Source organism: Loxodonta africana, chromosome 1 (genome assembly GCF_030014295.1).
Source record: "Loxodonta africana isolate mLoxAfr1 chromosome 1, mLoxAfr1.hap2, whole genome shotgun sequence".
NCBI classification, from domain to species: domain Eukaryota; kingdom Metazoa; phylum Chordata; class Mammalia; order Proboscidea; family Elephantidae; genus Loxodonta; species Loxodonta africana.
In genome coordinates, this window is record NC_087342.1 from 88,931,700 (window position 1) to 89,003,788 (window position 72,089).

At 44.5% G+C, this 72,089-nt stretch overlaps 1 protein-coding gene across 3 annotated transcripts; it reads right to left on the minus strand.

Moving 5' to 3' along the window:
- Nucleotides 1-1,578: 1,578 nt before the first annotated feature.
- Nucleotides 1,579-30,466, minus strand: LOC100658913 (tripartite motif-containing protein 26). 3 transcript variants are annotated; one of them, XM_003421812.4, is made up of 8 exons: nucleotides 29,808-30,466; nucleotides 13,190-13,671; nucleotides 12,922-13,017; nucleotides 11,186-11,416; nucleotides 7,558-7,580; nucleotides 4,652-4,767; nucleotides 4,362-4,394; nucleotides 1,579-3,783 (listed from the first exon to the last, which is right to left on the minus strand). In XM_003421812.4, exons 2-8 carry the CDS (start codon nucleotides 13,625-13,627, stop codon nucleotides 3,101-3,103), a joined length of 1,620 nt encoding a protein of 539 aa, XP_003421860.1. In that variant the 5' UTR covers nucleotides 13,628-13,671; nucleotides 29,808-30,466; the 3' UTR covers nucleotides 1,579-3,100. The 3 variants fall into 3 exon arrangements, with proteins under 3 accessions (XP_003421860.1, XP_010599490.1, XP_010599491.1); XM_010601188.3 differs by having other exon boundaries at nucleotides 13,190-13,674; nucleotides 29,808-30,465; XM_010601189.3 differs by lacking the exon at nucleotides 11,186-11,416 and having other exon boundaries at nucleotides 13,190-13,674.
- Nucleotides 30,467-72,089: the final 41,623 nt, after the last annotated feature.

Sequence of the window (72,089 nt, forward strand, 5' to 3'; positions counted from 1 at the left end):
TGTGGTTTAAAGTTAAGAATGCTGTGGGTCAGGGTTGTATCCTCTTACCATAGTTACTCAATCTGTATGCTGAGCAAATAATCCGAGAAGCTGGACTGTGTGAAGAACGTGGCATCAGGATTGGAGGAAGAAGACTCATTAACTACCTGTGATATGCAGATGATACAACCTTGCTTGCTTAAAGTGAAGAGGACTTGAAGCACTTACTGATGAAGATCAAAGGCCACAGCCTTCAGTATGGATTACACCTCAACAGTAAAAAAACTAAAAATCCTCACAACTGGACCAATAAGCAACATCATGATAAACAGAGAAAATATTGAAATTGTCAAGGATTTCATTTTACTTAGATCCACAATCCATGCCCATGGAAGCAGCAGTCAAGAAATCAAAGGGCGTGCCACACTGGGCAAATCTGCTGCAAAAGACCTCCTTAAAGTATTAAAAAGCAAAGATGTCATTTTAAGGACTAAGGTGTGCCTGACCCAAACCATGATGTTTTCAATTGCCTCATAGGCATGAGAACACTGGGCAGTGAATAAGGAAGACTGAAGAATTGATGCCTTTGAATTATGGTGTTGGAGAAGAATATCAAATATACCATGGACTTTCAGAAGAACAAACAAATCTGTCTTGGAAGAAGACAGAATGCTCATTAGAAGCACTTCATCTCAAGTACTCTGGACATGTTATCAGAAGGGACCAGTCCCTGGAGAAGGATGTCATGCTTGGTACAGGGTCAGTGAAATACAGGAACATCTTCAGCGAGAAGGAATGACACAGTGGCTACAACAGGCTCAAGCATAACGATTGTGAGGATGGCACAGGACCAGGCAGTGTTTTGTTCTGTTGTACGTGAGGTAACTATGAGTTGGAACCAACTCGACGGTACCAACAATAATCAAGCTTACATATGTAATGTGCCATTATATGCCTGGCAGCACAATCGCTTTGTATACGATAGACATGAGATGGATGTGTTGTGTACAGAAACTTGCATTCGCTACATAGGATTACGTCCGCTACATACCATTGTCCGATTGGGATTTCTGAACTCTATTGTAACCTTACAGAATGAGGGACATATATGCAGTCAGACATTGCTCGAACGGACATTATGTGACACATAACTGTACCCGTAATTTTAAAAAATCGGAAGAAATTTTTATATGGCTGAATGTCTTAGGAGGGAGGGCTGACTCTGTAGGGTACTGCTTATTTTCTGAGGGAACGCTTGGATTGCACTGTGCTGGCTGTCACCTTTCTCACAGCAACGCCACCACACTCCACAGATGCTGGGCCTCTGCTCAGGGGAACCATTGCAGGAGAAGAGCAAAGTAGAGCCACAGCTGTGGCTGGTCTGTGATCCCATGGAAGGCTCCTCTTTGAGGACTTCCAGAAATGGCAGCATGTGTGCAAGCTGATGACAGAAGGCAAAATCAGAGTTCAAAAGGGTACAGAGACAAGGAAAAAGAGCCCTGGGCTACAGCTATCAATAGGGCCTCATTGTAGCCACATACTGGGAAGGTCTAGTGATATTTGAGTTATAATAAAGTATATATATACCCAGGCTGGTCATTCAATAAGATTTTATTAAGCACCTACTCTGTGCCCAGCACTACTCTAGGTGCCATGGAGGATACAAGAGAAATGTATGGTATCTGCCCTCAAGGAGCTTACAAAACTAGCTGTGGAAATTAGATGTACTAGTGACTCAGGCAGCGTGTGATATGTACAACATGAGCATATTCAAGACAACGGCTCAGAGATTCACAGCTGCTGCAGTCTCTTAGAGCAGCGGGAGGGGTTAAAGCTTGGATAAGCAGGGGCCTGGCAGAGCAGGGAAGCTTGCAGTGGGTAACGGAGAGGACAAAGATCGTGAGATCAGTCTGGCTGGAGCAGGAGCTTGTGTGGTGAACTGCGGGCATGAGGGTGGCAGGGCTAGGGGAAGCCTGGACCAAGGAGGCTGAAGACGGGTTGGGCCTGTGGGCAATGAGATATCTTAATCCCTCTCTTGATGTGAGGCCCTGGTGGCCTCGTTGTGGACTCCTGCTGCCTTCCTTTCCTCTCCCCACACAGCCTCATCTTCCCATCCCCAGGTCCTCTCCTAGGAAGATGAAACCTGGGTGTTGAGTTGGGCCAGTGACAGAAGCTTAATATCCTATTGGAGAAATGGATCAGAGAGGTGGTAAGCTTCCAAGACAGGTAGTGGAGGTTCGCCCTGATGTTTTTAGATGGATTGATCAAGAACCAGAGATTTAGGATCCTTTTAAAAACTTCCCTCCACAGAGGGGACCAATCCACAGAGAAAATTTATTGAGCAATGATCACAACTGTTGCCCCAATGCCACCTGTACCCAGCTCCTTCCCCTTAAGACCACAGATGGTTCTGGGGAGGGCCACCTCCTTAGTCACGGAACCCATATATGCTCAGCCCTAGTCCCAAGAGGTCTGGGCTCCACTCTGGACCTCACGAAATGATTTCCACTGGTGCTCCAAATGGCCTGGGATGCCTCAGTGGAGTTTCAATCAACTCATTTTTAGCACTTTCATGTGTGTTCAACTCTGAGTTGGGGCAGGGGCAGGGGCAGGTCTGTTTAAAATGCTAGGGAGAGCAGGTAGCAGAGTAGACTTGGGCAAAGGGACCCTGTGAGATTTGAGGACAGTGAAATAGCCAAGTGTAATCATCAACTAGTATTCTCCAAGGGCCAGCTGGCAGGGGATGCCACCCTGGGCAAGAACACGGCCTCAGCCCCTTAGTTAACAAAGACTGCAGAGATGGGTCAAAGGCAGTGATGAGAAGGGACAAGGAAACCTCATGGGTTTTAGGGTCAGATGTTTCCCACAGAAAACCCACAGAAGGTGCGAGAAGAGCCAGAGAGAGGCAGCACAGATGGAGCAAGAGCACTGAGTGTAGTCTCAGAGGTGCCACAGCGACAGGAAGGGTTGGCAGTGGATATGGGTCCCTCTTCTCCCCTGCTCCAGGTGCTCTGGCCAGCACATCCTCCCCACCCCACCCCTGTCCCTCAAGGTCGCAGAGTCCTGGAAATCCCTAGATTCAAAGCATCTGTGGCTGTGGGGTCAGCGCAGGCATCATGGCTCACGGCCTTAGGAGGAGGCGCGTTCCAGGCCACTTGAGCCATAGGAAGGGGACTAGGCGCCGGGTGAAGGTGGCAGTGAAGGTATAGATGAGTTCCTGCGACTCTGCATTGGTGAAAGTCACGGTGCCCCCCTCATAATCCAGGGCGATGCCTACTCTCCGAGGCCGCAGTGCGGGGAAGAGCTCAGCCTCAGGGTCGGTATTGGCCCAGATGCCTGCGGAGGAGAGGCGTAGCGCCCATACGCCATCCTCCGGCCGCAGGGAGAGGTCACCCTTCCTCTTCATGGAGTCTCTGGCCACCCCCACCATGCAGCTTTCCAGAACTTCCTCCTCCTCTTCCTCTTCTTCCTCTTCATCCCCCAATGATTCCTCGTCCTCATCCGTTGTTTCCCATTCGTCGTACCCATCTCCATAGCCAGCCTCCTCTTCCTCCTCCTCCTCTTCCCCTTCTTCCTCCTCGGCCCCCTCCTCTTCTTCCTCAGACCAGCCCTCCCGCTCCACCTCCACTTCCCAGTAGACTTTGCCCCAGGTGAAGCCCTTACTGCCCAGCACTCCAGGTTCACAGTCAAACTGCTGGGGGTACAGGTAGTTACTTCGGTACAGGTTGCTGTAGGTCACGCACTTCCAGTCTTCTGACAGCAAAAGGTACCCGCTGGCAGACTGTGGGTCTAGGGTGACGCTCACTGTGGGGACAAAGGAAGAGGAAAAAGTGTCGGTGGTTTAGAAAGGCACCACCAGGCTGCATGGTGTCCATGGCTTTCCTAGCAGGCTGGTTGCCACACTGCACAAAGCAGGGGGCGCTATCCCATCTTGGTCTACATGAATGGTGCCCCTAGAGGCATGCCGTGCAAAACCCAAAGGCCAGGCCGAGAGGGAGCACAGCCGAGGGACTGGTGCAGACATGGCCTCTGGCCTTAGGTTGCCATTGTTGTTTGCTCTGAATACAGGATCCACAGGGTCAGGCAGCTGAGAAGGAACTCAGCCACAGGGAAAAGGGCTGGGTGGTAAGATCTGCGCAAATAGAATAACTAACTGTGGGGCAGGAATGGAGTTAGACTATCAAGTGGAGGCCTCAGACTGCTCACTAGCCGATTGGTCAGAAAATGCAAGGGGAGGGATTCGGGTTTGCAGCTAGGAAATTCTCCCCGTTGCATAAGAGAAGGGGCTATCCAGGGGCAGCCAGCGGGGCGGAGGTCAGAATGTCCACAGGGAGAGTATTCTTCATGTGAGGTAAATCTGGGAATAACCCTAGAAAACTCACCTGTCTTATATTCCAGGTCTCTCAGCAGCTTCCCTGGGGAGAGAGGGAGGAAAAAAAAAAAGGACAGCAATGACTCTCAAGCCCAGCAAATGTACGGACCCACATTTTACTCAGGGAGTATTAGTTTCGTGACAGGACTCAATCCCTGAGACTCTAAGAAGAAAAGAGAAAACTGTGAGGAGACCTCGGAAGAGTGAGGTTGGAGGCTAAGACAGTCAGGAGCCAGGGTGCCTCTCTCAAAGTGGTACTCCAGCTCTGGACTCCAACCCAGCGCTCCCGCCAACCCTCACCTTGGAATTCTCTCAGGCCTCGCTGCAGAGAGAGAAGTTTATCTGAGAATTCTCCAGTTCTTTTTTTAACTACCCGGGCGATGGGTTTCCCAATCCAGAACTTCTTACGTGGATACCTGACAGGATGACAGACATAACAACCTGTTACTTAGTGTCATACTTTCCTCTTTTGATCCTCATGACAATTGTGTGAAGGGGATGGGAAAGGTGCGATTATCCCCAATCAACAGAGGCGAAAATTGGGGCTCAGAGACACCAAGTGAGCTGCTCAAGGCTGAAACGGAGCAGAGCCAGGACTTATGACCATCGGCTGACTCCATGTCCAGAGCGCTACTGTCTACTAAGGTATGTGTCTACCCTCTCCACCCTGTCCCACCCTAAACAAGGACAGTGGGCCAAGGAGCTGGGATTGCACAGGAACTTGCTCAGGTGGAGAGCAAGTCTTCAGTTCTCAAAGGATGTGGTTTTATTTCCCAGCAGGAAAGGGGGAAGGGCATCAGGATGAACCCTGGGGTGAGGGTATCTCTGGCATCACTATTCTCATTGCTGTCACGTTGATTCCGACTCATACTGACCCAATAGGACAGAGTAGAACTGTCCCGTAGGGTTTCCAGGGAGCACCTGGTGGATTTGAACTGCTGACCTTTTGGTTAGCAGCCGAGCTCTTAACCACTACACCACCAGGGCTCTGAGAATACAACAGACATTGCAATTTCAAGAAGCAGGAAAACCTTAGCAATGATTTCATCTTTTTTTTAAATTCTATAAAATTCTCAAATAACTTTTCTTGTGGGCATAGCACATTTGGACTCCATGGAGTCTAGGCAGAGCTTCTGTTTACACTGACTATAAATATGGAGTCTCTGGGTGGTGCAAATGGTTAAGGCACCTCAGAAGAAAAGCCTGGCAATCTTATTCCAGAAAATCAGCCACTGAAAACTCTATGACGCACAGCTCTACTCTGACACACATGGAGTCGCCATGATTCAGAGTCCATCTGAGAACAACTGGTTACCACAAATATTGTTGCTTGTTGTGTGCCACCGTGTTGATTCCAACTCATAGCGACCTTATAGGACAAGGTAGAACTGCCCCATAGGGTTTCCAAGGCTGTAAATCTTTACGGAATCAGATTGCCACATCTTTCTCTGGAGCGGCTGGTGGGTTCGAATGTTTCGGTTGTTGTTGTTGTCAGGTGCCGTTGAGTCAGTTCCTACTCATAGCGACCCTATGCACAACAGAACGAAACACTGCCCGGTCCTGCGCCATCTTTACAATCGTTGTTATGCTTGAGCTCACTGTTGCAGCCACTGTGTCAATCCACCTCGTTGAGGGTCTTCCTCTTTTCCGCTGACCCTGTGCTCTGCCAAGTATGATGTCCTTCTCCAGGGACTGATCCCTCCTGACAACATCTTCAAAGTATGTAAGACACAGTCTTGCCATCCTCGCCTCTAAGGAGCGCTCTGGCCGCACTTTTTCCAAGACATATTTGTTCGTTCTTTTGGCAGTCCATGGTATATTCAATATTCTTCGCCAACACCACAATTCAAAGGCGTCAACTCTTCTTCGGTCTTCCTTATTCATTGTCCAGCTTTCACATGCATACGATGCCATTGAAAATACCATGGCTTGGGTCAGGCACACCTTACTCTTCAGGGTAACGTCTTTGCTCTTCAACACTTTGAAGAGGTCCTTTGCAGCAGATTTACCCAATGCAATGCATCTTCTGATTTCTTGACTGCCGCTTCCATGGCTGTTGATTGTGGACCCAAGTAAAATGTAATCCTTGACAACTTCAATCTTTTCTCCGTTTATCATGATGTTGTTCATTGGTCCAGTTGTGAGGATTTTTGTTTTCTTTATGTTGAGGTGTAATCCATACTGAAGGCTGTGGTCTTTGATCTTCATTAGTAAGTGCTTCAAGTCCTCTTCACTTTCAGCAAGCAAGGTTGTGTCATCTGCATAACGCAGGTTGTTAATGAGTCTTCCTCCAATCCTCATGCCCCGTTCTTCTTCATATAGTCCAGCTTCTCGGATTATTTGTTCAGCATACAGATTAAATAGGTATGGTGAAAGAATACAGCCCTGACACACACTTTTCCTGACTTTAAACCAATCAGTATCCCCTTGTTCTGTCCGAACAACTACCTCTTGATCTATGTAAAGGTTCCTCATGAGCACAATTAAGCGTTCTGGAATTCCTATTCTTCTCAACGTTATCCATAGTTTGTTATGATGCACACAGTCGAATGCCTTTGCATAGTCAATAAAACACAGGTAAACATCCTTCTGGTATTCTCTGCATTCAGCCAGGATCCATCTGACATCAGCAATGATATCCCTGGTTCCATGTCCTCTTATGAAACCGGCCTGAATTTCTGGCAGTTCCCTGTCGATATAGTGCTGCAGGCGCTTTTGAATGATCTTCAGCAAAATTTTGCTTGCCTATGATATTAATGATATTGTTCTATAATTTCCACATTCGGTTGGATCACCTTTCTTGGGAATAGGCATAAATATAGATCTCTTCCAGTCAGTTGGCCAGGAAGCTGTCTTCCATATTTCTTGGCATAGGTGGGTGAGCACCTTCAGTGCTGCATCTGTTTGTGGAAACATCTCAATTGATATTCCATCAGTTCCTGGAGCCTTGTTTTTCGCCAATGCCTTCAAAGCAGCTTGGACTTCTTCCTTCAGTATCATCGGTTCCTGATCATACTCCACCTCTTGAAACGGTTGAATATCGACTAATTCGTTTTGGTTAGTAGTGCTTTAACCACCCCTCCACCAGGGTTCCTATAGATGTGACTATTACTTCCCATTAATTCAAATGGATCATGGTCAAGAAAAGGGAGAGGGTATATAGGCACAGGGGAATGAGGTACACCTTGGAAAGGAAGTTCTTTTACCTGTTTAAGAAGTCTCTGGTGTCCTGGAAGAGAAAAGAGTACAAGCATCAATGTCAATCAACTAAACCCTTCATTCGTATGTACCCAGCACTGTGTTAGAGGCCAGATGATAAGATAAATATGGTCCCACCTTATGGAGCTGACATGCTGGTGGAGATATCGGATCTAAAACAACAACATCCACAAAATAATCGCAGTGACAGAAGCAAACACGGGGTGGGGGGAATGAGGAAAATGACAACGTGACCTCTCTGAGGAGATATACTGAGGTTTGAAGGATGAGAAGGTGTTGGCCAAGTGAAGAGTGGGAAGACGACAAGGTGGGAAAGGTCTTGGTGAGGGAGACAGGGGCCAGATCATGCAGGACTGGATAGGCAGAGGTTAGGAGTTTGGATTTTGTTCCATGTACAGTGGAAAACCCCCAAAGGGTTTCAAGTAGGAGAATGATAGACGTGATCTGCCTAACGTGTGGCTGAGACTGCTAAGTATCCTCCAGGATCCACTCTCTCTTTCTTTTAGTAATAGAACCTCTACAGTTATAACTGGGAGATGGCCACCCAGCAAGAGACTACCTTTCCCAGATTCACACATACAACTAGGTGTGGCCATGTGACTAAATTCCTGACCCAGGAATCGCAAAAGGATAATTGTCTTCTACTTCTTCTTTTCCCTTGGCCATATTTTGGACACGGTGGTAAGCCCAACTTCAACCACACGGCTGAGGACAACACCCCTTGGAGTCAGTGGAACAATGACATGGAAATAACCTGGCTCCCTGAATGATAACAGACAGCCACCCCACAGCTCTAGACTCCTCAGCTCTGGACAATCACTGAGAGAGAAACTTGTTTTGTTTGAGTCACCGTATTTTTGAGAGTGGTACAGCAGCTAGCTGCCCTACAGAGAATGGATTAAGGGAGGCAATGTAAATGCGGGGAGGCCAGTCTAGAGGCTATTGCTGTGGACCAGGTGAGAGATTAAGGGGGTCCGAGCTACGGCAGCTGAAGTGGAGAAAGGGAGAAGCACCCCATTCCAGGTATGTTTTAGTGACAGATTCAACTGCATATACAGGTCAAGAATAATCAGGGTCATGGCTTCAGCAGGAGGGAGGACTGATGGTGCTACTTGTGTGATGGGGAAGATAGGCGGTGGGACAAACTGGAATGGGAAGATGATCCGTTTGTGAGATACTAGTCAGATCCTCTTTGGTGAGTCTAAAGCCTCCATAACACTCTTGATGAATTAATATTTGCTTTTCTTTACCTCATCCACAATATTTATCAAAGTACTTCCCATATGCCGAGAACTGTTCTAGAAACTTGGGATAGAGCAGTGAACAAGGGACACCACCAATCCTGGCCTTTGTAAAGCAGACATTCTAGCAGAAAGAAGATGACAATCAACATAATAACCCCCACCCCAAAACAAACAAACAAACCCATTGCCATGGAGTTGATTCCGACTCATGGTGACCCTATAGGACAGAGTAGGACTACCCCCATAGGGTTTCCAAGGCTGTAAATCCTTATGCAAGCAGACTGTCCATCCCACGGTGTGGACAGCTACTAACAACGGAAGAGGCAGAGATGCAAACCTGCTACCGCACTCTGTGGAGCCTGTCCAGGGCTGCACTGGGAGCAATGCCAGTATCTCTTTGGGGCACTCTAACATCTTCCTGATTGATGCTTCCAGCCCAGAGGCCTTTCTTTCTTCTTCTGTCAACTTTATCAAAAGACCTCTCTGTTTTACAGCTTTTGTCCTGCTGCTTCTCCTGCTCCTGTGTATTTCCCTGTCAGGCTTTTGGATCTGGGCCCCTATTCTGGGTCCCATTCTTACTGTCTGTTGACAGTCAAATAATCTCTGGCAAAGTATTAATGATAGCTAATGAGCTTACTGTCCAGTTCCCCTTCAGCAAAATAAACCCAAACAAACACACAAAAAGCTCACACTAGTATCAAAGACCTTTTATGTACTGGTTTTAAACAGGTGCCCACTTTCTTCCCCCTTCCTCTTCCCCACGCTGTCCTGGTACATTTTCAGTCTGAGCGTTCTCTGAGAATGTGGAAAGCAGGGCCTCGGCTGGCCCACACAGCTCCTTCAGGTGGACTAGGAAAAGGCGCCCTCTGGGCAGCCCCACCAGCACCCTCAGCCCTGTGCCTCTCTGAGCTGTGCACAAATTACATACCTATAGCGAAAGGAAGGATACACACCCGGACAAAGAAGGGAAAAGGCAGGGAGGCAAAGGAAAAGGCAACAAAGGATCTTGTCAGAGTCTGGCAGAGAAATTCAAGGGAACAGAAAGATTTCTGGTGGAAAGGGGAGGCCAAAAAACATTTTGGACAAAATAAGAGAACAGAAGAAAGACAGCACTGAGGCCTGGAGTCAGGATCCCTGGGCTTGAGCTCTGACTCAGTTACTGAACCACTCCATGACCTGGGAGAGGCTACTTTTGCCCCCTGGACCTCAATGACTTGCTCAGTGGGAAGCTGGGCTATAAAAATTCTACAATCCCTGTCAGCCCTCATTCTGAGCCTGCATCCACAATGGTGGAGATACAAGTCCGGGTCACCTCTTCACGAGCCCTGTGCCTGCAAACACACTGGGGGAACTTGTCTTGCCATCTCTCCCCTCCTGGCAATCAATCTGCCCTGTCGCTAGCCAGGATAGCATTTTCCTGGAGGAGATCCCAGTCATTCCGCTGCTGACAGACAGGTCCAGCCATGCCAAACCATGCAAGTGGGGGAGACCAACAGACAGCCACTTCCAGTAGGAAGGAGGTGTGGTGTCATTTCAACCTGACAACCTGTCTCCCAGTCCAGGACTCTCGGTTTCTTGGCTTCAAAGCCACCTCCTCCAGGAAGCGTCCCTTGCCTAATCTCCATCTTATTTCTCTGGTGGTAATTCCACGGTCCTAGAGAAAATCTCACCCATCTCTGTCTCTCTTCCCTAACTGCCATTTCCTCCAGACCCTCCCGGCCCTTGAGAGAAGCCTCTGCTCAACCCTCCCTAAGCCACCCCAGCAGCCATGACATCACTCTTCATCTCAAGAACCATAAAAAGCTTTCCCTTGAGAAGTGTCTGCCAATGGCCTGTTAGAAGAAGGGCTCATGATTGCAGTGATGAGGACAGAGGGTGATGATGATGATGACATAACAACCTTCCCTTCCATTTCTCCAGCACCTTTTGCTTTCTGAAAAGTTTTACTGTAGAAATTTTACATTTTAAAGTGACACCAAAACAGTTATTCCACTTTACGCTCACATGATGCCTGGGGTAGGTGGGAGGGTAAGTGATTATCATCTCCTTGTTTAGATGAGAAAGGAGCTCTGGTGGTGGAGTAGCTAAAGCACTTGGCTACTAACTGGAAGGTTGGTGGTTCAAACCCACCAGCCGCTCTGAGGGAGAAAGATGTGGCAGTCTGCTTCTATAAAAACTACAGCCTTGGAAACTCAATGGGCAGTTCTATTCTGTTATATATGGTCACTATGAGTCAGAATCGACTCAGCAGCAGCGTGTCTGGTTTGGGTTTGGTTTAGATGAGAAAACAAAGGCCCCGAGAGGAAGCAACTCTCCCAAGGTCACGTACTGTCTGTGTCTCCTGGCTCCCAGCCCCAGGGAAGTCTCTCACCTGCATGAGCTCTGCAGCTGGCTGCTGTGCCTTGCCTTCCAGCTCAGAGATGACCAGTGCCAGCCGGGCAAGCTCCCCGACGCCCCTAGCCTTGTACTTCTCCCTGCCCTCCGTGAGCTCCTGCTCCAGCTTCGCCAGCTGGTCCAGCAGGTGCTGCTCCCGCTCCCTCAGGAACTCGTGGCTCTTCTCAAACAAGGCCACGATGCACTGCTTCTGGTCCTGGAGCTTCTGCTGCAGGGGTGGGAGGCAGACAAGGGGTGATGGTTCACCCTCCAGGACCCGGTGTGAGAAGCACACAGATTGACTGGCTCCTCTCTCGTTGTCACCCCCATTCATGAATCTGTCCAGAGGTGCCACGGAAGACAGATCTCGCAATCTCCTTTCAAAAAGCAGCCACTGAAAACCCTACGGAGCACAGTTCCACTCTGACACACGTAGAGTCACCTTGAGTTGAGTCAACTCAACAGCAAACGACTGGCTATTGGTAGTGTTTAGGTTGGGAGGAGCTTTAGGGCACTGCCGTTCCACCCTCTTCTCCTCAAAGAAGACACAGTTATGGGAACGAGTTAAGTTCACTCAGCCACTGCTTGACGGAATCCTGACTCTGCTGGACAGGTCTACTCAGCTTCTAGCCACTAAAGCCCGAGTTACTGTTCTGGGTGAACAATGTGTGTCAGGGCCTTTGTGGAACTTTGTAGGTCTCACTCATGAGCTGACACTTTTCCCTCTGGGACACCAATCAATCTCTGTATGCCTCTACTTCCTGAAAGCTTTCCTTGATTAATACCAACCAAGCCTGACTAACCCTCTCTTGGGCACCCCTGTAATACATATAAAATACCTGTGTGCACCCCATCCCTGCTCTGCATCCTGTTCCCTTGGTGACACTGTGGAATGTCTGTGCTCGGGGGCCATGTCCTTTCCTGTCTCTGAGGCTCCCCGCCGAGTGCAGGCTGGGTTCTGACCGTCCCCACTGCTGACTGACGTTGGCTCGGAAGGCTTCTGTGCACAATGGGCTTGGGGTGCTTCTGGACACGGGCCATCTCCTGCTTTACTCTCTCCCTCTCCCAGGGTCTAATCACTTACTACAGGCCTCCACTGCCCACTTCCCTGACAGACACTCCCCTAGAAAACTGTAACCACCTTATCAGTTTCTTCCCTCCTGCCCCATCTTCTATCAAGCATGTGATGTGCTGCCTCTGTTTTCTACCTATAGGCAACTGAGAGGCCTGGGCCCGGGGTTTACTAGACACAGAGCTAGTATCCCAGCTGGTCAAGCCTTCCTTAGCTCTCCCCTTTCAGTGCTTATCCCAAGCCAGCTCCTTCCCTTCAACCCCCCAGCTCCCCTCCACTCTCAGGGATGATGTCTTTCTCTCACTGTTTGAGAGGAGGAATGAAGCAAGGTCTTCCTCACTTCCCCACACTTTGGCTCTGCCTGGTAGAACAGCAGTAGCTGCCAGACACGGGCCTGAAGCTGAGGCGAGACCCACAGAGAACAAGAACGGCCTTAGCTGACACCTAGGCAGCCCACTCACTCGTCAGATGAGATAACAGGTCCTAGGCCACACAGCTCAGACCAGCAGGGCCTGAGTTAAGATGCAGGCCTCTCGGCCTCCAGACCTAGACTCGTCCTCTCCAGTGAGCTCCTCCTTAAGTCTCTCCCGGCGCTGTCTCTGCTTGCCCCTGCCCCCTGCTCCTCACGGTGAATCAGGGCCTTCTCCACCAGCCTCACTTACCAGTGCAGCCAGGATATCCGAGTCTCCCTTCGTCTGAAAGCTCTGAATTTTGTCTCTGTCTCTCCTGAGGGTAGTCAGGTGGTTCAGGATTTTTTCCTGTGGGAAGACAAGCAGTGGGAACAGGTGGATGCTTGGCACTGGGGCAGGAGGGTGGACTCAGGCTGGAGTCCTCAGCCTACCAAGGGGTCTTAGCCAGGCCCACTTTCAGATGGACTGCAGGGTGGGCAACCCCCAAGGAAGGTAGAACCTCAGAGTGAGGAGGGCTTACCCTGTGGGGTTGAGCAGCCTTCTCCATGAGGACGGCCGTGTGGGGTCGGTGCTCCCGGGACTCCCGGCATATCACACACAGCAGCTTCCCATCATCCTCGCAGTAGTAGTGCAGCTTCTCCTGGTGACGCTCGCACAGCTTGGCGTCCTGCTGCTCCCGGGCCCCCTCCCCCGGCTGTCGGCCCTTGTCCACCTTCAGCCGCTCGATGTTCTCCACTAGGCTGGCCAGCTGCCACACAGGGCGGATGTTCTCCTTCTTAAAGGGCTTCTTGCAGAGTGGGCAGACGGGGCGTCCCCCCGCCACGGGGCGGACATCGGTGGTGCAGCTGCGGCAGAAGACGTGGCCACAGTCAATGGTCACAGGGTCCCGCAGGTAATCGAGGCAGATGGAGCAGGTCACCTCTTCTTCTAGACTTCGCAGTGGGGCTGACGTGGCCATGGTGTCCTGAGCATGAAGTAGCCTCCGTTCACTGGTGGGGGCTTCTCCTTGGACAACAGAGCATACGGTCAAGAGCAAGAACAAAAAGGGCAGAGGTAGTAGCCTAGTGCAGGGCCACCAGCTCTAGCAATCAATCAATCAATTGATACTTATCAACTCCATTGAGGCTCATACAACGTCAGAGTGAAAAGGGACCTTATGGGTCATCTAGTCTACCTCTTCGTTTTACAGATGAAGAAACTGAGGCCCAAAGAGGGTAGCTTGGTACAGTGGAGAGCTGGGCTGCCACCAGCCCACACAGTGCCAGTGGGAAAGCCCTCCTGCCTCAAGACCTTCTCCTTCCATCTGTTGCGAAATTGCCTGTTATGGACTGAATTGTGTCCTCCCAAAATATGCGTTGGAATCCTAACCCCTATGCCCATGGATGTGATCCCATTTGAGAACACAGTTTTCTTTGTTATGTCAATAACAAAAGTGTGTCTTAAACCTAATTACTTTTGAGATACAAAAAGAGCAGATTAGGCATAGAAACAAGCTAAATCTCCAAGGAACTGAGAACAGAAACTGGAAGAGACAAAAATTTTCCCCCAGAGCAGACAGAGAGCCTTCCCCAGAGCCCTGCCTCGAATTGGGACTTCTAGCCTTCCAAACTGTGAGGAAAACAATTTCAGCTCTCTAAGGCCATCCATTTGTGGCATTTCTATTACAGCAGCGCTGGTTAACTAAGACATTTCCCTAACGCGCAAATTTTGATAGAACCTCAATCACTCTCTGCTGGGAAACTGTCATAATAAATACACACACCTACATTGTCTACTAAGTACATGGTGCTCCCTCAGCTGGGCAGTGCACAAGCCGTACAACCATTCATGGGAGCCGTGACACTCCAGAGAACTCTTTCAAGGACTGAGAGCACTGAGGCTCTTTATCAGCACTCCTGAAGCATTAGGAGTCCGAGCTCTGGAGTGTCTCCTTATGGGCGTTTCCTTGGACTGTGCTGTAGTTTTGGCTTGGCTCACCTCCTAGGAAGTTGGCTTCTACCTAACCTCAACCACACGCAGAGCAGTCAGTCTGGCCACATGGGACTTGTTCTCAGTGGTAACTCCCCCATCTAGCTAGCCTGCTTGCTCTTCTGATAACAAGGGCGGCTGTCCTTCTAGCTGAGCTCTCAAGGGAAGCCAATGTGGAAGGAACCCTGAGGAGCTGTGGCTGTTAAGTGTTGATGAGGACTTGGGCCTTAGAGGGACCCCAAGGCTAAGCAGAGAGAGGATTTTGCTCTGTTTACCTCAGCAGCACTGGCCCAGTTCCTGTCTGAGCCTCAGCACATTCAACCCAACACAGGCGGGTGTCAACAACTACCTCTTGCCCCTGACCACGTGAAAATTAAGAAGTCATTTAAGTACTCTGAGCCTCAGTTTATCCATCCATGAAATGGGGATAGTGATACTTACCCTCAAGGGTTTCTAAGAGGGTGAAATGAAAGAATTACGTTGAAAGTATTAAGCCTGGTACACAGAGGGGGACTTAGGAGAGAACCTAGCACTGTTGGTTCCCAAATTCAGTGAGCATTCGAGCCACAAAGAGAGCAAGAGTAGAGATTCAAAGTGGCAGCAAGAGAACAAGTGAGGCAGAACCAGTCACAATGACAGACATCTTGTTCAAGTACACAAGATCCTCATGGGGTGAGGAAGGGGTGGAGGGATTTGCTCTACCATTGATCCTTGGACATCAACTGGAGCAGTCACTGGGAAGACAGCCAACAGGGCACAAAGCAACTGCGAGGTAGGAATGAAGCAACTGGAACCACAGGCAATGTCAATATTGTTATTGATTACACATGGTGAAAGTCCATCACAACAGAGTTCAGTGGTTGGTCGTCTGGTGATTTTAATGTAGTAACACTTATGAGCTAGAAATGAAATCCCTACTCTATAAGGCCCAAAGAGAGAACAAAACAGGAATACAATGCCTACTCCTTGAGGATCTAACGCAATAATATGTAAAAGTCTTTACAAAGTGAAAGTACGGCATAAGTGTCAGGGACTGGTGATAATTCCAGCCAGAAGCACCAACAAATTTAGATGCATGTGACGTTAAGAGATGCAAAGAGTGTGAAGAAACACATACATGCAAAGCTCAAATGAAGGGACCAAGGAATTCAACCGACAAAAGATAAGGTCAAGTTCTTAGAAAGTAAGGGCTGGTAGAAATCCTAGAAATTGCCGGTCCAACTCCCTGCTTTTACTGTTAAGGAAACGAGCTTGGCCCAGCAGCTTTCAGCTGTAACATACGGCGAAGTGTTCAGAAAGGGGAGAGGAGACTGGTGCTGCATGATTCTGTGAGCTTCGGACCCCTTCATCATGCCACTTTTTTGAGTGGATTGAAAGTTTACAAGCTGAGATTGTTTTGTTTTTGTTGTTAGGGGATAGCATGTGTTGCCTTTGGGGCTGGGGATTTAATTCTGTTGCAATTGACTGGAAGAATAAAAGGACTACGCACAACTAGATGGTGCCCGGCTACCACCACTGACTGCTCTGACATGAAACACAATAGAGGGTCCCGGGCAGAGCTAGAGAAAATCCTAACTCAAAAAAAAAAAAAAAAAAAGACCAGACTTACTGGTCTGACAGAGACTGGAGAAACTCTGAGAGTATGGCCCCTGGACACCTTTTATAGCTCAGTAATGAGTCCGAATCGACTCGAAGGCAGTGGTTGGGTTTTTAATGAAGTCACTCCTGAGGTTCACCCTTCAGTCAAAGATTAGACAGGCCCGTAAAACAAGATGAGACTAAATGGGCACACCAGCCCAGGGGCAAGGACAAGAAGGCAGGAGGGGCCAATAAAGCTGGTAATAGGGAACCCAAGGTAGAGAAGGGGAGAGTGTTGACATGTCATGGCGTTGGCCACCAATGTTGCAAAACAATATGTGTAGTATTAATGGTTTAATGAGAAACTAGTTTGCTCTGTAAACCTTCATCTAAAGTACAATTAAAATAAATAAATAAAAGGACTGTGAAGAGTCCAGCTATAGCTCCTCTGCCACACAAAATCTGACACAATTAGCTACCATTACCACTTAGACGAAGGAGCCCGGGTGGCACAAGAGTTAAGCACTCAGCTGCTAACCAAAAGGTCAGCGGTTCAAAACCACCAGTGGCTTCAAGGGAGAAAAGATGTGGCAATCTGCTTTCATAAAGATGGCAGCCTAGGAAACCCTACAGGGCTGTTATGAGTTGGAATTGACTCAATAGCACAGAACAACAACATCTCTTAGAGGAAGTTCTTGGGTGGTGCAAACAGTTAACATATGCTTGGTTGCTAATTGAAAGGCTGGATGTTCCAGTTCACCCAGAGGTACCTCAGAAGAAAGGCCTGGAGACCTACTTTCAAAAAATCAGCCATTGAAAACCCTATGATGTTCAGTTCTACTCTGACACACATGGGGTTGCCAACAGTCACAACAGCAACTGGTTTTTTGGACCACTTGGAGCAGTTGTTCTTAACCCCAGCTCCATGCTGACCTTTGATAGGTACTTAATCTCCCTGAGACTAAATAACAATTATTGTATGTGTATTAAAAAAAAAAAAAATAGATAACTAAAATTGGGGATTATAGAAGGACACCAGCTAACAAATATATAAGGGATAACAGAATTAGTAAATCACCATTTCATAACCCCCATTATAAAAAGACAAAGACCATCAACAGATGTTAAAGCCGTTAGGTAAAAGGTGCCGGAGGACCAGGTATTCCCATGGTAAGTACAACCCCAGGGATTACTTACTAATGTATCTTGACAAGGGGGAGTTCTGGTGACCTACACCTCGACCAAGTGACCAAACCCAGCATCACTAATAGAAAGACAGACTGGCATTATATGCTTCCTGGTGTGACACTGTGCAAATTACAGGGCATTGTCTTTAAGGTATTCTTGCCAAAATTCTTTGACCTGAATGAATCTAAACAAGCCTTTGGACCTAACTTCCAGTTTATAGAAAATACGCGGGACAGAGGACTGAGCTAAACCACACTATGAATCAACAATCAGATAAATCCAGAATGTGGAACATTCCACAAGACAACTGGCCTGGTCTTTTTAAAAGTCAATGTCATGAAAAATAAAGGACTGTTCTTGATTTAAAAACGAAATGAAAACCAAATGTAATGTGTGAACCTTGACTGCATCCTGGTTTAAGAAAAAAAAAAAACCTATAAAAATCATTTTGGGATAATTAGGGGAAATTTGAAAATGGATGGGATATTGGATCATACTAAGAAATTATTAATTTTCCTAGGTATGATAATGATATTGAAGTGATGTAAGAGAACCCCAAATTTTTAGGCAATCTATGCTGCAGTATTTAAGGATGAAGTGTCATGGTGACTACAACTTATTTTCAAATGGTTCAGCAAGACGATATAAAAAGTTGAAAATTTTTCTGGGGAAAAAAAGAGGGGCCATAGTTTTCTAACACGTTCTTAAAAGGGTCTGAAACAAGAAACACGTTAAAAATCACTAATATAGAGATCATGGTGCTTGACACCTTGTAGAAGCTCAATACATGTGTTAAACGAATGAATACATTCAGAGGAAGTGAAGACATTGTTTATAGCACAGGACCATTAATCCTTAAGAGTCCACCAAAACCAGATAATCGAAACAGTGCCATTTCTATGTTCAATCCCATTACTTGGTTATGCAGGCTCCACCTTGAACATATCATAGCCTATATATTAAAAGAGGGCTTACTGTGGCATTGCTGAATACATATAAGGCTCAAGGCATAAACCCATGGATTGGACAATCCGGGTTCAAGTTTGGGCTCTGTAATTCAGTTATCAGGTGATTTGGGGCAACTACGGCATTTACTTAGGACCCACACTATATGCCAGGTGCCTTTACACATCGTATGATTTTAATGCTCAGGATAATCAAGGTGAAGCAAGGGCACATGGTTACCCGGTGCCTGGGTCCAATCTACTACATTCACTTCCCTACCCAGGCAAACTGTAATATGGGGTCTAATACCAGCTCCTTTGTTGGGAAGTTCAGACGAGGTCATGTGCATAGAAGGCTTTGTGAATTGAGAAGTGCTGATGAAAGCAAAAGGGCATTATTATTACTGCTGATACCGAAAGTACCCAACCTTAGCTACGGCAGACTTCAACCACTACACACACACACACACACACACCCACACACACACCCACACACACACACACACACCCCTCTCAAATCCTTTCAGATCCAAAGCAAAATCCACCCTCTCCAAAAACTCTTCCCCAATTTACCACATTCCCCTATGATTTTAACCTTTCTATCATTTATGCCTTCAATGTGTTCTCTCCAATTATTTCAACAGTTTTTTACAATGCAAGATAAAACCATTACTCTTCTCTCCATTCCTACCTCTCGGGAAGAGAGAAACCACAGAAAGTCAAAGCTGGAAAAACCCTTAGAGTTGACCTGGCACTGTCCATCCCCACGCCCCTTACCCAAATGAGAGTTCTGAGAGCCATAGCTGAATCACCTTGCCCCAGAGGTCACCCCTTGCCCCAGGGCAGGCAGGTCTTCTGTCCCTTCAATAAACCAGAAGCTGGTTGTAATTCTATGAAACCAGGAAGATGTTTCAAAGGCTGAGCCCTCCAATGTCCTGGCACCCTCCTGCAGGGCAGAATCAGAGCCACTCCCTACATCTCTCTGAGTTTCCTTTCTCCTGAAATCACCCCTCCCTACAGGTCTCAGGAGCCCTGTTGACACAATGGTTATGCGCTATGGCTGCTAACCAACAGGCCGGCAGTTCAAATCCACCAGCTGCTCCTTGGAAACCCCATGGAGCAGTTCTACTCTGTCCTATAGGGTCGCTATGAGTCGGAATCAACTCCATGGCAACGGGTTTGGTTTCGGGTTTTTGGCTACGGGTCACTGGATGTCATAAACACCTAATTCACATAAATCAACAGGCTGGTGATGGGACACCAAGTGATTTTCTGCAAAACATTTTAGGATGTGGCCCAGTGTACAATTTCTTGCCTGTGAGAATCAAAGGGAGTTGCAAAAATGAGCTGAGGAAGGCGTTGCTGTAAATGTCCACACCTCGTGGGCAGATACTCGAACCCCTGCCTAGAGGTAAAGGATCAGAACTCCTCTTAACAGCTGCCAACTTCCGCTCTGGTAGGTGCTAAACTCCCTCACCAGTCTGTGTCTCCTGCTGCTCCATATCTAACACTTCCTCCCCACCTCCTGCTGTCTTGGGCTCCATGTGTCACACAGAAAGGGACCCTAGAGGACATTTAATCCCAGATGTGGACTCTGAAGCCCAGAGAAGTGAGTGGAGGGGCTGGATTTACATCCCGGACTCCAGGCTACTCAGGGCTCTCTTCGCAGCCCCAGGTTGCTTTTCAAGCACCTGCCTGGGGTTCTTCAAACACAGAGTTTCTTCCTTGTAATCCCAAAGCACTTAGAATGGGGCTCCCTGTTCCATAGGGGCACTGGTAGAATTCTTGTCTTCCATGCGGGGGACCCGGGTTTGATTCCTGAACAACATGCCTTGTACACAGCCACCATGTGTCTGTCAGCGGAACTTCCAGACCAAATAAACCCCTATGGATCACAGCGATCCAATTTGCAACCAATCCATGAGGATGGCACAGGACCAGGCAGTGTTTTGTTCCGTTGTGCATGGGGTCACCATGCATCGGGGGCCGATTCCACTGTAGCTAACAACCACCCTGTCCTATGGGAGCCTCATAAATCTTTATTTTCTGAATCTGAAAAAAAGTAAATCCTCCTAGGAGAAGTTACCTCTGAGAGGTACCTCTAACATGTGGAGACGACAGAATACAGGACAAAAAGTGACCCGGAGTGGATATCAGAGGATGAGGATGTCAAAGGACTGGAGTCCCCAGATCTTACCAGCCTGGCTGTGGCTGTAGAGGCCTGGTGACTGCGGTCACACATGGGCTACTCTTCCCTTGCATGGCCCTGCATCAAGGTGTTCTGAAGCACAGCACAGGCCACACAAGCCACTGGGGCCAGGCAGAAGGTGCGTGTGACATGCGCAGAACAGCAGCAATTCCCACAAGTCTCAGAAACGGGCCTGGAGGCAGTAGCCAGCTGGGAGGGGGATGAGGCCAGGCTTTCAAGTGTCCTGGTCCTACAGTTGATCCCCAAAGCAGGGACTCTCTGTGTTTGTGCCCGGGCATTTGTTTGATGCTGAATCATGGACCAAGCTCTCTCTTGCCTAAAATATTTTCCAAAGTGTCACTTGGCGCTTGGCACCAGAGAATATAAGCAGGAACCTTTATCGCCTAGTGGAATGGTTTGCAACCCTGACTACACCCAAGAATCACCTGGGGAGATTTAAAAAAATACTAGACTGACTCAAAATCTCTTGGTGGGTTTCAAAAGCTCTCCAGGTGATTCTAATACCTAGCCAGGGTTGAGAATCACTAGTCCAACTCCTTCATTTACATCTTCCCCCTCAAAACTTCTGAAGAGAGGGCTGACCTAATTTGCTCAGATGATTTGGCAGAGTTGTTCAGCAGCAAGGCCAGGGCTAGCTCTGAGATTCATGACGCTAGTCCAGGGCTCCTTCCACACCACCACACTGCACCTTGATGCCTGAAAAAGGAAAGCTCCATCACCCCTAGGGAGTGGTGTGGAGGACCAGTGGCAGAAGCAGAGGAAACCGACTGCCCACGAGAAGAAGGGTGGCGGTGAGTTTGAGGAACTGACAAGCAGCCATCGGCCACAGGTGGGCTGCAGTGGGGCGAGCAAGTGGGGCAGACAGTCTGGCAGGAGCAGAAAGAGGATGGAGAGATAAGAAGGGAATTGATCGCACAAAACATTGTGGGCTGCATTAAAGATTTTGGACGTTATCCTAATAGCCCTGGGAAGCCGCTGAGGGTTTTACGCAGCTGGTGTCATAATTCATTCAACAGCTCACGGATATCTATTGGGTGCTTACGATGTGTCAAGGGGGGCAGCGGCGGTTTGGAGGTTGAATTCTCATCTTCCATGTGGGAGACCCTGGTTTGATTGCTGGCCAACGCACCTCAGGTACAGCCCCACCACACGTCTGTCAGTGGAGGCTTGCATGTTGTTATGCCAAACAGGTTTCAGTGAAGCTTCCAGATGAAGATAGACTAGGAAGAAAGACCTGGCGATCTACTTCCAAAAATCAGCCAATTAAAACCCTGTGGATCACAACAGTCCAATCCACTACCAATCATGGGGTTGGCGCAGGACTGGGAAGCATTTCATTCAGTTGTGCGTGGGGTCACCATGAGTCTGGGGCTAACTCGAAAGCGGCTAACAAGTATGTGTTGGCACAGGGGATATAGCAGGGAACAAAAAATGGCAAAGTCCCTGTCCACACCTCTAGTGACATAGTAAGAATAATCCTTTAAAAGCTGAACTCAGGTCTTATTGTCTGCATGAAAACTCTCCGGTGGTTTTCAAACTTCCTTAAAATCCAAACCCTTCACCCTGGCCTTTAAGGACCTCCTTCTTCTCTACTTTGCACACTACACTCCAGCTGTGCTGGCTTTCCTTTTGTCCCTCAAACACACCAGCCAAGTTAAAATGCAAATCTGCTCAAGCAACTACTCTGGTCAAAACTCCTCAATGGCTTTCTGGTCCTCCAGGGATAAAAGTCAAACCACTTCCCATGCCTGGGAGAACCCGACCATCTAGGCCCAGTCCTAACTCCAAGCTCATTCCCAGCCACTCCTCACCTCAAACTCAACCCCGCGGCCAGATTGAACCCTCCTCCATGCCTCTAAAAAAGTGCCATGCTGTTCCCTGTGCCGAGAACACAGTTCCTTTCCTGCTTTGCAAACTCTTTTTTCAGCTTGAGGTCTCAGCTGAAAGCCACCTCCTCCAGCAAGTCTTTCCCGACCTGTCACACTGGGTTCAGCTGCTCTCTGCCTCATATAGCCTAAAGCAGCCCACACTGCACACGTACTTCTCTGCAATTTTAAGTCGTGACTTACTCATACAATGACTTGTTTAACACCAGCTTCTCCCATCAAACAAGGAGGTCAGCAGAGACTGTGTCTGTCTCACCCCCAGAATCTACCACAGTGCCTGCACAGTACAGACGATAAAAATTGCTGAAGAAACAGATAAAGCACAGGCATAGAGCATCTGAGGCACAGTAGATGTTCCTTAAATGTCTGCTGAATGAGAACAAGCAGTCTTAGCCACTTCTACTTCCTGTCCACCAAGATGGTAAATTACTAGGCATGGGACTTCTTCATACTCCTTGCAGCAGGAAAACCAGTGGCTGCATGTCACCTGCACTCAACTGTAGGTCAGGGAACCCAAGGTTTGGAGCCACTAATGTGCAGAAACCAGGGAAGAAGGAAAGGCTGTGTCTGAGAATATGGTCCCTACGGAATAAATAATTATGGTGACAATCACTTCCCCCCACTCCCCCACCCCCACTTCTTTAGTTTTAGACCTACTGCCAAAAGAACAAATCTGTCTTGGAAGAAGTACAACCAGAATGCTCCTTAGAAGAAAGGATAGTGAAACTGGGTGTTACATACTTTGGACATATTGTCAGGAGGGATCAGTCCCTGGAGAAGGACACCATGCTTGATAAAGCACAGGGTCAGTGGAAAAGAGGAAAACCCTCAATGTGATGAACTGACACAGTGGCTGAAACAATGCACTCAAGTGTGAGGATGGCCCAGGACCAGGCACTGTTTCGTTCTGTGGTACACAGGGTTGCTACGGGTCGGAACCGACTTGACAGCACCTAACGACAACAACAACACGCATCCATAAAGGTACTGGGTGGCCAAGTGGTCTGCAGCTGATTACTAACCTTAAGGTTGGTGGTTCAAGTCCACCCAGTAGCACCACAAAAGAAAGGCCTGGTGATCTATTTCTGTAAAGATCACAGGCAAGAAAACCCTGTGGAGCAATTCTACTCTGCAACACATGAGGTCACCAGGAGTCGAAACTGACTCAACTGCAATGGGTTTGCTTTTTATACATCCACAAACGACACAGTTTGTTTTTCCTGGTTTTGAGCCTTGTATCAATGGAATTATATCGTATGTATGTATTCTTTTGTCTTTTGTTTTGCTGTCAACATCACGTGTATGAGGTTCATTCATAGGATTGTGACCTGATTTTGTTCCTTTCCACTGCTTGTATGACGATACCACAATTCTTTAACGTAGTCTACTTCTGATGGGTATCTGGGTAGTTTCCAGCACAGGACAATTACAAACACTGCTTCTGTGAACATTCCTGCACACGTGGCCTGATACACGCAGGCATGCAGTTCCTCTAGGGCAAATACACTGGCCACCAGGTAGATGTTCCTCAACTTGACTAGATACAGCCAAAGCCGAACTGTTTTCCAAAGTGACTGTACAATGTATGTGCCCACCAGAGGGTGTGAGTGGTCATGTTGCTCCACATCCTCACCTGTACCTGGTGGTGTCAGCTTTTACATTTTTGCCAATCTGGTGGATGGGAAATACAATTTCTTTGTGTGTGTGAGGAAGGAAGGGAGGGAAGGAAAGAAGGGTGAGACAGGCCCAGTAACAGGCCAAGGACTACTACAGCAGCAGATCAGACACCATGCTCCTCAATAAAACTGTAAGTGTTGTAAACTGTTATTTTGGGGGGGCTGGGAAGCCTGTCCGGAAACCCTAGTGGCTTAGTGGTTAAGTGCTACAGCTGCTAACCAAAGGGTCGGCAGTTCAAATCCGCCAGGCGCTCCTTGGAAACTCTAATTGGGCAGTTCTACTCTGTCCTATAGTGTCGCTAAGAGTCAGAATCGACTCGACGACACTGGGTTTGGTGTTTTTGGCGGGAAGCCTGTCCAGCTTCCATTCTTCCTCCCTCTGGTAACTTTACCCAACTCCTTTCTGGGGATCATGTGCTTGGAGGCGGGGGGCTCTCCCCCAGCCCAAGCGCGGCCATGTTGCTTGCTTCAGGGGAGGGCACATGGCTCAATTACAACAAGTCACAAGGAGACCCAGTTGAGACACTTAGCAAAAAGGATGCTTGTGGTTTTCAGTGACCTTGCAAGAGGTGAGGTCATATGGTTTGCAGCTACTAGAGTGATCCCACTAACCCAGGGCTCAGCCTGTTTGAAAATGAAGCCAACCTAGAGAGACAAAGTGAAAGAAACCAGGTGGTATCTTTTGAAGCCGTGTATCAAGCTGTGCCTGAACCCAGTCCTGTCCTTTAACTTTTCAGTCACACGAGTCAATAAATGCCTTTTCTGCCCAGTCAGCTTGGAGCTATCACTTACAAAAGAAAGAATTCTGACTGATACAATAGAGAAGGTGTTTGAAAGTTATTGGGCTGAAGTATACAAAGAGCTTATGCAGAAAAGAGAAACCAGCCCATTTATGTAGATGGAGGTCTTGTGACAAAGGTGGACACCAAGTGGCCAGACAGGTAGAATACAGACCATGACAGATCACCAACCTGCTCTCAGCCATCACAGCCCCTGCCCAAAGCTCCAAGAAATTCTGAGTAAGGAGACAGGCCAAATCTTCTTCCGCCCCAGGTGGCATCCTAACAAAAGTCTAATGTGTACAGTTCTGGGTTAGGAGTAAAACACCTGGCATTTCACCTGGCCCCGGATACTCTGCTGTGCAGCCTTGGGCTAGATTCTTGACCTTTCTAGGCCATCTTCACCACGAGAAAATAGGGGGTGGTGGGGCGGGAAGGAGCAAGGTCTAGGCCATTCACAGGACAAACTGAAATAAAATGCAGCCAAAATCTTTAGGCCAGGAATCCCAGTTTTATTGTGCTGATTTCTGAAAATAATTCAATTTGGCTATCAGGCAGGAAAAGGCCAGTTTATCAAATTTAGTTTTTTCAAGATCATAAATGGAGTCAGTGAACTTAACAAAAACTGGTTAGTTAGATGGAGCTATTCTAATCTTTCACTCCCAAGAAGCAGAAAACCAAAAACCAAACCCACTGCCATTGAGTCGATTCCAACTCATAACGGCCCTACAGGACAGAGCAGAATTGCCCCATAGGGTTTCCAAGGCACGCCTGGTAGATTCAAATTGCTGACCTTTTGGATAGCAGCCATAGCTCTTAATCACTACGCCACCAGGGTTTCTCCAAGGGGCAGGGCAGGATCTAAGCCACCTGGCGGGGGGGGGGGCGGGGGGGCGGGGGCAGTTACCTTATTTCACCAATTCTGAGACACCCCCGTCATCACATTTTAGCATCTCTGAAATGTAATAATTTAACTTGCAAAATATTTTTATAGGGTCACTGGAAACCCTGGTGGTGTAGTAGTTAAGAGCTACATCTGCTAACCAAAAGATCAGCAGTTCAAATCTACCAGGTGCTCCTTGGAAACCATATAGGGCAGTTCTACTCTGCCCTATAGGGTCGCTAGGAGTCAGAATTCACTTGACGGCAACGGGTTCTTTTTTTTAGATAGTGTCACTATGAATTCGAATCGACTCCATGGTGACGGGTTTTTGGTTTTGGTTTATGTGGAACATAAAACCAAAAAAACCAAACCCATTGCTATCGAGTCAATTCTGACTCACAGTGACCCTGTAGGACAAAATAGAACTGCCCCATATGGTTTCCAAGGCTGTGAATCTTTACGGAAGCAGACTGCCATATCTTTTTTCCCACGGAGCGGTTGGCGGGTTTGAATCATCCATCTTTTGGTTAGCAGCTGAGCACTTAACTAGTATGCCACCAGGGCTCCTTTTAGGGCACATAAAATAATTGATGGCATCTTAGACTCCACGAAACAGGACACACCTCCTCCACAGTGTTGCCAGGGTAGTATCTAAAACACACATCCCATCCTGTCACTCCTCTGCTTCCAAGCGCCTAACGGAGGGCTAAACTACAACGCAAGGCACACAAGGCCTCCCCAGTCTTGCCCCAATTTACAAGCCCAGTCTCAAGTCCTGCCTCTCCTCATGTAATGCTCCAGCTACCAGATACACTGAACTGGGAAGACACCCTCTTTTCCACCGCCCACATCCCCCCATACCCTTGTATATGCTGTTCTCTTTGCCCCAAAGGCCTTTCACCCACCTTTTCGCCCTGGCAAGCTGCAGCTCATCCTTGAAGGCTTGCATCCAATACATCTCCTTAACTGTGAGGTCCTTCCTGTCCCCCTCCCACCTCCAGTGAATCCCTCCCTCGGTTAGTGCCTAAAGCTCTGCAGACACTATATTTCTATTATAGCACTCTCACACTGCTTCATAATTGATATTTTTACCAGTCTTTCCCACCAACCAGAATATGAGTCCAAGGATCATGCCTCACTCATCTTTTTATCTCCACCGCAAATGGTTAAGCGTTCAACTATTAGCTGAAAGGCTGGCAATTCAGACTCACCCAAAGGTACCTCAAGACGCCTGGTGATCTGCTCCTGAAAGGTCACACAGCCTTCAAAACCCTATGAAGCACAGCTCTACTTGGTACACATGGGGTCGCCATGAGTTGGAATGGATTCGAGGGCAACTGACAACAGAATCAGGTACAAAGTTGGTGGTCTGTAGATGTTTGTAAAATCAGATTGTCATCCCCTGATTCCAAAGCCCCGCTATCTTTTCCATTCTCCCTCTTTTCACCATGCTTCCCTTTCCCACCTGACAACCTTGCTTCAGCAGAAGGTTCTGAGGGTTCTCCTCAAATTATTCTTGGCCGCAAACATTATCCAGATCTCCCCTGGCCCCTCTACAAAGCATACAGTTTTGGGGAGAAGGTCAACACTCCATTTCTCCCAGGCTGGCAAGTTGTAATTCATCCTGGATACAGCTTTTGTTTTCCAAAACCAACTTCTTCCTATTCTCTATGCCCTTCTATTTTGACCCTGGGAGTCTTAATCTGAAGTCACTCCAAGGAGCCTCAATTCGGAACACAAGCTCTCTTCTGTGGTTCGCAGTGTCTTCTGGGTGGTCAGTGCCAGTCTGAGTCCAGACCTCCGTCACCCCCTTGCAGGAAGTGACATCTAAGAGGTTACCCACTGTCTCTGGGCCTCAGTTCCCTTACCTTTTAACAAGGAGAGAATAATAATACGTGACTTGCCAAGTTCTCCAAGTTGTCTGAGGTGAGGTCACATAAAAAAAAAGTGTTCTCAATAGCAAAAAATGCTATAAAAATACATGCCAGGACAGAGCACAGGAGTCAACTGGAAACTCCCAGTGGCCAAAGCTGGAATAACTTCAGCAACAAAATAAATGACATAGTATTAGATGATAAACCAAAGTATCAAATAAATATTCATGAGTCCGTATTGATACAAATAAATGACTGAATAAATTAATAAATGGGAGAGGAAAGGTAGCTTTCTCCTGCAGCATCTAAGTGATTTATGTAGATACTCTGCTCTCAGGAGGGGCAGCATAATTCCCCACTCTTTAGGTGTGGTGTGAGCTTCACATAATAACTTCCTTCTTAGAGTACAGTATGGAAGGGGGGGGTGGGGAAACACTTCTTCTGCCAGGTGTTCAAGGTTAACATCAGCATGAGAAGTGATGTTGATAATGTTCACCTTTGATATGATGTGGTGAGAAGGGTACTCTTACCAGTAACCCATAACCCCAGTCTTACCATGAGAAAAACATCAGGCAAATTCTAATAGTGGGGCATCCTACAATATACCTGACCAACAGGAAAACTAAACCAAACCTGTCACCATTGAGTCAAGTTTGACTCTTGGCGATCCCCTATGTATCAGTGTAGAACTGCACCACAGGGTTTTCTTGGCTTTAATCTTTATGGAAACAGATCGCCAGGCCTTCCTTCTGTGGCCCTGCCAGGTGGGTTTGAACCACCAACCTTTTGGTTAGTAACCAAACCCGCTGCCCTTGAGCCGATTCTGGCTCAAGCACAAACCATTTGTGCCACCCTCAAAACTGTCAAGATCATCAAAAACAAATAGAATCTGAAAAACTGCCACAGCTAAGAGGGGTGTAAGGAGACGTGACAACTAAATTTAATGTGGATCATGAATGGGATCATGAAACTGACAAAGGATATTTGATAAAAAGTAAGGAAGTGTGAATAAACTATAAACCCGCTGCCGTCCAGTCGATTCCTACTTATAGAGACCCTATAGGACAGAGTAGAACAGCTCCATAACATTTCCAAGGAGTGCCTGGTGGATCTGAACTGCCGACCTTTGGGTTAGCAGCCTTAGCTCTTAACCACTACACCACCAGGGTTTCCAAGTAAACTACACACATCAGTTAATAATGCTGCATCAATATTGGCTCATTAATTGCAACAAATGTACCACACTAATGTAAGATGTTAAAAACAGGAGAAACTGGGTATGGGAAAATTGTGGGATAATATCTGGGAACTCTGTACTATCTTCTCAATTTTCCTGATACTCTAAAAAGTAAAGTCTATTTTTCAAAAACGATCCCCTTAGACTAGGAAGGAAAAAAAAAATGGAACTAGGGATTATGATCTTAATTAACAGCCATGAGGCTTAGGCACGGTGCCTGACACTGATATTTGCTGCATGGGCGACACTCTCCCCTCTTTTGATGCACACACTAATTGCTGCGGTGTCAAAATCTGGAGTGTAGTGGGAACTTGGGGAAGTGCTTACCTCCCATGTGCCCTACATAGGAAAATTTACACACTCGGAATCGACTCCATGGCGGGTGGGTTTGGTTTTTTTTTTTTTTTTTTTTGGTCTTAAAGCCAAACACAGAGAAAATCAGCGGGAGTGCTCACGGGCTGGAGAAGGAATGAATGCACAGCTCCAGGCAGATCTGGCCAAACCGGTTTATTCTGACTTAAAAAAAAAAAAAAAAAATGCAAAGACACCACGACTTCAGAGTTAGAGGAGCCCGGTTGGCCGTCTATCTATCAGGCTCCAAGCAACCAGACCGTCATCCCGGCCCCGCTTACTTCTGGCTCCAGAGACAGCACGGATCGGAGGCTGAGTTGGACATGGAAAGACAGGGGAGACCCAAGAGGAAGTGGCGAACTGAGGGTAATAGAGGGAAAAGCAGTAGGAGGGATTAGGCTTGGAGGGTGCGCGCGGCGGACTCCACCCACCTCCGAGCTTGCCCGGCAGCCCGGCCCGGTCCTGCCCCCGAGGCCCGGCGTCCGCGTCCGGTCGCCCCAAACTCCGGGGCGCGTGTCTGAGACTGTTGTGTGGTTGCATTTCTCATCGGAAGCCCCCTACTTACCGGTCCGGGGCTTCGGGCCACGAACGCGGGTCTAAGATCGCTTCTCTCCAGCGGCAGTGTGTTCCGGGACCGGGTGCTCTGCCAGCAGCCAGGGCAACAGCGCCTCCCCGCCCCGCAATCTCCGGGCTCTCCACGGCACCCGGGCGAGATTTCTCCCGGGCCTGCCCCAGGATTGGTCCCTGCCGAGCCGCGCCAACCAATCGGAACCTGAATTTCCTCTACGTCACGATCACCGGTCGTATCCCCGGGATTGTGAGGGGTGTGGGGCAGCGGTGGCCAAAAAATGAAACTGAAATTCGCCGAGACGTGGCTGAGCAAGAACCGCCGCCAGAGTTCGGCGTGTGTTTCGGGCTCCCTTGTTACAGGCGAAAGGGACCCGAGTTCTGAGGCCTAGTGGGCCCAATGAATCCCCGGTGGAGGACTCTAGGGTGCAAGAATCTCCCCCTTCTCCTGAGACCCTCGCCTTCCGATTCCGGCCTGGGGCTGAATGAGTGCGAAGTGGCGCTCGCCGGGTGCTGAACATGAGATCCGACTCTTGGCCCCCAACGCCGCATAAACTGGCCTCCCGGACCAGGCAGGAGCACAGCAAGCGAATTTCCTCAGGGGGCTGTTTATAAAAATTAACTACCATTTATGGAGCGCCTACTATGAGTAACGCGCTTTTTTTTTTTATATATATCCTTAAATAAAGTAGGCATTGTCATCCCCACTCGACAGAAGCGAAAACTGAGGTTCCGAGAGCTTGGGAGTAGACCTGTTTCCGCGCTGAATTCTGAAACTACAGATCCGGACTCGGGTTCCCAGAGTCCTCCGTGGGGAAATTTTCACCAGGTTCGGCGCGTCCCAGCCGCCCTCGGCCCCGGAAACAGACCACGCGGAATCGTCCCTGCTGCCCAGTCTGCGCCTGCTTCCTGCTTTGTCTGCTGCCGCGGCACACAGTTCCGTTGCTGGGCCACCAGGTGCTGCTGGTTCCCAGGCACCACGGCATAAAAATCCGTCAGTCTCCACTGCGCGCAGCTACGAGCTGGGTCGGAAGGTTCTCGGGGTCAGCCAGTGCCCTGTCCTAAAGGTTGGACTGGAGAGGGGTGGGGCACAGGTCGCGATTTTGGTTCCTAATCCGTCCCTTGGCGCTCCCCCCCGCCCCGCCCCGCAGCCTGGGCTTGGGTGAGAAGAGGGTTGCAGCTATGTATGGGGAAGGTGTTCATGATGGGGTGAGCTCAGGGCCGTAAATCCTATTACTTGCCTGGCTTGTCCCTCCCCTGTGGGGCTGGCGAAATTTGTAGGAATTATTCTGGGTTTAAGGAGTTAAGTCCCTGGGTGGTGCAACCAGTTAAGGCGCTTGGCTGCTAACTGAAAGGTTGTAGGTTCAAGTCCACCCAAAGGTGCCTTGGAAGAAAGACCTGATCTATTTACAAAAAATAAGCAGTTGAAACCCCTGTATAGCCCAGTACTACTCTGACACACGTGCAGTCACTATCTTAGGCCGGGCTCTCTAGAGAATCAAAACTGGTGAAGGTATCTGTATTGTCTACCTATAAAACCAAAACACCAAACCCTTTGCAGTTCAGTAGATTTATCTCAAGTAAATGGCTTACTCGGTTACATTTCTTGTCCTTGTTATATATCTCTTAGAGTATAACCCTTTAAGTGACAAAAAATGATCACACTTATTGCTAGAATCAAATATACCAGAAAAAACCAAACCCAGTGCCATCAAGTGGATTCCGACTCATAGCGACCCTACAGGACAGAGGAGAACTGCCCCATAGATTTTCCAAGGAGCACCTGGTGGATTTGAACTGCCGACCCTTTGGCTAGCAGCTGTAGCACTTAACCACTACACCATCAGGGTTTCCAGAATCAAATATATGTTTGCTTAAATAGTCTATATTTCAATTCAAATATTTACCATTTCCTACATTTTTTTTTTCAATCTAAACTTAGATTTTATTGACTTTTTTGTTTGTTTGTTTGGAAATAAAATGTCTTCGTTCCACTATCTCATTTCTGGTGTGTCTCATTGTGATTTCTATCTTTTGGCTTCTTAGAATTCCTCTACAATAGAGAGAACTTGTTTAGAGTTCTTTTGTGATACAGATCCACCCAATTTCTGGTAACTGTAGTAAGACAGCATTTTTCTTATTTTCTTTTGTCTTAAAAGGACTTCATCTAGTTGGGAGGTGTCCTTCAAAAGCTTTTCTGGGGCCTAGGAGGCCTGATCCTGCCCCACCCTCCTTATCTTTTGGTTCATGGTCAAAGACAAGAATTAGTCACCCGAATTCATTTATATATGTTTAATTTGGCTGTCTTAGGCATCTAATGTTGCTATAACAGAAATACCACAAGTGGATGGCTTCAACAAACAAGTTCATTGTCTCACAGTCTAGTAGGCTAGAAGTCCAAATTCAGGGTGTCAGCTGCAGGAGGAGGCTCTCTCTGTTGGCTCTGGAGAAAGGTCCTTGTCATCAATCTTCCCCCAGACTAGGTGCTTCTCTACACAGGAACCCTGGGTTCAAAGGACATGTTCTGCTCTCGGTGCTTCTTTCTTGGTGGTATGAGGTCCCCAACTCTCTGCTTGCATATTTTTGAAGCTTAAAGACTCAGATTCTTTCATAACAACCATACAAAACCTGCTTTCCTTCTTTCTGAACTGAATTCATTCTGCTGGCTAGCGACCTAGTCTCTTATTTTAGTCCTAAAACATGCTAGTCTCTTCAGTTGGAAAATACCCCAAAGTGGCCACTAATTTTCCAAACTGTCCCAAATGAGGTTATGCCAGCCAGACAAGAACTTGCATTGTTAAGGGACCAAAATGCTTGTTCATATAGTGAAGAGGAGTCTCAGAAGGTGGCTCTAATCTCCTTTAAATATGGCATTCCCGGTTTTATAATGACAACCAAACCAAACGTTTACTTGCAAGAACCAAACCGAATCCACAATAAAACTTGAAGAGCTATGGAGTGGAGCTCCAACTGAAAAGGTTGTTTTTTTTTTTTTTAATTTATTTTTCTTTAAACAATTCCTGAGGATTTGCGGAAGCATAGAGCCCAAAACAGCTCAGTGGTACATTGTCCATGTTTCTGATGCTCCAGGGATCAGGAAAAATAATAACACCTTCGAAATTCCACTTCTGACACTAAAAATGTTGAAGAGCAAAATTCTTAACTCTGTAAGGAGTAGAAAGGAGTGAGTTTTACTGAGGAATAGTACAACTTGAGTCGGGCAGCACCAAGTAAAAGTACAAGACGTTCCAAAGTTCACAAAGGAATGCACTGTTTTTATGCAAGAAAGAGTGTGGCTGCAACCACAAACAGACCTGTCTTTATATCACTTAATCTCTTTTCAAACGTATTCTTCTTGAGAGCAAGCATTTTTCAGGAACAATCTGAGCACATTTTGTGAAATCATAGTTAAATAACCGTAACCACATTTGTTTGCAAAATAAGATTGATTTACCCAAAAGTGGTACTCATGCTTTCAAGCAGCAGCAGGGGTTTAAAACAAAATGGAGTCCAATCCAGACCTGTGTCAGCTATTTTTAGTTATGTCAAGCGCCTCAGATTTAGAGTGCTCTTTCACAAGGGGAATTTTCAAACCTATACAAAAGTAGACAGAAAATCATGAACCAACATATTCCCATGACTTAGCTTCAACAATTACCAACATTTTTCTCACTATGTTTCATCTATTCTCTCTTCCCATTTCTTTTTTTAACTGGAGTATTCGACTTGGCGGCACTCGGGTTTTTTTTTGGGGGGGGGGGAGTATTTTAAAACAAATCACAGACACAGTATCACTTCATCTGTAAATACTTTTGTGTGCATTCTAACAGATAAAGACTGCTTACCTATACAAAATGATATTATCACTCCAAAATTATATAATTTTCAATAATATTATATCATTTAATAAACCAAATTAGTTGCCAGTTAGCCTATTCCAGCTCAGGCGACCCCATGTGTTTCACAGTAGAACTGCACTCCATAGAGTTTACATGACTCTGACCTTTAAAATCAAATTTGCCAGGTCTTTTTTTTTCAAGGTGCCTGCGGTGGGTTTGAACTGTCAACCTTTCAATTAGCAGCCAAGCCCTTAACTTTGTACATCCAGAGACTTCTAATATCATTTAATATACCGTCAACTCGATTCCAACTCATGGCAATCCATATGTTACAGAGTAGAACTGCTCCATAGGGTTTTCTTAGAACTGCTCCATAGGGTTTTCTTGACTAATCTTTACAGAAGCAGATTGCGAGAACTTTTTCTTCTGCAGCACCACCGAGTGGGCTCGAACCACCAATCTTTAGGTGGGTAGCCAAGCGCAAACCATTTGTGCCACCCAGGGTCCTTACCATTTAATAAACCAAACAACAACAACAAAACCATTGTTATCGAGTCAATTCCAACTCACAGTGACATAGGACAGAGTAGAACTTCCCTATTGGATTTCCAAGGAGCAGCTGGTGGATTCGAATTGCTGAACTTTTGGTTAGCAGCCAAACAATTTAATACTCAGTCCATATTCAAATTCCTCTGTTTTCTGAAAGATCTTTTTACAGCTGCGTTTTTCGAATCCTGATCTAAACAAGGTCTCAACTAGTAAGAAGGAAAAAAAAAAAAAAATCAAAACATGGAAATAGACAAAATAATGACTGTCCTTTCTGTGTGACACTGGAGCATTTTCTAACAGGTCTACCCAATAATTACCTAATTCTCTTGGGATATGTGCCTTTGCTTTGACTTACTACAGGTAGTCCCTGACTTACCACTTGGTTACATTCTGATGACTCTGTTGTAAGTCGGTTCTGATGTAAGACGGACAAGTACCTCATTTTTTTTCTTTTTTTAGTTTTCATTATCACTGCCTTTTATTATCAGTATCTTTATGTAAAAACGGTGTGGGAGTGGTGCCTGACCTCCTCTAACTTCACAAGGGGGAAGGAGAACTGTTATCAGCAACAACCGCCCAAGGCTGATTCCAATGAGGCAGAGGTCAGGCATACCTTCTCTCGATAACCTTCTTACCAATTCTGACACCAACTGTCCCTCCCATGGCACACAGAACTCCTAGACCATACTCACATTTTTCGAGTTTATTAGGGAAGTAACAGGTTACAATTCAGGTTCAGGAACACTCCAGGATACAGTTCTTTGATCAGAACAGCCTATTCTCAGCTGTGCCCGCTGTCAGGTCTCTCCCTGGCCCTCAGCCTGGCCTCTGCCTTGCTCAGGCAAGCTTACAAAGCTCTTTTAGCTCTGCTGATAGTGCCCGGAGGCACCCTACTTTGCCAGCAAGCCTCCTGCCCGAAACTCATATTTCTTGCTCTGTGGGCCAGGAAGCCCACCACGCTATCTCCTTCTGGTATCCTACCAGTCTCCTGGTTCTTCTGCCTCTGCTGCCACAATTTCTCTGCTGCTGCTTCTCACCATCTCTCAACATCTCCAGTGTCTGTCTCTCTCTTTCTCCTCGGTCAAGGAGGTTCTTAACACAGAGATTCCAGGACCAAAGGATGGACTCCCCTCCTGTCTCTTCTTTTTGGTGGCTGTGAGACCCCCCTTTCTGCCTCTAATACCCATTGCCATCGAGTCAATTCTAACTCATAGTGACCCTATAGGACAGAGTAGAATTGCCCCATAGGGTTTCCAAGGAGCAGCTGGTGGATTTAAACTGCTGACCTTTTGATTAGCAGCTTTAGCTCACCGTAGTTCTTAACCACTGTGCCACCAGGGCTCCTTTCCACCTCTGGAATGGCTCATTTTGAGCCTAGTGGGATGGCAAAACTGACCAATCTCTTCCTTAGGGTTCCATTCACCTTATTTGCATGGTCCCACCCCCAGAAGTGTGCCAAGCACCTTATTTATATTATTAGCAAGCTATCCATTCCCCTTGGTGGGCCACAAGCACCATATTTGCATAGTCCCATCCAATCATTGTGTGGGAGTCACAAAAACTATGGCTAGAAGGCCATGTTAAGTAATTAACTGCACCACACTTTATAAACCTGATTTTTATTTGTCTTTGGGGGTTGGAAATGTTACATATAAACTTACAGATATGACAACTAAGAGTTGGAATCAACTCGACGGCTACAAGTTTGGCTTTTGTTTTTTGTTTCGGAGCCCCTGGGTGGTGCAAATGACTAGGCACTCAGCTACTAGCCCAAAGGTTGGCAGTTCAAATCCAGTCAGCGGTGCATCAGAAGAAGGCCTGATAATATACTTCTAAAATGTCACAGCCTTGAAAACCCTATGGAGCACAATTCTACTCCGAAACACACCGGGTTACCACGAGTCAGAATCGACTCAAAGGCAACTGGTTTGGTTTTGGTTTTTAAGGGTAGCTGCTACTTGTAGAAAAGCAAGATTAACGCAAATGATTCTTGGTCAATTGCAATGTAAATGAATTTTTTTCAGTAGACATACAGTGCCCACGTATACTCAGTCCCTTGAATCTCTTCAAACTAGTACTCTTTTGCTGCTTCCTTTGTTAACGGGTTAAATACTTCTTTGATACTTACTTTATATTTGTATAGAATCATGTTTTTAACTTTTTGAAAATTGTACTTTGACAACACATTGCATTTTATTATTATGTCCTTTAATCCTCTATATATAGCAATCCATGCTACCTCCTCCTTTTTTTCCATGCCATTAATTTGTTGGAGAAACTAGTTCATTTGTCCTGTAGAATGTTCTACATTCTGGATTTGGTTGGTTGCTTCCTAATGATGTCAATTAACTTGTTCCTCTGTCTTAGACTGCGTTCTCTAGAGAAGCAAAACCAGTGAAGTGTGTGTGTATATATATATAAACAACAAAATATATATATATATACACACACACACATATGCATAAAACCAGAAAACCAAACCTACTGCCATCGAGTCGATTCGGACTTATAGCAACCCTATAAGATAAACTGCCCCTAGAGTTTCCAAGGAGTGCCTGGCGGATTCAAACTGCCGACCCTTTGGTTAACAGCTGTAGCACTTAACCACTACGCCACCAGGGTTTCCATATATATGTGTGTGTGTGTGTATATAAAAAAAAAAAATTTTTTTATACTTATATATATATATATATATACACATATATATACATATATATGTATATATATGGAGCCCTGGTGGTGCAATGGTTAAGAGTTCGGCTGCTAACCAAAAGGATGGCATGTTGGCAGTTCAAATCCACCAGCTGCTCATTGGAAACCCTATGGGGCAGTGCTACTCTGTCCTATAGGGTCACTATGAGTCAAAGTCATCTCAACGGCAATAGATTTTTTATGTGGAGAGAGAGAGAGCAAGAGAATGAGATTATCTCAAGAAAATGGTTCACATGACTGTAGAGGCTGGCAAGTCCCAAGTCTGTGGGTCAGGTAGGTGTCAGGCTAGGGACTTCTCCTGACTCACATAGCTCCAGGGGCTGATGAAACCAAGATCAGCAGGTAGGACAGCAGGCTGCTGGCTCACAGGCTGCGGAGCCTGACAAATCCCAAGATCAGTAGGCAATACGGCAAGCAGCTGACTCAAGTCCCAAGAATCTGAGGTCAGATGATGAGCCAAATGCAAAATCCACAGCAAGAAAGTAAGCTTTGCTAGAACGTCCATGTATATATCAAATGCAGGCCACACCCCTGAAGAAACTCCCCTTACAACTGATTGGCTGATCACATCAGACCATATCGTGCAGGTTGACTACATCATTATATAACCGTCAAACTGCAGCATTACATAACTGCCAAACCACTGAGCATCATGGCCCAGCCAAGCTGACATATGATCTTAACTATCACATCCTCTAACCCCTGTATTTCTTGTAAAACCCATTGTCATCAAGTCAGTTCTGACTCATGGTGACCCCATGTGTTACAAGGTAGAACTGCTCCATGGATTTTCTTGGCTATAATCTTTACAAAGGTAGATTGCCAAGCCTTTCTTCCATGAGTGCAAACAATTTGCACCACAGGCCTTGTTAGATTAGGGTTCAATGTTTAAGGCAATAATAGTTCATAAAAGATGCTGTGTATCTATTGCATCAAAATGATCTCTGTTTGTCCCACTTTTAGTGATGGTAAGTTTGAAGGAAGGTTCACGTATCATCAGCCTGATCCCTCCGTTCCCTATATTGACAGTTATGGATTTATTGCCTCTCAGCTCCAAATTCAACCTTTTACACTGCTCTGTGAAAATGGACTTCAGCTCTTTAAATATTTTTCTGTTGCCAGCTGGCACTAAAGCCTTGTCAGCAGAGGGCACTGGAGAGCCATTGCAGGAAAAAATGAATTTGCTTCCAGTTCTGGTGTGTTCCTTGCCAGGCTCCCGCAGGGAGGTTTTATAGTGGAGTGTTGCTGGCATGAACAGCACTCCCCTGACCCTAATGGGTGAATTTCTGGCAAGTTCCAGAGGGCAGATTTCCAGTAAGTTCCCCAGGGGCAGCACCACCTTGACGTCTCTGCCATCCAGTGAGCTGCTGTCACCGGTCCCCAACAAAGCCAGATCACATCCTCTCTTGTTTCTGATAAAGACAGTTGTTGTGTCCCATTGAGCAGATTCCAAATCATAGCGACCCTATAGGACTGAGTAGAACTGCTCCATAGGGTTTCCAAGGAGCACCTGGTGGATTCAAGCTGCTGACCTTTTGGTTAGCATCCGTAGCTCTTAACCACTGTGCCACCAGGGTTTCCTTATAAAGATTGTGCATCTATAAATAGCCCCTCTCCTCCTTTAAGGTCCCTGGGTGGCACAAATGGTTTGTGCTCAACTACTAATTGAAAGTTAGCAGTTTGAACACACCAGTGGTGCCACAAAGAAAGGCCTGGTGATCTGCTGCCATAAAGATTACAGCTAAGAAAAAAACCCTATGGGGCAGTTCTACCCTGTAGCACACACAGCAGAGAAGGGGTTAAATTACAAAGGATACTCCAAGCCCACTTAGCCATTCCATAGAGACTAGGGTCTACACCAGGAGAGCTGGGAGTACCATGAATAATCCCTCAGTAAAGAGAGATTGTCCTGTCTTAGCTATCTAGTGTGGCTATAATAGAAATGCCACAAGTGAGTGGTTTGACAAAGAAATTTATTTTCTCACAGCTTAGGGGGCTAGAAATCCAAATTCATGGGTCTGGTTCTAGGTGAAGGCTTTCTCTCTCTGTTGGCTCTGGGGGGAGGTGCCTGTCTCTTTTCAGCTTTTGTTCCTTGGTTTCTTGGTGATCTTCATGTGATTTGGCTTCCGTCTTCCCGTCTTCCCCCATCTCTGCTTGCTGAACCTGCTCTTTTATATCTCGAAAGAGATTAATTTAAAACACGCCCTACACTAATCCTGCCTCATTAACATAACAAAGACAATTTATTACCAAATGGGATTATTACCACAGGTATAGGGGTTGCGATTTACAACACATATTTTTGGGGGACATAATTCAATTCTTAACAGCCCCCTCAACAATTTTACATATTCGCAAGTTAGCCAAACAGAAGTTTGGGAACACCTAGTCTTTTATGTACAAAGGGATGTAACAGGGTACTTCCTGGCCCAGGAAACAAATTTGAGGGCGTCCAAAGCTCTAGGGAGTTTGCAAACTAACGTGGCTGACATCAGCTAGAGGCCTTGCTGTTCTTCCACGAGCTAGTTCAGACCATCTGAACCAGCTCACTGTCAAAACAACAAGGAGGAAGAAGGAGAGGAGGCCCTAGTGGCCATCCATCCAAAAGTAACAGTTTATCTCTCCCTACTTTCAGAGTACTTAACAATTCAAGGTTCAGGCGGGGCAAGGTGGCAGCTCAGTCCTAAATCTCTCATTTATATTAAACACGACAGGCTTACTATGGTAACAAGCAATGCAAACTTTTTGTGTCTTAATACCACAAAAGTTTATTTCTCACTTAGGTCACAAATTGATGCAGGTCAGGTGGTTTTGTTTTGTTGAAGGACACAAGCTCCTTCAGTGCTGTGGCTCTGCCCATATCCTAGGGCTTCAGAGTACTCCAGAGCCTCTGAATTGTCCAGTGGACCCTCTGCAACTGTCCAGCTGATGAATGAAGCAAGAGAGCATGGAGAAGACACATCTCCTCTTAACCACCTCCGACCAAGGTGACGTACCTCAGTTACACATTGGGAAGAACTTGATTGAATGGCTCTACAACTACAGAGTAGGCTCAGAAATGTAGTCCTCCTATTAAAATTCTTAGTTTCTTAGTGCTGCTATAACAGAAATACCACGAGTGGGTGCCTTTAAGTAACAGAAATTTATTTTCTCACAGTTTAAGACGCTATACGTCTGAATTCAGGACGCCGGCTCTAGGGAAACCTCTCTCTGTTCACTCAGGGGGAAAAGCCTTCTCAGTTTCTCTAGCATTCTTCCTTTCAAATCTCCGAGTGGCATCTGTCTTTCTCTGTTTGTCCTTGCTTGCTTCTGTGCCTCGTTTTATATCTCAAAAGCGATTGGCTTAAAACACACCCTACACTGATATGGCCTCATTAACACAACAAAGAAAACCCATTCCCAAATGGGATCACATCCACAAGTGTAGGGGTTAGGATTCCAACATGTATTTTAGGGGGACACAATTCAATCCATAACAAAGAGGAAGGACAGGTTTGGTGAACAGACCCGTCTTTGTCTAGCCATTTCCCCATTGGAAGCCCTATAGAGTTGTGATGTCTAGTACATGTGGCTATTTCAATTTAATTAAATAAAGTTAAAAATTTAGTCCCTCAGTGTTTTAGTCACCTACTGATGCTATAACAGAAATACCACAAGTGGATGACTTTAACAAAGAAAAGTTTATTCTCTCACAGTCCAGTAGACTAGAAGTCCAGATTCAGGGCATCAGCTCCAGGGGAAGGCTTTCTCTCTCTGTCGGCTCTGGAGGAAGGTACTTGTGATGCATGGGAGCATCTTAGCAGAGGAACTTCAGGTCCAAAGGACACGCTCTGCTTCTGGCACTGCTTTCTTGGTGGTATGAGTTCCTCTACTCTCTGCTTGCTTCCCTTTCCTTTTATCTCTTGTAAGATAAAAGGTGGTGCAGGCCACACCTGAGGGAAACTTCCTTTAGTTGAATCAGGGATGTGACGTGAGCAGCGGTGTTAACATCCCACCCTAATCCTCTTCAACATAATCTAATCTTGCCTCATTAACCACAGGCAGAGTTTAGGATTTACAATATATAGGAAAATTAATCACAAAATGGAAGATAAGCACACAATACTGGGAATCATGGCCCAACAAAATTGATACACACATTTTTTGGTGGACATAATTCAATCCATGACACTCAGTCATCACATGGAAGATCTATTGGGTAGTGCTGATATAGAGTATGTCAGACAGGGTCCTAAAAAGAAACAGATGGTACCCTCAAATTGAGTAATCTTAAGGGAGTTTGATAAAAACGACTACAGTATTTACTAAAATATGGGCAGAGTGTAGGAAAACCTTAAGAGATAGTATAGTATCACGGGATGGCTAACAGCAATAGTTAATACCTCCAGTGATGGGAGGGAGCAGTTACTGGAACCTGGAGACAGAGGCTGTCAGCTTCAGGTGAGGAGTCAGCCAACCTGTAGCAACCCTACATGGAGGGAACTAGGAGAGTAAATATTCTGACCTTATTTTCCTCCTGCCTATCTCCTGCTGAAGAATTGATGCCTTTGAATTATGGTGTTGGTGAAGACTATTGAATATGCCATGGATTGCCAGAAGAACGAAAAAATCTGTCTTGGAAGAGGTACAGCCAGAATGCTCCTTAGAAGCGAGGATGGACATGTTATCAGGAGGGACCAGTCCTTGGAGAAGGACATGCTTGGTAAAGTGGAGGGTCAGTGAAAAAGAGGAAGACCCTCAACAAGATGGCTTGACCCAGTGGCTGCAACAACAGGCTCAAGCATAACAAAGATTGTGAGGATGGCACAGGATTGGGCAGTGTTTCGTTCTGCTGTATATATAGGGTCACTATGAGTCGGAACAAACTCGACAGCACCTAACAACCACAACACCTTCTGCAAGAGCTCCCCACTGACTGCTCCCAACTGGAAGCCAATGGGCAAGGGAGTGCCTTGATTTAGTACATGCAGGTCAGAAGCTCAGGACATACAGAAGTGTAGACAGTGGATCTGGAGGGACAAGTAGAAAAAATTCAGCAAAGCTTACCCTTGCTGTTTCTTAGCATCTAGTCTTGCTTTGTGTACCCAAAACAGAGGACACAAAAAGTTCCAATAACCATGTATAATCATGGGATAATGTCAATTCAATCATTATTTCCAATTGGAATCTAAAACATTAACTACCACCATGTTTTTCATATAAAGCATCAGGGAGAAGCACTGGATACACAATTAATACAAAAATAGCTGCTACAATCTTTGTTTTTGTAGCTATTCACAAGGCCTAGGTTGACAATCGTATCTACATTCTTCTACCACCCATTTCTAGGTCCCTTCACTTTCTGCCCTTCAGCTAGAAAAGGCTATTTCCCTGGTGAAGTAACCTAAGCTTTTGTATCTGTGAGATCTGAGTTCTTTATTAAACTGTGTAATTTTTCATTGACCAAGACTATTAGGTAAGGGAGTACTAAGAGGCTCCTCAATGCCCCTTAGTTCCAAACATAATTCCCTGGCAACTGGATCAATTACACAGGCCAGTACAGTGACCTTCTTCTCTACTTGTTGGTTTAGTGACCCTAGGAGCCCTAAATAGCTGGAAGACACAATTACTGTGTTCTGTGGTGGAAGTATTCCTCTCTTGGGTACTAAAAACCCATTGCCATCGAGAGTCAATTCTGACTCGTACCGACCTTAAAGGATAGAGTAGATCTGCCCCATAGGGTTTCCAAGACTGAAATCTTTAAGGAAGAAGACTGCCATGTCTTTCTCCAGAGTGGCTGGTGAGTTCAAACTGCCTTTCAGTTAGCAGTCAAACACTCTATCCACTGCAAAGATCCCTCTTGGGTACTAACACCAGTAAATGCACTGAATCCAACTTCATGATATGAGAAAAAACCTTCAAGAGGTTTATTAGGTCTAATAGTGAAAGGAGCTAGACCCAACTTTACCCCTTGATTCTCAGACCTGTGACTTCTACATGTGAGAGATGGCACCATACATTGGTATGGCAAACTGAATAGTGGCCCCCAAAGATATTGCGCTAAACCCCGGGACCTGTGAATATGTCCTTATATGGTAAAAGGGACTCTGCAGATGTGATTGAATTAAGGATTTTGAGATGAGGAGATTTTACTGGAGTATCTGAAAGTGCCCTAAGTGTAATCATAAATGTTCTTGTAAGAGGAAGGCAGAGGGAGATTTGACTACAGAAGAGAAGAAACAAAGATTGCAGTAATGCGCTTTGAATATAGAGGAAGCGGCTATAAGCCAAGAAATGCAGGTGACCACTGGAAGCTGAAAAAAGCAAGGAAATGGATTCATACTTCAGTGAGGAAGGAACCAGCACCTTGATTTGGTCATATAAGAGTAATTTTGGACCTCTGGTGTCTAGAACTGTAAGGTAATAAATTTTTGTTGTTTTAGCCATTAAGTTTGTGGTAATTTGTTACAGCAGCAACAGGAAATGAATACAATCAATCACTGGTTTACTAATGCATATTGCTAACTATTAGTGGCATCATCTAACTTCATGAGGCGATAAGAGAATCAAGATCAACTCAAAGCTGGTTCCTATGAGGTGGAGGTCAGACATACCACCACTCACCGTATTCTTCACCAGTTTTGACACAAGCTATCTTCCCCGCTGCACTCTCTACTTCTCTGCTGAGTTCAGAAATTCATTGCAATGGCCACACAGAATTCACAGACCATATTCACGATTATGTGGCTTATTAGGGAAGTAACAGGTTACTTGTGACGCTGCAAGCTATGTCACAGTATTCAAATACCAGCAGGGTAACCCATGGTGGACAGGTTTCAACTGAGCTTCCAGACTAAGACAGACTGGGAAGAAGAAACTGGAGGTCTACTTCCTGAAAAAAAATTACCCAGTGAAAACCTTATGAAGAGCATTGGAATAATGTCTGATATAGCGCTGGGAGATGAGCCCCCAGGTTGGAAGGCACTCGAAAGACTAGGGAAGAGCTGCCTCCTCAGAGTAAAGTCAACCTTAATGACGTGGGTGGAGTCAAGCTTTTGGGACCTTCATTTGCTGATGTGGCATGACTCAAAATAAGAACAGCTGCAAACTTCCATTAATAATAAACAACAACAACAACCTGTTGCTGTTGAGTCGATTTGACTCACAGAGACCCTATAGGACAGAGTACAATTGCCCCATAGGATTTCCAAGGAGTGGCTAGTTGGATTCAAACTGCTGACCTTTTGGTTAGCACTTAACCACTGGGCCACCGGGGCTCCCCATTAATATTAGGAAAATGGAACATACAAAATATAAATCTAGGAAAAATTGGAAGTAATCAAAAATGAAATGGAATGCATTAACATTAATATCCTAGGCATTAAAAAAAAAAATAGACTGATATTGGCCATTTTGAATCAGACAATCTTATGGTCTGCTATGCTGGGAATGACAAAGTGAAGAGGAATGGAGTTGCATTCATTGTCAAAAAGAACATTTCAAGACCTATCCTGAAGTACAACGCTGTCAGCGATAGGATAATATCCATATGTCTACAAGGAAGATCAGTTAACACTACTATTGTTCAAATTTATGCACCAACCACTAAGGCCAAAGATGAAGAAATTGAAGATTTTTATCAACTCCTGCAGTCTGAAATTGATCGAACATGCAATCAGGGTGCATTGATAATCACTGGTGATTGGAATTCTAAAGTTGAAAACAAAGAAGGATAGGTAATTGGAAAATATGGCCTTGGTGATAGAAATAATGCTGGAGACTGCATGATAGAATTTTGCAAGACCAACGACTTCTTCATGGCATATACCTTTTTCAACAACACGAATGGAGACTATGCGTGTGGACCTTACCAGATGGAATACACAGGAATCAAATAGACTATACCTGTGGAAAGAGACAATGGAGAAGCTCAATATCATTAGTTAGAACAAGGCCAGGGGCTGACTGCAAAACAGACCTCCAATTGCTCATATGGAAGTTCAAGTTGAAGCTGAAGAAAATTAGAACAAGTCCACTAGAGCCAAAGTATGACCTTGAGAAGCTCCCACCTGAATTTAGAGACCATCTCGAGAACAGATTTGACACATTGGACAACAATAACCAAAGACTAGACGAGTTGTGGAATGTCATCAAGGACATCATGCATGAAGAAAGCAAAAGTCATTAAAAACAGAGGAAAGAAAGAAAAGATGAAAATGGATGTTGAAGAGACTCTGGAAGTTGCTCTTGAATGTCAAGTAGATAAAGTGAACAGAAGAAATGATGAAGTAAAAGAATTGAACAGAAGATTTCAAAGGGCAGCTCAAGAAGACAAAATGAAGTATTATGACGACATGTGCAAAAACCTGGAGTTAGAAAACCAAAAGGAATGAACACACTCAGCATTTCTCAAGCTAAAAGAACTGAAATAACAATTCAAGCCTCGAGTTGCAGTTTCGAAGGATTCCATGGAGAAAATACTGAACGACACAGAAAGCATCAAAAGAAGATGGAAAGAATACACAGAATCACTGTACTGAAAAGAATTGGTCAACGTTCAATCATTTCAGGAGGTAGCATATGATCAAGAACCAATGGTAATGGAGGAAGAAGTTCAAGCTTCACTGAAGGGCATGGCAAAAAACAAGGCTCCAGGAATTGACGAATACCAGTTGAGATGTTTCAACAAATGGATGCAGCACTGGAAGTGCTCACTTACCTATGCCTAGATTTGGAAGACAGCTACGCAACAAACTGACTGGAAGAGATCCATATTTATGTCTATTCCAAGGAAAGGTGATCCAGTAGAATGCAGACATTATCCAACAATATCATTAATATCGTATGAAAGAAAAATTTTGCTCAAGACCATTCAAAAGCAGTTGCAGCAGTATATTGACAGGGAACTGCCAGAAATTCAAGCTGGATTCACAAGAAGACATGAAATGAGGGATATAAATGCTGATGTCAGATGGATCCTGGCTAAAAGCAGAGAGCACCAGAAGGATGTTTACCTGTGTTTTATTGACTTTGCAAAGGCATTTAACTGTGTGGATCATAACAAATTATGGTTAACATTTTGAAGAATGGGAATTCCAGAACACCTAATTGTGCTCATGTAGAACCTGTACCTAGATCAGATTCAGTTGTTCCAATAGAACAAGGGGATACTGCATGATTTAAAGTCAGGAAAGGTGTATGTCAGGGTTGTATCCTTTCACCATACTTATTCAATCTGTATGCTGAGCAAATAATCCAAGAAACTGGACTATATGCAGAAGAACAGAGCATCAGGATTGGAGGAAGACTCACTAATAACCTGCATTATGCATACGACACAACCTTGCTTGCTTAAAGTGAAGAAGACTTGAAGCACTTACTGATGAAGATCAAAGATCACAGCCCTCAGTATGGATTACACCTCAATATAAAAATAAAGAGAATAAAAATCCTCACAACTGGATTAATAAGCAGCATCATGATATACGGAGAAAAGACTGACGTTGTCAAGGATTTCATTTGACCTGGATCCACAATCAACACCCATGGAAGCAGCAGTCGGGAAATCAAATGACGCATGGCATTGGGCAAATCTGCTGCAAAAGACCTCTTTAAAGTGTTCAAAAGCAAAGATGTCAGTTTAAGGACTAAGGTGCGCCTGACCCAAGCCATGGTATTTTCAATTGCCTCGTATGTATGGGAAAGCTGGACAATGAATAAAGAAGACCAAAGAAGAATTGATGCCTGTGAATTATGGTGTTGGCGAAGAATATTGACTATACCATGGACTGCCAAAAGAATGAACAAATCTGTCTTGGAAGAAGTACAGCCAAAATGCTCCTTAGAAGTGAGGGTGGTGAGACTTCATCTCACATACATTGGACATGTTATCAGGTGGGATCAGTCCCTGGAGAAGAATATCATGTTTGGCAATGTAGAGGGTCAGGGAAAAAAAGGAAGACTCTGAATGAGATGGATTGACACAGTAGCTGCAACAATGGGCTCAAGCATAAGAAAGATTGTGAGAGTGGCACAGGACCATGCAGTATTTTGTTCTCTTGTACATAGGGTCACTATGAGTTGAAACTGACTCCATGGCACCTAGTAATAACAACAGCAGGCTACTTGGAGGTAACATGATACAACTCAGGAGGCAGGAGATAGTCCATCAGAACCGCTTCCAACCAAGACAGCTCCCAGCTTTTTCTCAGCTGTGCCCACAGGCAGGCGCCCCTTCTCTTGGCCACGTCAGGCTGTGCCAGCCAATGGCCCTTGCTGCCAGGCCCCTCTCAGCCTCTGCCTTGCTAGGGTAAATGTTACAACTCTTTAGATCCACGGACAAGTGCCCAGAGGCACCCTACTCTGACAGCAAGCCTCTTGCCTGAAGGCTTTAAGCTCTTTTTAGCTCTGTGGATCAGCAAGCCCACTGCAGCGGCCACACGCAGTTTCCTGGTTCCTGCTGCTGCTGCCACTGCTGCCGCCATCTTGCACTGTCTCCTGCTGTCTCTGACTGTCTTCAGTGCTATAGCTCTTTATCCCAAATCTTAGAGGTTCTCATCCCAGCTCCCCAAAGAATGCACTCTGCTCCAAGCTCTTCTTCTTGATGGTAGCGATGTACCCCTAAACCTCTGCGGGATTGGCCCTTATAAGCCTAGCAGGATGGCATAGCTGACCAATCTCTCTGGTAGGCCACAGTCACATAATGTGCATAGTTATTGACCAATTCCCATAAGGTCGGTTAGCCTTATTGGTTGGTTTTATGAACTCTATTTGCACAGTAGACTAACCAATTCCTTGCAATATTGAGGCCTAGCCAATCATTTTGACAGAGTTATAAACCCAAGGCCAAAAAGACCATATGTAAGAGAAATCTACTGCACCTGGCACATGTTGCATTCTGTGGGATAGCACCCCAACCTCACAGTGAATGTTATTCCAGTTCATGCTGTAACTGAGTCTTTAGTGGCCATCCCACCATTTTATGAAGCCCAGCTTCTTCTGGGTGATGGGATGTGTGGTAAGATCAGTGAATTCCATAGGCGTAAGCCCATTTCCACATTTCCTTTGCTGTAAAATGTGTCACTGATCAGACTTGCTGCTGCATGGAATACCATGGTGATGGACAAGGCATTTTGAAAGTTTAGGAATGTAGAGCTTATAGAAGTAAACTATTCACGGAAGGCAAATCCATACTGGAGAAAGTATTTGTGTGGAAAGGGTTAACATAGCAGGCCTGGGTTTCTCAAACCCTGGGAATTCCCAAGACAGATCTTTTTCCATGACTGATCCTTATGTGGCTTCTAGGAGCTGAACTCATGTAACGTTTTAACTGATAAAGACTGTTTTGCATGCTGTGGTATAAGGCCTAAAATTAAGGCTCAATATTATGTTCTGTCTTGACATGTGGTAAAATCAGGAGGACCTCAAATGGACCACAAGTTCTTCTCCCTACTTTGCTCCTGTGGAGAAGGTCCCCTAGTCAAACAATCCTCCTTGGCAAAGGAATCTGGCACAGTTCCTGCTTATTCCTGAGCAGTGAGTTTCAGTTCCGTGCCAGCCTCTGGAATTATTCAAACAAGCCAATCACGTCCTCCCATGTGGACAAGGTATCAGCCCATCTTCTTGATATAACACAGCCTGCGTCCCACAGCCCCTGCTTGCTCATTCTGTTCCCAAGTGCAACCCCCATAAGGTCCCGCATGGCATAACATGTGATACCTCAGCAGCCTTGCCATCCCACACACAATCTCTGCAGGCAAGATCTTAACTATATCTACCTTTCTCCAGGATTAGAGATATGCCATTACATGGATGACATCCTCCTCTGAGGAGGTTCATTGGACACACTGATTCAGAACATACAAATAATCAGAAAGAAGCTCACAAGAACAGAATGAGCCATTATCCATACATAGTGCAGGGTCCCACTATCTCTGTTAAACTTCTAAAAACTATTTGGTACACTGTTATGGATTGAATTGTGTCTCCTCAAAATGTGTGTCAACTTGACTAGACCACGTTTCCTAGTATTGCATGATTGTCCACCATTTTGTCATCTGATGTGATTCTCCTGTGCATTTTAAATCCTGCCTCTGTGACATTAATGAGGCAGGATTAGAGGCAGTTATGTTAATGCGGCAGAACTCAATCTACAAGATTAGGTTGTGTTTTAAGCCAATCTCTTTTGAGATATAAAAGAGAGACAGGGAGACTTCATATCACAAAGAAAGTGGAGCCAGGAATGTGCATCCTTTGAACTCAGGGTCCCTGAGCTGAGAAGCTTCTAGAGCACAGGAAGATTGATGACAAAGACCTTCCCTGCAGAGCTGACAGAGCGTGAAAGGCTTCCCCTGGAGCTGGCACCCTGAATTTGGACTTCTAGCCTCCTACACTGTGAGAGAATAACTTTCTGTTTGTTAAAGCCATTCGCTCATGGTATTTCTGTTATAGTAGCACTAGATATCCAAGACATACACTGAGGGCTGCTCCACCCCTGACATTGTCAAGAAACAATGTCTCTGTCAGTACCCACGATGTTAATAAAAGCCCAACATATTTTAGACTTTTGGGGGCTCTATGGGCAATATATTCTTCATTTATAAATTTTACTTTATCTTACTTATGTTATTTGCAAATTTGCACACCATGAATTCAGCCCCCTCCAACAAAAGGCTGCAATAGGCTCGCTCATTGGTATCCCCAGAGGCTTCTTCCCTGTAGAGGCTTTAGCATCCTCCTCTGAGACCTCCTGGAGTCTCTGGACTACCCTTGATGGCCATAGTTGTTCATTGACTTCTGATGCAAGAAATTGTCCTCTTTGGTCTTATGATATTAGGGTGGCAACTGCTGGCCACATAAGGGGCTTTTCTGGAAATAGAGGCTCTCATAGACACTGAGCCTGTGACCCTCTGTGCCATGCTGCCCGTTATGCCTTGAGCCATGGAAGTAGAATCCCACAAACTCAGCAAGACTACCAAAGCTTCTTTGCTACAGAGTGGAGCCAAACATGGGCCCTCTGGCATATTTCACCTGCAGGATGGGTAGCCCCCTGTCCTTAGTCTCTTGTCGGGTACTGTGGTGCTGAAGGAGATCACCCATCCCAGACTCCTTGGCTACCTGGGAAGGTCCTTGTTATCAACTGAATGAACAGCAACGGGAATTTGTACACTTCACAGCCAGTATCACCACCATAATATGTGAAGGTCTGTGGAGTGTTGCTGCTTTTCATCCTTTAACCAGGATGTTTCTGATAACGGACAGGACTCAAGGATCAGCACAATTAGCCACTATTCATGCAGCCATCTTAGCACTGGATGCTCTGGAGAGAAAATAACCACATATGCACCTTCCTACAAACTCTTGAGCATTGCCAAGAGTTGTCCCCTTTGATGTAAAGAACTCTGGTAATCTCTGGCCTCACAGGTACTCAAAATGTAAATTAAGGTTAAAAAAAGTCTCTGCATGTGCTAAGGCCACAATACAAGGCCTCAACAGCACACTTTTTATCCCTTTATCTCATTTCACTTCTGAGGATACACAATGTTGGGTTCTTGAAGTCGGCATTCAATAGAACTTCCAGTAACAATTTCCTCATCTCCTACTGCCTAGTCTCTAAGCCAATACTTCCTAGTTTAGGTTTTTGTGTGTGCACCAAAGAATTAACTCAGCAGCACTGGGTTGTTCAAATTCACATTACAAAGAAAGAACTGGCCTTTGACCAGCTCCTGGGGGATAACCTCTAAGCCCATGGAGTATCTTGGCTGATAAGGGTTTTTTTTTGTATACCTAGGGATCTTGGGCCATGTCAGATAATTTATGCTAACGGTGTGATTTATGGCAGAGGCCTTGGACCACATTGTATCAGTGTGACCTATGATAGGTCTGGAGACTGAGTAACTAAGGTCAGACAGGCAAGTGCTCCATGTCTGCATGGCTGACCCCCAATAAAGACCAAGGGTACCAAGGCTCAAGTGAGTTTTCTTGGTTGGCAATACTCCATACATGTTACCACACATCATTGCTGGAGAATTAAGCACTGTCTGTATGACTCCACTGGGAGAGAACAACTGGAAGCTTCACTTAGTCTATCCTAGAGTCCATTCTATACATGACTTTTAGCTTTGCTGATTTTAATCTGTATTTTTTCACTGTATTAAACCACAGCTGTGAAAATAGTAGCTTTTCTGAATTCTGTGAGCCCTCCTAGTGAATCATTGAACCTGCGGGTCATCTTGGGGATCTGTGACCCATGTATTAGAGCACCAACCCTTTTCTAAACACCAATTTCTGTATCAGTCAGGATAGACTAGACCATATTGCAGTATTGTTGTCTTGTGCTGTTGAATTGATTCTGACTCATAGTGACCCCATGTATTGCAGAGTGGAACTGCTCCATAGAGTTTTCGTGGCTGTAATCTTTACGGAAGTAGATCACCAGGCCCTTTCTTCCTTGGTGCCACTGGGTGGGTTCGAACTGCCAACCTTTCAGCTACCAGCCAAGTGTAAACCATTCGCGCCACTGCAGCACGGAGAATTACTAATCATGGCCTTTCTAGCCATAATCTTTGTAACTCCCACTAAATGACTGGATGAGACTATGCAAATGAAGTGCTTGTGGCCCACCAAGGGGATTGGACAGCTTGCTAATAATACAAATAAGGGGCATGGTACCCTTGTGGGAGTGGGACCATGCAAATAAGATGTATGGAACTCTAAAGAGGTGATTGGTTAGTTTTGCCATCCTACTATGCTTAAAATGAGCCATCACAGAGGAAGAAAGGGGGAACTCACTACCACCAATAAGAAGAGACAGGAGCTGAGTGCATCCTTTTGGACTCGGGGTTCCTGTGCTGGGAACTTCCTAGACCCAGGAGACACACAGCTGTAACATCAGAGGAGGTGATAGACGGCAGAAGCAGCAACAGAAAAACAGTGGCAGCAGAACCAGGAGATCAGCGTGAGATGGTACAATGGGCTTCCTAGCCATGAAGCAAGAAAGCTGAGCAGCTTTAGACCTCACTGGCAGAGTGGGGTGCCTCTGGGCGCTTATTGGTAGAGCTAAAAGAGCTTTGTAACACTGGCTTGAACAGGGCAGAAGTTGGGCGGAGGGGTGAGCAGTCAGAGAGGTCTGCCTGCAGGCACAGCTGAGAAGAGGCTGCCCTGATCGATGAACTATGTGTTCTGAGTGTACCTGACCCTGAACTGTAACCTGTTACTTCTCCAACAACCCCCATAATCACAAGTATTTTCTGTGAGTTTTGTGTGGCCATTGCAATGAATTATCGAACTCACCAGAGAAGTAGAGTGCCGTGGGAGGGACAGTTGGTGTCAGAATTGGTGAAAAGGTTGCAGGGCGGAGGCATGTCCAAACTTCACCTCAAAGGAATCAGGCTTGGGCTGCTGCTGCTGCTGCTGCTGCTGATTCTCCCCCCTCATGAAGTTAGAGGAGGTCAGATGCTTCTGCCATGCCATTTTTACAGCCACCCAGGGACTTTACTGCAGTATAAATCCCCAAATATCTGTAGCTAAAATAATATAGATATACTTCTCACTCATACTTCACTGAAGATTAGAGGGGGCTCTATGCTTTCTAGTTACACCAGGATTCAGGCTGACAAAATAGCTGTATGTCTGGAATGTTACTGGTTGTTATGGCAGAAAGGGAGAGAGAGAAGTTGGCTCTTAAAGCTTCTACCAGAAACACATGCATCACATCTGCTCACATTTCATTGACCAAAGCAGCTCACATGGTCACACTTAACTTCAAAGGAGGCAGCGGAGAGTAAGAGTTTGTGAACAAGATTAATGACTACTACAGTCATCATTCACCTTTATTCTAATTATTAGTCTTTATTCTAAGTTTTTTTTGTATTCTAAGTACCCTTTCTTTTACACATTATTGTGGAGTGCCTTGGGCCTTCGGAGGCTTGTACCTTATATAGAGCCCAATTGTTGCAATCAAGTTGATTTGGACACATAGTGACCCCGTGTGTTACAGAATAGAGAAAACACAGGGTGGGTTTGAACTGCCAAATTTTGGTTAATAGTTAAGTTCAAAACAGGTGCAAACTATATGTGCTACCTAGGGACCTTAAGTTCAACATACTATCAGAAGTTCTGTTTATCTCTGGGTTTAGGATAAGCCATGATATAGTGACCCAAAACATAGACTTTTTATTACGGGAAATTTCAAACATAGAAAAAAATTGAATAATATAATGAAGTCCCATGTACTCATATCCCAGCTTCAATAGTTATCAGCTGTTGACGAATTTTCTTTCATTTATATACTCATTTATTCCACTCCCCCAACTCCACCACCACACACAATTCATTTTAAAGCAAACCTATACATCGTATTTCATCTGTAAATATTCATTATCTATATCCTGTTCTACACAATTGCTAAAAAAATTCTGCATTTGATTTCATGCTCTTCCAATTAACCAGATTTTCCTAATTCTACTGATTTATCCCATTTATGTTTTAGCCTCTTGCTGTGTTTGTCTTTTTCCCATTCCTACTGGCTTAGGATTTTCATAGCTCCATCTCAAATCTCCCCTGTACCTAGTAGGATTTCTCAACTATCGCGCTACTTACGTTTTGTTGTGAGTGATAGTTATGTACATTGTAGGAATATTTAACAACATCTCTGATTCTACCCACTAGATCCCAGATGCATCCTTTCCCCAGTTGTGACAACTAAAAATGTTTTCAGACATTGCCAAATGTGCCCTTGGAGGGTAGGAGGAATTGTTCTGAATTTTCAAACACTACATTAGGGGCTGTGATGCTGGAAACTATGCCACCATTAGTCAGATACCAACAGGGTCACCCATGGCAGATAGGTTTCAGCTGAGCTTCCAGACTAAGAGAGACTAGGAAGAAGGACCTGGCAGTCTACTTCTGAAAATAATTAGCCAGTGCAAACCTTATGAATAGCAGTGGAACATTGTCTGATATACTGCCAGAAGATGAGCCCCCCAGGATGGGAGCCACTCAAAAGACGACTGGGGGAGAGTTGCCTCCTCAAAGTAGAGTCGACCTTAATGATGTGGATGGAGTCAAGCTTTTGGAACCTTCATTTGCCGATGTGGCATGACTCAAAATGAGAAGAAACAGCTGAAAATGTCTATTAATAATCAGAACATGGAATGTATGAAGTAAGAATCTAGGAAAACTGGAAATCTTCAAAAATGAAATGGAACACATAAACATTGATATCCTAGCCATTAGTAAGATGAAATGAACTAGTATTGGCTGTTTTAAATTGGACAATCATATAGTCTACTATGCTGGGAATGAAACTTGAAGAGGAATGGTGTTGCATTCATCATCAAAAAGACCATTTCAAGATCTATCCCGAAGTACAATGCTGTCAGTGATAGGATAATATCCGGATGCCTACAACGAAGACCAGTTAATATGACTATTATTCAAATTTACACACCAACCACTAAGGCCACAGATGAAGAAATTGAAGATTTTTACCAGCTTCTGCAGTCTGAAATTGATCAAACATGCAATCAGGATGCATTGATAATTACTGGTGACTAGAATGCAAAAGTTGGAAACAAAGAAAAAGGATTGGTAGTTGGGAAATATGGCCTTGGTGATATAAACGATACCAGAGATCACATGACAGAATTTTGCAAGACCAAAGACTCCTTCATTGCAAACACATTTTTTCACCAACATAAACGGTGACTGTACACGTGGATGTCGCCAGATGGAATACACAGGAATCAAATCGACTACATCTGTGGAAAGAGACGATGGACGAAAATTCAATATCACCAGTTAGAACAAGGCTGGGGCTAACTGTGGAACAGACCACCAGTTGCTCATATGCAAGTTCAAGTTGAAACTGAAGAAAAGTAGAACAAATCTACAAGAGCCAAAGTACGACCTTGAGTATATCTTGCCTGAATTTAGAGACCATCTCAAGAATAGATTTGATGCGTTGAACACTGATGACTGAAGACCAGACCATCTGTTGAATAACATCAAGGACATCATCCATGAAGAAGGCAAGAGGTCATTAAAAAGACAGGAAACTAAGAACAGACCAAAATGGGTGTCAGAAGAGACTCTGAAACTTGCTCTTGAATGTTGAGTAGCTAAAACAAAAGGAAGAAATGATGAAGTAAAAGAACTGAGCAGAAGATTTCAAAGGATGGCTTGAGAAGACAAAGCAAAGTATTGTAATGACACATGCAAAGAGCTGGAGATAGAAAACCAAAAGGGAAGAACATGCTCAGCATTTCTCAAGCTGAAAGAAATGAAGAAAAAACTCAAGCCTGGAGTTGCCATGGTGAAGGATTTCATGGGGAAAATAGTAAAAACGACACAGGAAGCATCAAAAGAAGATGGAAGGAATACACAGTCATTATACCAAAAAGAACTGGTCGATGTTCAACCATTTCAAGAAGGAGCATATGATCAAGAACTGATGGTACTGAAGGAAGAAGTTCAAGCAGCACTGAAGGCACTGGAGAAAAACAAGGCTCCAGGAATTGACAGGATACCAATTGAGATGTTTCAACAAACGGATGCAGCGTTGGAAGTGCTCACTCGTCTCTGCCAAGAAATTTGGAAGACAGCTACCTGGTCAACTGACTGGAAGGGATCCATATTCATGCCTATTCCCAAGAAAACTGATCCAACCAAATGTGGAAATTATAGAACAATATCATTAATATCACACACATGTAAAATTTTGCTGAAGATCATTCAAAAATGGCTGCAGCAGTATATTCACAGGGAACTGCCAGAAATTCAGGCTGGATTCAGAAGAGGATGTGAAACCAGGGATATCATGCTGATGTCTGATGGACCCTGGTTGAAAGCCAAGAATACCAGTAAGATGTTTACCTATGTTTTATTGACTATGCAAAGGCATTCGACTATGTGGATCATTAATTATGGATAATATGGAGAAGAATGGGAATTCCAGAAAACTTAGTTGTGCTCATAAGGAACCTGTACATGTGAAAGGGGCAGTGTGAGAAAGAGATTGTGGCATTGTTTCTACATGGCTTGCATAGTTAGCTTTTGCATACCCCGTTGATTTTGTGATTTGTGGTTTGTTTCCTCCCTTCCCTTTCCCATTGTCCGTGATTCTATAAAGTTTAAAATTAACCCACTTTCCTCTTGAAGAAGCAGAACAACAATCAGTAAGATCTGGGACGGGACAACTAGACAGTGGGTGCCCATCTTGTGACTGAAACCAGGATGGCATCAGAGGACCTCTAAGAATACCCACAGAAGGTCAACGTGTCTGAAATGTGGCCAACATGCCCCCTCAAAATGGAACTTTCATTCTCCAAATTCCTCAAGCCTAAGCCCTAGCCCTATAAAACCCTTCGGTCAGTCTCTGACAGACAAATTTTGGAGGAGCTCTTTCCCCTTTGTCTCTTGTATATCAGTATACAATAAAGCCCTCTTGCTGCTTACCTCACCCATCTCAGTATTGGCTTTTGTGGCTGGCAGCTCAAATCTGTATTTTGCGGTAACACATAGACCAAGAGGCAGTTGATAGAACAGAACAAAGCGATACTACCCAGCCACCCAGTGCCGTTGAGTCTGCATGGTTTCAAGTCGGGAAAGGTGTGCGTCAGGGTTGTATTCTTTCACCATACCTATTCAATCTATATGTTGAGCAAATCTGAGAAGCTGGAATCTATGAAGAAGAATGGGGCATCAGGATTGGAGGAAGACTCATTAGCAACCTACATTATACAGATACACAACCTTGCTTGCTGAAAGTGAAGAGAACTTGAACCACTTACTGATGAAGATGAAAGACCACAGCCTTCAGTGTGGATTATATCTCAACATAAAGAACACAAAAATCCTCACAACTGGACCAATAAGCAACATCATGATAAACGGAAAAGATTGAAGTTGTCAAGGATTTCATTTTACTTGGATCCACCATCAACACCCATGGAAGGAGTCAAGAAATCAAAAGACACATTGCATTTGGCAAATCTGCTGCAAAAGACCTCTTTAAAAGTGTTGAAAAGTAGAAATGTCACCTTGAAGACTAAGGTGTGCCTGACCCAAGCCATGGTGTTTTCAATCGCCTCATATGCAAGCAAAAGCTGGATGATGAATAGGAAGACCGAAGTAGAATTGATGCCTTTGAATTGTGGTGTTGGTGGAGAATATAGAATATACCATGGACTGCCAAAAGAACGAACAAATCTGTCTTGGAAGAAGTACAACCAGAATGCTCCTTAGAAGCAAAGATGGTGAGACTAAGCCTTACATACCTTGGACATATTATCAGAAGGATCAGTTCCTGGAGAAGGACATCATGCTTAGTAAAGTACAGGGTCAGTGGAAAAAAAAAAGGAAGACCCTTGATGAGGTGGATTGACACAGCAGCTGCAATAATGGGCTCAAGCATAACAATGATTGTGAACATGACGCAGGTCTGGGCAGTGTTTTGTTCTGTAGTACATAGGGTCACTATGGGTTGGAACAGACTCGATGACACCTAACAACACATTAGAGGCTTCTGTGGGTGAAGCAGGCACTCATGAAAGTATTATTAAGGGTTATTAACCATCCCATAATAGTTGTTTTTCAGAAAAGTCTACTCTTGCTACATTTTTTGTTACAACTTTTACAGCACTTCACCATGATTGGTATAATCCCCAGGTTTCTTCTCTTCTCCTGGCAGGAGGCCTAGGCTCAGGTGCGATGACTCTGAATCTACCTGCTATGTGACCTTCCTGGGTGGCAGTAGCTAGCCATCGCCATTTTTTTAGGGCTGTCTCCGCAATATTTTTAGAGCCGTGTGCAAAAACCCATTCACTAAAATTATGCAGATTGTGCACACATCACAAGACTGAAGATCCTCCCCTCCCTGCTCATGCATATGTATGTCACTCCCTATAAAAGGTGCAAATCTTCTCTGGTCCAGGGAGCTGTCAGCCTTAGGTCACGAGACCCTGCCTGTCTCCCAATTTGTGAACTGTGAATAAACCTTTTTGTTCTTCCAACCCTGCATCTGGTTGAAATCAATTCGCTAGTTTGCTTGACAAGAACCTATTAGTTAATGGTTTCATGGGGACCTATGACTTGGGCTGAAAGATAATTTGTATGGCCTTGGAGACCTGGTGGCATAGTGGTTAAGAGCTCAGCTGTTAACCAAAAGGTTGGCAGTTCGAATCCACCATCCACTCCTTGGAAACCCTATAGGGCAGTTCTACTCTATCCTATAGGGTCGCCCTGAGTCGGAACAGAAAGGACTCCACTGCAATGGGTAGAAGCGATAGGGATTATTATGTCCATACAAAAGTCTTTTGTATTCCCACAACTACTATGATTATTCTTCATCTTTTGACATTTCATTTAGTGGTGGGAAATTTCAGCTTGGCGCCCATTGATCGGTTGGTGATATGTGGCATCGTACTTTGCCAACTTTCATGCTCCTGAAGGGTTGCAAAGTCTTCACACATCCCCTAGAGGAACGATGTGGGGCAAGAATTCTAGGATACTGTTGCCATGAGAAAACCCCGGGTTTTGCTCGGCGTGACTAGTTCCAGCCAATAAACAAGAGGTCGAGGTAGGAGATCAGAAAGACATCTTTATTTCGTTGTACAATGAAAGGAGCATTCTGGGCTGCTGCCTTCAAGACTGCTCACAGGCAGCTTGGGGAGGTGGGCTTTTACAGAGAGCGGCAAGGAGATGCAAATTCATTATGAATATTCAGGACTGACCTTCATGCAGGTGCTCAGAGGTTAGGGATGACTACGCATTTTCTCTAGACAGCGTCTGATACCCTAGGATGGAGGAAGGGATGAATTTTTCTCCATTAGGATGTTAAGTCTCCACCCAGAGGCAGGTTGAGGCCATCTATGGCCAGTTCTGTGGTTATCTTGTCAAGGACAATTTCAGAAAAATGGGCAGCTTATTTTTATTTTGCTTGGTGTAGGAGGATAAGCCAGAGCAGGTGTCTCTTAGAAGGGTTGGGCTCTGAAACTGCCTGCCTCAATACCAACGGTTATAGCTGTGTTCAAGCCAGTCTTAAGACACAATTATGACCTTCAGTCCCAACTAGGCCACCTGTCTCTCACAATTCATTCTTTCTTCGTGAAAATGAGGCCTGTTCCCATAGATCTACCTCTCAGTCCATCTACTTCACAGGCCCAAGTCTTCCATTCATCCTCACTGCATTTCCCTCTAGACCCCCAAATCTTTGGTGTTGGTTAGGGTTGGACATTTCCACCAATCTGGGGGTTGACTCCAATGGCCCGTGACCTCTTCAAAACAGCCAGAGGACACCTGAGATTTTCAAAGAGCAAAAGCAAATGAATGGTGAAAATGGCCAGCAACGGTGGAAGCAGCTGATGAGCAAAATCCCCGGCCCAGGGGGTAAAATCCCCAACTTCAGGGTTCCAGGAATCTGAGGTCCAGCCCCCACAGCAGGCATCCAACAATGCCGGGCAACCAATGGCTCACCCTGCACAGCCAGCAGGGGCTTGATGGAAGTAAAGTGCTGCCATCTTGGTCTTTTGGTCTTGGCTGAGTTGCCTGCCTTGTCTCCCATTTAGCCATAAAAGGGCACAACAACTACCGCTCTTGGGCCTTGCCTCATGAGACTGCTGATCGTCACAACACGGTGTGAAGTAAAATTATCGTAAAACCATTCGCAGACCATTAACCTTCCTGACACCGCCTCTTCCTTCCCCCTCCCACCCCCCTCCCGCACCCAGAAGGCCCTGCGCGATGGCCCGGAAGGCAGACGTGCGTCCTCAGCAACGGCTTCCGCTTGTGGGCTGCTGGAGTGGAGAACTTTCCGGAGTGGCCAGGAGGTGGAACTCAGGTACAGGCAGGTCTGGGGCTGTCAGGAAGGGTTCAGGAGCAGTCAGCAACCCAGGTCTCATTAGGGGTTACCGGGGCCAAGCCGGACCTGTGGAGCCATCGACCTGAGAGGCCATAGTGGGGTGGGCCAGGCCCGATCCAATTTAAGGAGAGAGCTGTAAGAGGGTTAAAGCAGGGGTCCCTGTGAGGCACAAGCATGAGAGTTAAAAATGAAATATTAACTCTGACTTTTTAGTGTGGAAAATAACCAGCATTCTATAGGGCATAACGCTTTGGAGAGTGATTTTTATTTACTAACCTGGTCTCATTTAACTATCCGTAGAAACTATGGTGGCGTAGCGGTTAAGAGCTACGGCTGCTCACCGAAAGGTCGGCAATTCAAACCTACCAGGCGGTCCTTGGAAACCCTATGGGGCAGTTCTACTCTGTCCTGTAGTGTCCCTATGAATCAGAAATGACTCCATGGCAACGGGTTTGGTTTGGTTTTGGTATTTAACTATCCGTAGCCTTCTGGGATAGGGGGGTTATTATTATTTCCCTTTAACCGGGGTAGTTGTGGTGGTAGTAAGGGTGTCATATCCGTATTAAGGCCAGTTGATCCCAAGCATAACCCTATGATGGTGCCCCCTTGGCCTTTCCCATATTTAACATAAAAAGCCTATGGGCCCATTACACAAATCTGCTGATACGTTAAATACTAGCCAGAAGTTTTAACACGAGGAAAGCGAAACTCGTGAATATCGAGGCAGACGCCTTCACACCAAACTTTTAAAGTTTAGTCGCCATGCCAAAGGGGAGGAGGGGAAAAAGCAGATTAAAATTGAACACATAATTATAAAAATTTTTTTTGAATAAAGTCTAGTGTGGCAGTGACAGTTAAGGACATAACTGGGGGGTGGTGTGCGGGTGGGGAGGTATAGGATCCCCTTTCCTTGGCCCACTAAACTCTCTTGTTTTGTGATTAGTCTAGGGCTGGGAGGCGAATTGTGGAAAGAGACGTCCTTGAGGTCAGGTCCTGATTTTGACCCTTAGTGGCTGTTTGAGTTCTCACAATTCTGCAATCCGAGTTTGTTTCCTCTTGTAATAAAATGGAGATAAATGCCTATCTCTGGGGTTTTGGGAGGATGACAAGAGACAAAGGATATTACTGGACACAAAGATATATATCTTTTTCTCTTCATCCTCTTACTGATAAGAAACTTGGGGTTCAAGGCACTTTCTCAAATTTTGATGGGGGCAGTTTTACAAACAGCACGGAGCTAGGGGTTGTTGTGTGCCCTTGAGTGGATTCGGATTCATACCGACCCTGTAGGACAGAGGAGAACTGCCCCATAGGGTTTCCAAGGCTGTACATCTTTATGGATGGAGCACGGTTAGTGCAGTGGTTAAACCTTTGGTTTCTAACCAAAAGGTAGGCAGTTTGAGTCCACCAGTCGCTCCTTGGAAACCCTTTGAGGCAGTTATTCTCTGTCCTATAGGATCGCTATGAGTCAGAATCCGCTCGATGACAAAGGATGTGGGTTTTTTTTTTTTTTGGCGGAAGGGTGGGTGGTGGGGAGGTTGGGGAGGAATCTTTACGGAAGCAGACTACCACACCTTTCTCCTGGGGAGCAGCTGGTGGGTTGGAACCACCAAGCAAGTGCTTAACCACTGCGCCACCAGGGGTCCTACTAGGGGCTAAAAAACAAACCAAACCTGTTGCTCTCAAGATGATTCCGACTCATAGTGACCCTATAAGTCAGAGTAGAACTGCCCCATAGAGTTTCCAAGGAGCACCTGGTGGATTTGAACTGCTGACCTTTTGGTTAGCAGCGTAGCACTTAACCACTACACCGGTAGGGTTTCCACTAGGGGCTAGGGATAGGAAAAAAAATAAGATGGCACTCCTATTATTAAGAATCTTAACTGAGCATGTAAATAGATAATTTTAATGTGTTATGATGGGGTTCTGTAGCTGGTGTTTTGGGGGCACAGTGTAATGCTGAATTTTTTTCCCTCATTTTTGTTAAAACAAATTTGCATACAGTAAAATTCACTGTTTTAAGCATACAGTACTGTGAGTCTTGGCAGATGTAACAGTCATGTAACCACCACCACAATCAAGAGAGAGAACTGTTCCATCATCACCCCAAATTCCCATATGCTCCTTTGTAGTGTCCACCTATAGCCACTGGCAGCCATCAATCTGTTTTCCCTCTCTATTGTTTTGCTTTTGCAAGAATCTCATGTAATTGAAAAGCCTTTTGAGTTTGGCTTACTTCACTCAGCGTAATTCATTGAAAATCATTCATGTTGCTGAGCGTATCAGCAGCTTGTTCTATTTCCTTGCTGAGTATTCCATTGTATAGATGTGCCACAATTTGTTTATCAATTCCCTAGCTGAGGAAATACAGCAGCTAGAAGCATTTGTATGAATGTAAATGTTTATTTCACTAGGTAAATACCTAGGGCTGGGATTGCTGTCTTCAGTGCTAAGTATATGTTTACCAGAGTGACTGTACCCATTTCCCAGTTACTCCATGTCCTCACCAGCCTTTGGTTGTGGTGGTGGTGGTGGTGTTTGTTAATTTTAGTTATTTTAATAGAAGTGGTGATAATTTCATTGTGGTTTTAATTTGTATTTCCCTAATGACTAATGATGTTGAACAACTTTTCATGTGCTTGTTTGCCATTTAAATATATGATTTTTTGGTGAATAGCCCTTTTTTTTTTTTTGGCTATTAAATATTCTGGATAAAAGTCCTTCATCAGATAAATGACTTGCACGTATTTTCTCCCTGCCTATGGCTCATCTTTTTATTCCCTTAAGAATCTTTCAAAGAGCAGAAGTTCTTAATTTTGATGAAGTCCAATTCATCAATTCTGTTCATGTAAATCTTGTGGTTTTGGTATTGTATCTTTGCCTAACTCATGGACAAAAAGATTTTCACCTATGTTTCTTTATAGGTATTTAATAGTTTAGGTTTTACGTTTCCGTCTGTGATCCATTTTGTGACAATTCTTGTATATGATCCCGTTAAAAAAAACCGATTGCCGTCGAGTCGATTCCGACTCATAGCGGCCCTATAGGACAGAGTATAACTGCCCCATAGAGTTTCCAAGGAGCATCTGGTGGATTCGAACTGCTGACCTTTTGGTTAGCAGCCATAGCTCTTAACCACTACACCACCAGGGTTTCCCTTGTATATGATATGGGGGATAAATCAAGGTTAATTTTTTTTTTGCATGTAATATCCAACTGTTACAGCATCATTTGTTGAAAAGATTATTCATTCTCTTTTGAGTCTTTTATCAAAAATCAGTTGACTATATATGTGTGGGTCTATTTCTGGACTCTATTCTCTTTTTATTTTTTGGTAGCAGTGTACACAACCAAACATATATCCATTAACAATTTCTACATGTAAAACTCAATGATGTTGGTTATATACTTTACATTGTGTCACCATTCTTACTATCTCTACCCATATTGTTTCATCACTATTAATTTAGACTTTCTGTACCTTAGGGTTTTCATCTGTGCTTTAGATTGTCAATTTGAATTCATACAGATACATCTTTATAAGAGTGCAGTGTTCAAGGCAAACAGTATTAATTGAGCTAAACTAGTATTTCGTTTAATGGTAGCCTCATCGGATAGTTTTGGCTCAAGATTTAAAGACTATTTCTGAGTAATAGATTCAGGGGTTCCCCCAGTCTCAGTGGATCCATTCAGTCTGACTACCATATGAATTTGAGGTTCTTTTCCACAGTTTTCCTCCTTTTGATCAGGATCCATCTGTTGGGTCCTTAATCAAAATGTTCGTAGTGGTAGCCAGGCGCTATCCATTTCTTCATGGTAAAAGAGGTAGTAGTTCATGGAGGCAGCTGTACCTGTTGTCCATTTCCTTCTTCAATTCCTGGATCTTCTCCTTCATCTGGTGCTCCAGGCACATAGAGACCAATTGTTGTATTTTGGGTGGCCACTTGCAAGCTTTTAAGACCAGAGGCACTACTCACCAAACTGGGAGGTAGAATAGGCATTCTATAAAACATGTTAGGCCAGTTGACTGGATAGACCCATGAAGCCATGACCCTAATCCTTCCAACCAAGAACACTAATCTCCCGAGTCATTTAGTTGTACCTAAGTAGTACCAGGAAACCCTGGTAGCGTAGTGGTTAAGTGCTATGGCTGGTAACCAAAGGATCGGCAGTTTGAATCCACCAGGCACTCCTTGGAAACTCTATGGGGCAGTTCTACTCTGTCCAATAGGGTTGCTATGAGTCGGAATCGACTTGATGGCACTGCGTTTGGTTTGGTTTTTGGAAGTAGTACCAATAAGTGCAGCAACCCTCACCCTGCCCCCTTTTTGTGGCTGCTGTAGTAGTTGTAAAATTATACAAAACACTTTACTTGCCATTTTGCTCTTTTTTTACTGGTGTGCAGCTTAATGATAACAGCTACATTTGTCAAGTTGTGTAACCAGTACCCTTAGTTGATGCCTGTTTTCCCATCACCATAAACAAAAATTCACTACTTCCCAAAGAGTGATCTCCCCTCCTACCTATCCTGTCCCTAGTAACCACTAGTAACTATTGATCTCTATATATTTACCTATTCTTATAATTTTATGTAAGTGAGACCATACAATATTTGTCCTTTTGGGATAGATTTACTTTGCTGAGCATAATGCCTTTGAGGGTCATCTAAGTTGTAGCATTTATCAGAACTTCATTTTTAAGACTGGATAGTATTCCATTGTATGTATGTATCACATTTTGTTAATCCATTCATCTGTTGATGGGCACCTGGGTTGTTTTCACCTTTTTGCAATTGTAAATAATGCTGTAATGAACAGCAGTGTACATATATCTCTTCATAACATTACCTGTAGGTCCCTGGAGTATATACCTAGGAGTGGTATTGCTGGGTCATGTGGTAGTTCTATCTGTAATTTTTTGAGGACTCACCATACTGTTTTCCACAATGGTTGTATCATTTTACATTCCTCCCATCAGTAGATGAGGGTTCTGCTCTCCCCATATCCTCACCAACATTTGTTGTTTTCTGTTTTTTTAATCATTGCCATTCTAGCTGGGGTAAAGTGGTATCTCGTTGTAGTTTTGATTTGCATTTCTGTAATGGCTAATGACAGTGACCATCTTTTCATGTATTTGTTGGCCACTTGAATATCCTCTTTGGTGAAGTATCCGTTCATGTCCTTTGCCCATTTTTTTTGATTGGGTCGTCTTTTTACTGTAGAAGTTTTATGTATATTTTGGATATTAGACTCTTATGGGATATATCGTTCCCAATGATTTTTTCTCAGTCTGTAGATTGTCTTTTTACTCTTTTGATAAAGTCTTTTGGTGAACATAAGTATTTAATTTTTATGAGGTCCCAGTTATCTATTTTGTCTTCTGCTGCTTGTGCATTTGTAGTTGTATTTAATAATTTATTATTTTTAAAAAAAACAAAAGAAAACAAAAAAACTAAGTCCCATTGTTTTTCCACTCTCCTAGAACCTTACCGTTTTAGCATTAACATTTAGGTCCTTGATTTATTTTGAATTAGTGTTATGTATGATGTGAGGTATGGATCCTGCATCATTTTTCTGCATGTGGAAATCCAACCTTGCCAGCACCATTTATTAAAGAGACTGTTCTTTCCCCATTGAATGGGTTTAGCACCCTTGTCAAAGATCAATTGACCATAGATACATGGTTTTATTTTGGGGTCTCAATTCTATTTTGTTGGTCTATGTGTCTATCATTATTAAACTAGTACCAGGCTGTTTTGATTACTGTAACTGTATAGTATATTTTGAAGTTGGCAAATGTGAGGCTTCCAACTTTGTTCTTCTTTAAAATTGGGGCTATTTGGGGCCTCTTGCCTTTCCTTATAAAGTTGAGGATTAGTTTTTCTATTTCTTTAAAAAGTGTTGGAATTTTAATTACGATTGTATTGAATCTATAGATTGCTTTGGGTTGGACACTCTGTTCTTTATTGATCTATATGTATGTCTTTTCTCCATTACCATATTGTCTTGAATAGTATAACGTTAGATCTGGAAATCAGGAAATGTGAGTCTTCCAACTTTGCTCTTTTTCAGAATTGTTTTGGCTATTTTGATTTCTCTACCTTTCTAAAAATGTTCAAATCAGCTTGTCAATTTCTGTAAATATCCTGCTGGGATTCTGACAGGAATTTCATTTACTCTATAGATCAGTTGGGGAGAATTGACATCTTAACGATACTGAGTCTTCTAATTCATGAACATAGTATATTTTGGTATTTATTTAGGTCTTCTTTGATTTCTTGCGTCACTTTTTAGTGTTTAGCATTTAGATTTTACATATATTTTGTAAGATTTATACCAAAGTATTTCATGTTTCATGATGCTATTATAATGATACCGTTTTAAAAACTTCAATGTCCAGTTTTTCATTAGTGTATATAAAAATACATATATAAATATATATATAAAATAGTCAATTTTTGTATATTGACCTTGTACCTTGTGACCTTGTTAAACTCACTTATTCTACTTACTTTTTGTAGAATCTTTGGAATTTTCTACATAGGCAGTCATGTTTGCGAGTAAATATAGTTTTATTTACTTTTAATCTGTATGACTTTTAATTATTTTTTTTGCTTCACTAGCTAGGACATCTGATTTTAGATTGAAAAGAAGAAATAAGAGTGGACATTCCAGCCTTGTTCTCTATTTGGGTTTAGTCTTTTATCATGAAATATGATGCTGGCTGCATTTGTTTTGTCGTAGATGTCATTTATTAGGTTGTGGGTATTCCCTTTTGTTTCTAGTTTGCTGTAAGTTTTTATCATGAATAAATGTTGAATTTTGTCAAAGGTTATTTCGGCATGTATTGAGATGAACATACCTTTTTTCCCCTGTAAAAACGGCTTAGGGCTGGCGTCTGACCTCCTCCAACCCCACAAGGGGGAAGGAGAACCAAGATCAACAGCACAAGGCAGACTACAGTGAGATGGAGGCCAGAAAAGCCACCTCTCTCCACCATCTTGACTAATTCTGACACCAGCCAACCCACCCACAGCACTCTCTACTGGGTTTGATAATTTATTGCAATGACCACAGAGAACTCACAGACTGTACTCACAATTATGGGGTTTATTAGGGAAGTAACAATTACCATTTAAGCTCAGAACACTCAGGATACAGTTCTTCCATCAGGATAGCTGTGCTCGAAGGCATGCCTCTCCCTGGCCCTCAGTCTCTGCCCAAGGCACTCAGCTTTCTCGCTATGTGGGCCGGAAAGCCCACTGCCCTGTCTCCTACTGCCATGTCTCTTCTGCTGGTCTGTCCTTCCTTGGTGGTGGGCTCCTCCTCTCTGCTCTGGAATTGGCTCTCTTTTAAGGCAAACTGACCAATTCTCTTGGTAGGCCACAATTGCCCTATCACAAAATCACCTGGGTGGGAGTTACAAGACTGTGACTAGAAAGGCCACACACAAAAGTAATTAATCGCACCATATCCCCCATTAGTTTGTTAATAAAAAGTCCTTAGGTGGTGCAAACAGTTTGCACTCAGCTGCTAATCTAAAGGTTGGCAGTTCAAACCCACCCAGTGATACTGTGGAAGAAAAAGCTTGGTGGTCTAGAAAATCCTGTGGAGCAGTTCTACTCTGTAACACATGGGATCACCATGAGTTGGAGTTGACTTGATGGCAACCAACAACAGCAGTTTGTTAATATGCTGAATTACAATGATAGCTTTTCCAGTGTTAAGCCAACTTTGCATTCTTGGGATAGGCCCCATTTGATCATGGTAAAAAAAAGGTCATGATCTTTTTAATATATTGTTGGATTCAATTTGCTGGTGTTTTGCCAAGAAATTTTGCACCTATGTTCATGAAGAGTACTGGCCTGTGATATTTTCTCTTGTGATATCTTTGTCTGGTTTTGGTATAAGGGTATTGCCGGACTCAAAATGAGTAGGGGAGTGTTACTTCCACCTCAGTTTTTATGGAAATGTTTGTGTAGGATTAGTATTATTTCTTTTTTTTTTTTCATAACTTTTATTAAGCTTCAAGTGAACGTTTACAAATCCAATCAGTCTGTCACATATAAGTTTACATACATCTCACTCCCTACTCCCACTTGATCTCCCCCTCTTGAGTCATCAGCCCTTTCAGTCTCTCCTTTCTTGACAATTTTGCCGGCTTCCTTCTCTCTCTATCCTCCCATCCCCCCTCCAGACAAGAGTTGCCAACACAGTCTCAGGTGTCCACCTGATATCATTAGCTCACTCTTCATCAGCGTCTCTCTCCCACCCGCTGACCAGTCCCTTTCATTTCTGATGAGTTGTCTTCGGGGATGGTTCCTGTCCTGTGTCAACTGAAGGTCTGGGGAGCATGGCCGCCGGGATTTCTCCAGTCTCAGTCAGACCATTAAGTTTGGTCTTTTTATGAGAATTTGGGGTCTGCATCCCACTGATCTCCTGCTCCCTCAGGGGTCCTCTGCTGTGCTCCCTGTCAGGGCAGTCATCGATTGTGGCCGGGCACCAACTAGTTCTTCTGATCTCAGGATGATGTAGGTCTCTGGTTCATGTGGCCCTTTCTGTCTCTTGGGCTCTTAGTTGTTGTGTGGCCTTGGTGTTCTTCATTTTCCTTTGCTCCAGGTGGGTTGAGACCAATTGCTGCATCTTAGATGGCCGCTTGTTAGCATTTAAGACCCCAGACGCCACATTTCAAAGTGGGATGCAGAATGATTTCATAATAGAATTATTTTGCCAATTGACTTAGAAGTCCCCACAAACCATGTTCCCCAGACCCCCGCACTTGCTCCGCTGACCTTTGAAGCATTCATTTTATCCTGGAAACTTCTTTGCTTTTGGTCCAGTCCAGTTGAGCTGACCTTCCATGTATTGAGTGCTGTCTTTCCCTTCACCTAAAGCAGTTCTTACCTACTGATTAATCAATAAAAAAACCCTCTCCCACCCTCCCTCCCTCCCCGCCTCGTAACCACAAAAGTATGTGTTCTTCTCAGTTTTTACTATTTCTCAAGATCTTATAATAGTGGTCTTATACAATATTTGTCCTTTTGCCTCTGACTCATTTCGCTCAGCATAATGCCTTCCAGGTTCCTCCATGTTATGAAATGTTTCAGAGATTCGTCACTGTTCTTTATCGATGCGTAGTATTCCATTGTGTGTATATACCACAATTTATTTACCCATTCATCCGTTGATGGACACCTTGGTTGCTTCCAACTTTTTGCTATTGTAAACAGAGCTGCAATAAACATGGGTGTGCATGTATCTGTTTGTATGAAGGCTCTTGTATCTCTAGGGTATATTCCTAGGAGTGGGATTTCTGGGTTGTATGGTAGTTCTATTTCTAACTGTTTAAGATAACGCCAGATAGATTTCCAAAGTGGTTATGGTAGTTCTATTTCTAACTGTTTAAGATAACGCCAGATAGATTTCCAAAGTGGTTGTACCATTTTACATTCCCACCAGCAGTGTATGAGAGTTCCAATCTCTCCGCAGCCTCTCCAACATTTATTATTTTGTGTTTTTTGGATTAATGCCAGCCTTGCTGGTGTGAGATGGAATCTCATCGTAGTTTTAATTTGCATTTCTCTAATGGCTAATGATCGAGAGCATTTTCTCATGTATCTGTTGGCTGCCTGAATATCTTCTTTAGTGAAATGTGTGTTCATATCCTTTGCCCACTTCTTGATTGGGTTGTTTGTCTTTTTGTGGTTGAGTTTTGACAGAATCATGTAGATTTTAGAAATCAGGCGCTGGTCGGAGATGTCATAGCTGAAAATTCTTTCCCAATCTGTAGGTGGTCTTTTTACTCTTTTGGAGAAGTCTTTAGATGAGCATAGGTGTTTGATTTTTAGGAGCTCCCAGTTATCTGGTTTCTCTTCATCATTTTTGGTAATGTTTTGTATTCTGTTTATACCTTGTATTAGGGCTCCTAGGGTTGTCCCAATTTTTTCTTCCATGATCTTTATCGTTTTAGTCTTTATGTTTAGGTCTTTGATCCACTTGGAGTTAGTTTTTGTGCATGGTGTGAGGTGTGGGTCCTGTTTCATTTTTTTGCAAAGGGATATCCAGTTATGCCAGCACCATTTGTTAAAAAGGCTATCTTTTCCCCAGTTAATTGACACTGGTCCTTTGTCAAATATCACCTGCTCATACGTGGATGCATCTATGTCTGGGTTCTCAATTCTGTTCCATTGGTCTATGTGTCTGTTGTTGTACCAATACCAGGCTGTTTTGACTATTGTGGCTGTATAATAGGTTCTGAAGTCAGGTAAGGTGAGGCCTCCCACTTTCTTCTTCTTTTTCAGTAATGCTTTGCTTATCCGGGGCTTCTTTCCCTTCCATATGAAATTGGTGATTTGTTTCTCTATCCCCTTAAAATATGACATTGGAATTTGGATCGGAAGTGCGTTAAATGTATAGATGGCTTTTGGTAGAATAGACATTTTTACTATGTTAAGTCTTCCTCTCCATGAGCAGGGTATGTTTTTCCACTTAAGTATGTCCTTTTTAGTTTCTTGTAGTAGAGCTTTGTAGTTTTCTTTGTATAGGTCTTTTACATCCTTGGTAAGATTTATTCCTAAGTATCTTATCTTCTTGGGGGCTACTGTGAATGGTATTGATTTGGTGATTTCCTCTTCGGTGTTCTTTTTGTTGATGTAGAGGAATCCAAGTGATTTTTGTATGTTTATTTTATAACCTGAGACTCTGCCAAACTCGTCTATTAGTTTCAGTAGTTTTCTGGAGGGTTTTCTGTATATATAATCATGTCATCTGCAAATAGTGATAACTTTACTTCTTCCTTGCCAATCCAGATACCCTTCATTTCTTTGTCTAGCCTAATTGCCCTGGCTAAGACTTCCAACACGATGTTGAATAAGAGCGGTGATAAAGGGCATCCTTGTCTGGTTCCCGTTCTCAAGGGAAATGCTTTCAGGTTCTGTCCATTTAGAGTGATATTGGCTGTTGGCTTTGCATAGATGCCCTTTATTATGTTGAGGAATTTTCCTTCAATTCCTATTTTGGTAAGAGTTTTTATCATAAATGGATGTTGGACTTTGTCAAATGCCTTTTCTGCATCAATTGATAAGATCATGTGGTTTTTGTCTTTTGTTTTATTTATGTGATGGGTTACATTAATGGTTTTTCTGATATTAAACCAGCCTTGCATACCTGGTATAAATCCCACTTGATCAGGGTGAATTATTTTTTTGATGTGTTGTTGGATTCTATTGGCTAGAATTTTGTTGAGGATTTTTGCATCAATGTTCATGAGGGATATAGGTCTATAATTTTCTTTTTTTGTAATGTCTTTACCTGGTTTTGGTATCAGGGAGATGGTGGCTTCATAGAATGAGTTGGGTAGTATTCCGTCATTTTCTATGCTTTGGAATACCTTTAGTAGTAGTGGTGTTAACTCTTCTCTGAAAATTTGGTAGAACTCTGCAGTGAAGCCGTCCGGGCCAGGACTTTTTTTTGTTGGGAGTTTTTTGATTACCGTTTCAATCTCTTTTTTTGTTATGGGTCTATTTAGTTGTTCTACTTCTGAATGTGTTAGTTTAGGTAGGTAGTGTTTTTCCAGGAATTCATCCATTTCTTCTAGGTTTTCATATTTGTTAGAGTACAATTTTTCGTAATAATCTGAAATGATTCTTTTAATTTCATTTGGTTCTGTTGTGATGTGGTCCTTCTCATTTCTTATTCGGGTTATTTGTTTCCTTTCCTGTATTTCTTTAGTCAGTCTAGCCAATGGTTTATCAATTTTGTGAATTTTTTCAAAGAACCAGCTTTTGGCTTTGTTAATTCTTTCAATTGTTTTTCTGTTCTCTAATTCATTTAGTTCAGCTCTAATTGTTATTATTTGTTTTCTTCTGGTGCCTGATGGATTCTTTTGTTGCTCACTTTCTATTTGTTCAAGTTGTAGGGACAGTTCTCTGCTTTTGGCTCTTTCTTCTTTTTGTATGTGTGCATTTATTGATATAAATTGGCCTCTGAGCACTGCTTTTGCTGTGTCCCAGAGGTTTTGATAGGAAGTATTTTCATTCTCGTTGCTTTCTATGAATTTCCTTATTCCCTCCTTGATGTCTTCTATAACCCAGTCTTTTTTCAGAAGGGTGTTGTTCATTTTCCAAGTATTTGATTTCTTTTCCCTAGTTTTTCTGTTATTGATCTCTAGTTTTATTGCCTTGTGGTCTGAGAAGATGCTTTGTAATATTTCGATGTTTTGGACTCTGCAAAGGTTTGTTTTATGACCTAATATGTGGTCTATTCTAGAGAATGTTCCATGTGCGCTAGAAAAAAAAGTCTACTTTGCAGCAGTTGGGTGGAGAGTTCTGTATAAGTCAATGAGG

What these genes read in the sequence shown, in the direction of transcription:
- LOC100658913 (XM_003421812.4), bottom strand. Translation starts at nt 13,627, where the DNA reads ATGGCCACGTCAGCCCCACTGCGAAGTCTAGAAGAAGAGGTGACCTGC. An exon ending in AGGCTGCTCAACCCCACAGG is followed by an intron (nt 13,018 to 13,189) that starts GTAAGCCCTCCT and finishes GTCTTCCCACAG; the next exon opens with GAAAAAATCCTGAACCACCT. An exon ending in AGGCCTGAGAGAATTCCAAG is followed by an intron (nt 4,395 to 4,651) that starts GTGAGGGTTGGC and finishes CTCTCTCCCCAG; the next exon opens with GGAAGCTGCTGAGAGACCTG.